The sequence below is a fragment of the Trifolium pratense genome, linkage group LG6, assembly GCF_020283565.1.
Source record: "Trifolium pratense cultivar HEN17-A07 linkage group LG6, ARS_RC_1.1, whole genome shotgun sequence".
In the NCBI taxonomy this organism is placed as follows: Eukaryota; Viridiplantae; Streptophyta; class Magnoliopsida; order Fabales; family Fabaceae; genus Trifolium; species Trifolium pratense.
Window position 1 is genome coordinate 40,469,313 of NC_060064.1, and position 65,548 is coordinate 40,534,860.

The 65,548-nt window shown below is 33.3% G+C and overlaps 4 protein-coding genes, 1 long non-coding RNA gene and 2 other non-coding genes across 25 annotated transcripts; 1 reads left to right on the top strand and 6 right to left on the bottom strand.

Moving 5' to 3' along the window:
- Positions 1–10,102: 10,102 nt before the first annotated feature.
- Positions 10,103–10,174, top strand: TRNAK-UUU. Its single transcript has one exon. It is a non-coding gene; the product is annotated as a tRNA-Lys (tRNA).
- A 4,562-nt stretch (positions 10,175–14,736) lies between these two features.
- Positions 14,737–15,867, bottom strand: LOC123891199. Its single transcript, XM_045941041.1, has one exon. It carries the CDS (start codon positions 15,537–15,539, stop codon positions 14,943–14,945), a length of 597 nt encoding a protein of 198 aa, XP_045796997.1. The 5' UTR covers positions 15,540–15,867; the 3' UTR covers positions 14,737–14,942.
- Positions 15,868–16,221: 354 nt separating this feature from the next.
- On the bottom strand, positions 16,222–20,999 carry LOC123891200. 4 transcript variants are annotated; one of them, XR_006803003.1, is made up of 3 exons: positions 19,889–20,999; positions 16,823–18,825; positions 16,222–16,690 (listed from the first exon to the last, which is right to left on the bottom strand). It is a non-coding gene; the product is annotated as an uncharacterized LOC123891200 (long non-coding RNA). The 4 variants fall into 4 exon arrangements; XR_006803005.1 differs by having other exon boundaries at positions 16,222–16,911; positions 17,237–18,825; positions 19,889–20,998; XR_006803006.1 differs by having other exon boundaries at positions 16,222–16,911; positions 17,602–18,825; positions 19,889–20,997.
- Positions 20,814–20,916, bottom strand: LOC123893417. Its single transcript, XR_006803512.1, has one exon. It is a non-coding gene; the product is annotated as a U6 spliceosomal RNA (small nuclear RNA).
- A 1,237-nt stretch (positions 21,000–22,236) lies between the features above and the next one.
- Positions 22,237–27,385, bottom strand: LOC123888932 (serine/threonine-protein kinase D6PK-like). Of its 2 annotated transcripts, none has more exons than XM_045938100.1 (3): positions 27,108–27,385; positions 24,901–26,306; positions 22,237–23,206 (listed from the first exon to the last, which is right to left on the bottom strand). In XM_045938100.1, the coding sequence occupies exons 2-3, from the start codon at positions 26,265–26,267 to the stop codon at positions 22,324–22,326; spliced, it is 2,250 nt and encodes a 749-aa protein (XP_045794056.1). In that variant the 5' UTR covers positions 26,268–26,306; positions 27,108–27,385; the 3' UTR covers positions 22,237–22,323. The 2 variants fall into 2 exon arrangements, with proteins under 2 accessions (XP_045794056.1, XP_045794057.1); XM_045938101.1 differs by lacking the exon at positions 27,108–27,385 and adding an exon at positions 26,419–26,850.
- Positions 27,386–37,755: 10,370 nt separating this feature from the next.
- On the bottom strand, positions 37,756–44,610 carry LOC123888925 (DEAD-box ATP-dependent RNA helicase 42-like). Of its 15 annotated transcripts, XR_006802384.1 has the most exons (7): positions 44,421–44,581; positions 40,249–43,620; positions 39,755–39,861; positions 39,264–39,337; positions 39,026–39,102; positions 38,577–38,739; positions 37,756–38,261 (listed from the first exon to the last, which is right to left on the bottom strand). XR_006802384.1 is itself a non-coding variant. In XM_045938090.1 (4 exons), the coding sequence occupies exon 3, from the start codon at positions 43,609–43,611 to the stop codon at positions 40,252–40,254; it is 3,360 nt and encodes a 1,119-aa protein (XP_045794046.1). In that variant the 5' UTR covers positions 43,612–43,620; positions 43,819–43,879; positions 44,421–44,581; the 3' UTR covers positions 38,941–39,337; positions 40,249–40,251. The 15 variants fall into 15 exon arrangements, 6 of the variants coding, with proteins under 6 accessions (XP_045794046.1, XP_045794047.1, XP_045794048.1 ...); XR_006802378.1 differs by having other exon boundaries at positions 37,949–38,739; XR_006802383.1 differs by lacking the exon at positions 39,264–39,337 and having other exon boundaries at positions 37,950–38,258.
- A 2,811-nt stretch (positions 44,611–47,421) lies between these two features.
- On the bottom strand, positions 47,422–54,057 carry LOC123888204 (nitrate regulatory gene2 protein). Its single transcript, XM_045937174.1, has 4 exons — positions 52,394–54,057; positions 51,935–52,122; positions 50,064–50,287; positions 47,422–48,455 (listed from the first exon to the last, which is right to left on the bottom strand). The coding sequence occupies exons 1-4, from the start codon at positions 53,751–53,753 to the stop codon at positions 47,672–47,674; spliced, it is 2,556 nt and encodes an 851-aa protein (XP_045793130.1). The 5' UTR covers positions 53,754–54,057; the 3' UTR covers positions 47,422–47,671.
- Between the last annotated feature and the right edge of the window lie 11,491 nt (positions 54,058–65,548).

Genomic DNA, 65,548 nt, shown 5'->3' on the forward strand with positions numbered 1-65,548 from the left:
GTGCACCTTGCTAACTTAGACCTAACTAGGGTCTAAGTTAGAAAACCCCTATATATATATATATATATATATATATATATATATATATATATATAGGGAATGTATCCGGTGAGAACTGATAATTATTGTGAGAGAGAAATGAGAACTATTAATAATATCCATCAGATTTAATTGACGCATTAGATTAAAATTCTCTCACTCACTTAAAACCTCATGTGATTTTATTTGTGCAAATTAAAAGATCTTGCTATATATAATATTTCCTAATCTATTGATGCACCTCCCACCAACAAAACCTACCGAACAGCTAATACCTCTTTCTGTTTGTTTTTTTCTTCACCGCTTGTCGTCATCTTCTTGTATCATCTTCTTAATATTCGTAAGGTTATCTCAACGATGTCATTTCTTTTTCGGTAATAAAATTATTTTTTTTATGTCAATTTTTTTTATAGTAATTGACGTAGAAATTTTTTATATTTCAATTTCAAACTCTTTGTCAACAATGGCAAAAAGTGATAGCAAATAAACTTACAAATATAAAAAAATGATACAAGAAGAAGATGGTGGCAAGCGGCAAGTTATGGAGTAAATTAGAGGAGTATATTACTGTTGGTAGTTTTTGAAGTGGGAGGTGCATTAAAAAATTAGGAAAATAATATTATAGAAATAAATTAGGAAATAATATATATATATATATATATATATATATATATATATATATATATATATATGTGTGTGTGTGTGTGTGTGGGAAGATATTTTAATTTGCATAAATAGAATCACATGAGGTTTTAAGTGAGTGGGAGAATTTTAATCTAATGCGTCAATTAAATCTGATGGTTATTATTAATAGCATGCTATTGACTATGATGACACATGGTCATATTAGGATTTTATAAACAATTTAGAGTATTTCGTAAGTTTTTAGGTATAATTACATGGTTTAAATATGGTTATAGCACGAGTCGAGACATCACAGAATTTTAGAGATGGTTTGGTTGAAACCTCACATGTGAGGACTGGACTAGCCCACATTGGGTGAACCACGATAAATTTCTTGTGTTGAATTCTCTATTCATATTTGTTCTGGATTGGGCCTAAAGCTGACCCAAATCCACTCTTGTTAGGACGTCGAGGACGGCCCAACAAGGACATGGTCTTGTTCGTCCGTATCAGCACACACGTTTCACACGTGCTCCTCGTACTGAAGACACGTGCTCATCTGAGCGTACCCACTTCCCCTGATACGTGGAACAACTCAACCAAGATGAGGACAAAATAATAGTTTCTCCCTCCTTCCAAGGAGAAGTTCCGACAATAATAGCTGCTTTGCACGACCCATTAAGGGGACCTTTGGCCCAGCGTTGTGGGCTCTATAAATATCCTCCTTCACAGGAGCGTCATGTATTCTATTCTCATTCTAACCTAACTCTCATATTTGTACCTTTGAACTCTGAACTGACTTAAGCATTAGAGCGTCTGCAGGTACAACCGGGGCCCCCCTCCGGTGGATTGCTCAACATACTCTGATCAACAGGTAAGATCAATATTCTTCACTTTCAATAATGTATGTTTGAATTCACACACACATAATCACTTGGTTCACGATGTGGGGCTAGTCCAGTCCTCACAACTGTGAGATTTTCACTAAAATGTGTGAGAGAAACCTTCTTAACTTATGCTCCTAATTGAGACTTTTACAATATGTATTCTCTAAGCCTCAAGAGGCTCACAGCTCCGAGAAAGGGAATAATCCGGATTTTTAAATTATTTGGTAGAATCGTCAAGAATTCAATTAAAAACTATATATGGTATAATATGAAATTAAAATACTTTACAAAAAATAATATTAAATATTGATTAGTCATCGCTAATGGTGGTGGAAACTTCGTACCAATATCATGATAACAAAAAAAAATTATGCGTTAATATTTTTTTTACCAAAATCCATTTTTGTTGAGGAAGATATATAGTGAAGGGTATATTTATTGTTTATATATATATATATATATATAAAAGAAAAAAAATAGAATAGATTTTTTAAGAAATTAGAAACAAATAATAATTTATTTAATGAAATTATTCTATAGTTTTAATTTGTTTTTGTATGCAAGAGCACTTGAGATGACGTTGGTCTTTTCTAGTTTTACCAAGGTTTTGGGTTCGATCCCTTAATTATTTGGACACACAGTAGTGTTAAAACTCTTAAGATAATTTTCCGTTTATTTGGAATCCATAAAGCTCAAGTGATTAGTCTTTGCAGTTGCGTGCAGTCAATATCTAGTTTTTTAAAAAACAATAATAATGAATGAATATCAGAAAATATTAATTAAATAATTAGAAATTAAAAGTAAATAAAAAAATTCATGAAGGAATTGAATGAAATTGTGGTATTGCGAGCCATATGATGAGGTGAGTTACCGGTGGTGATCGATATCATCAATCATCAAAATAGTCAAAACAAATAAATAAATTATATGAGTTAGGATCAAATGATCCATGGCAATAAAATTCATACCCGCGGGTACCCACCCAAACCATACCCGCTTTGACGGAGAAAACCCGAGTTGATTGGGTTTGGGTTCGGGTTTGGGTTTTCCCCGATTTCAAAAGATGGGTTTGGGGCGGGTAATGGGTACATTGATACCCACCCCGAACCCGCCCCGCTTATACTAAAAATTAGATTTCACCTCTTTTAAATTAGAAACGCTTAAACAATCTCTTAAATTACGTTCATATATTTATTTTTTATTTTAATTTGAGTATTACACAAACCATTTTCTCTATTTTTTTTTTCTTTATTTAAAAAAATATTGTTGAGAGAAAATAATTTTGGACATTTAACTTTTTTTTTAATAAAAAAATACTAAAATATAATCTAAATTCATGTAGAAAGAGACGTAATGGGGATACCCGAAACCCGATGGGGATACCCGATCCCTGTTGGGTATGAGTTTGGGGTTATCATTTTTATCCCCGTTTGAATTTGGGATGGATTTGGAGAAACCCGAACTTTATGGGTTTGGGTTTGGGGAGGGCAAAACTCGTCCTCGCCCCGCCCCATTGCAATGCCTAGATCCAAAGGATTAAATTTAAAACCATCACCGCAATAATTAATGTACACCAATATCACCTAATTAAAAATAAAACTTTATCATCATAAATTCATAATAAAATATTCTCTATTTATTTTTCTAATTTTTTATTTGCTACTGTAATTAGCATGACAAATTCATATTTTTGTTAATATAATTAAAAAACATGCTATAAAAAAATTAAAAATCATGGCAAAATTTATTTTTATGGCCGTTGTGTACACACATGACAAAATGTATAACTTTTATAAAACAATATTTTATTCTTTTTTTCCTTAAAAAAAAAATATTTTATTCTTTTTTTTGTTTGTTTGCAATGAGCTGAGGATTCAAATTTTTTTTTTTTGGTTTGCAATGAGCTGAGCATTGAATCCAGAACCTATAACATATATACTACCTGAATCCTTCACCATTAGACCAAACTTAGTGGCTTAACAATATTTTATTTTGTTCACAAAAGTAACAATGGGAATCTGTATTTTCCGTCAACAAAAAAAACAATGGGAATTTGTACCAAAAAATAAAAATGGGAAAACCCTTGAATAAATAAAAAAGGAAACTAAATAGGAAATGTTTGATTATGAATTTATTATGATAAAGATTTTTTTTTTGTACATGATAAAGATTTTTTTTTTAAATTAGAGGATATTGATGTACATTAATTATTGTGGTGATAATCTTAAACCCTTGGATTAAATAAAGTGGATGGATGAGATTTGATGTCAAATAAATTTTGACATCTTGGTGTCATTTGATCATAACCCAAATTATATAGGTATAAATTCTATTTATATCTAGATTTGGTAACTAAAAAAATAATTATATTATTGCCTTCATTATTAGATCATGCGTTAATATATATTTTTCCAAAATCCATCAAGCTTATTTTGTGAATGGTCACACATTTGTAAACCTAGTTTCTCACCTTTGAAGTTTGAAGTCTTCTTGAAAACCAACGCTTATGATATATTGGCTTTGTTGTTTAAGAGGACACTCACTCATTTGTTAGGACTGATTTGGGCTTTCCATTCATTTTCCTCTTTAATCTATAGTGAGTTCTTCACTAACTCTTTCTTTTTTTATAATTCATGTGATGTGATCCCTTCTCCTATTCCTTTGCTATGAAATATTCATTGTTAATGCCATGTTAATTTTTTTTTTTTACTTTGATGTGGTTGATTTTGAGATTTTGTTTCTTTTACAGTTTTTTCTATGGAATAAATCGATTCCTTGAGTAAATTGTATTAATTCATGTTTGAATATATTTGTATGAGTAAAGATGATTCTCATATTACAAGCCAGTTTTATATGGTTGATTTAGAATTAATCCTAAGTTCTAATATGTTACCTTGTACCAAAGCACCTACTATGCATATTTCAACTATTGGATGACCCATCATTTATATATACAAGCATCAACCTAGCTCAATGATATCGCGTATGGAGTGACATAGAATATGCAGATGACTTAAATATAGATTTATAGTTAGAATTTATTTACACCTTATAAGTCAATTTTATAAAGTTAAAATTTATTTGACAACTTTTGTTTATTACTATGAATTTTTACACCTTGTAAGTTGGTTTTATAAAGTTAAAATTTATTTATCAACTTTTGTTTATTACTATGAATTTTCATTTTTCAGATATCCCAGACAACCACATAACCCAGCACTCCAGCAGTCAAAAATGTGGTGTCCGTGCCTACAACCCAATGCTCCCCTCGATGACATGGTATTCTTTACCTTTTTCTTTTTTGGAAGTATTATATTATTTTAATTTTAAGACAATATTTTTAGAAATTGTGTTTGCTCTACCAGAAGAAAAATTAAAAAAATTGTGTTTGATTATTTAAAGAGTTTATTATTTTGTATTATGTGCGACGAAATTAGATATAAACCGTGAACTAAACATATATATAATAAAAATTTCTCCCCTCTTCTCCATCATCTTTTTTGAACCAAACATATATGCAAATTAAAATTTCTTACCTCTCATTCCCTCATCTTCCCTCCCTATCAAAAAAATTCCTCGTGCCTTTTTTCTCGGTTGAACTTGAACCAAACATATTCTAAATGTCGTCATTTGGAGTTAGGCGTTAATGATCTCCATGATTTTTATAATTGAATTAACAATAAAAAAAAAAACAAATATGCATTTGATATTGTAAATCATCGATTAGGTCACCATTTAAATCATAAAAAATATAAAAATTATGAAAGTTTATTTTTCAAAAATATCATTGCCAGTTATTAAATTTTTTATAATTTTCTTACAATAGTCCACAGTGGACCACTTATTTAAATGGTCCAATGTTAACACTTTCCCTATTACTCTTGTTTTATGAATTTACAAATAATATTCAATTTTAATTTTAATTATGTTTTCTCCATTTCCTAAGGAATGTGTACTTAGCATGGACACTTCAGAAGGATGGCAAAATTCAATGACTAAAGTTTTGGGAAGCTTTGAAGGTATGTTAATATGCATCCTAATATAATGATCATCCATATTATGAATTAATTAATTAATTTACCGTTAACATCATTTTTTGGTTCTATCATGATGCATTTGAACGTTTTATTTTAATCACACGATCAGAAATACGTAGACTTCAATCTTTATTCTACCTTTTGTGACATTAGTTGGACTAAAAATTTCTAATAAAAAAACTTCTTATGATGTATTTTTCTTTTGTTTCTTAGATATTAGATATGAGATTAATGCAGCTGCTGGATTCACTTACGTAAAAGGTAAAGCAGACCCACAACAAATTATAACACAACTATCAAAGGCTGGACATCATGCTAAACTTGAATGGTTAAGTAATTGTTCAAGAGAGGATCAAAACCAAGTTCAACAAGTCCAACAAGTTCAAGTCCAAGAGCAACCAAGTGGTTATTACAACCCTAATTATTTAAATCCATTTTATCATCATGCAACATATCCTTATCCTTATCAAAATAATATTTATCAATTTAATCCTCCTTACCCTAATTGGCATAACAACTCACAAAATGCTCTTCCTTATGGAAATCATCATGTTCCTCAACATCAACAAAATGTACACAACATGTTTCAAGATAGAAGCTTCTCAGGTCGAACATTTGATTCTCACTGTCCAGTTCGTTCAAACAATCATCATCACTCGGATTCGGGAGATAATTCACCGCCATTTATTCGGCCTGAAACCAATAATCAAACAAATGATCGGCCTATCCAACCTACTCAACCACAACCATCCGGTTTTCTCAAGAAACTTGTTGAGAAGTTATGCTTTAAATGTTAAGTAATTTGGTATTTCATTTTCTTGCTTATATTATATAAATTGTGAGTTTGCTATTTTTATAGTTTTATAACTAAGATATTCTTGCGTGTAATTGTGAAGACTGAGAGTTTGATTTTTTCATTACTCTTAATACAAGTATTATTTAGTAATGAGATATAATATTAACTTTTTTTCTTGTGAGAAATCGGGAATTCTAAATAGGTATTACAACTTTATTGTGTACTAGAATTTCGACCCGTGCGATGCACGGGTCTAATTAGCCTAATATGTAACCAAAAAATAATTGTAATATTAAAAGATATTTTTAAAAAACTTTATTGTAAACAAAGGATGTGAGTTTGATTCCCACTGTAGACAATTTTTTTTTTTAGAATTTAAAATTGTAATAAAAAGAGAGGCAAAATGAGCGGGAAAAAGATTAGGTTTAGGTTTAGGTTTAGGGTTAGCGTATCGGAATAAGCTTAGAATATATAAGAGATGCATTTAATATTAGGTTAACATATTAAGATGGCAAAATTACACTACATGTCATTTATCTTTTTTTTTTTTTTGAAAATTTGGTATCCGGTCTTAGGACCGAAGTCATTTATCTTATTTTTTTTGTAACACTTTGGTCCTTTATCTTTTTTTTTTTATCATTTTGGTCATTTATCTTTTATTTGTAACACTTTAATCCTTTATCTTTTTTATTTGTAACACTTTAGTCCTTTTTTTTGTAATACTTTGGTCCTTATATTATTTATTTATTTATAAAAATAAAGGACATAAATGTTACAAATAAAAAATAATAAAGGATAATAGTATTACAAAAAAATAAATAAAGGACCAAAGTGTTACAGAAAAAGATAAATGACCAAAGTGTTACAAAAAAAATAAGATAAAAGACCTGCAGTGTAATTTTGCCTATTATGATTTTTAACTTTAATCACAATTGAAGCACATCTAGTGGTTGAAAAACTTTATTGTAAGCAAAGGATGCGGGTTTGATTCCCACTGTTGACAAATTAATTTTTTTTAATATAAAACTGCAATAAAAATAGATGGAAAATGATTAGGTTTAGGGTTAGCTTATCAGAATAAACTTAGAATATAAGAGATATAAAACTGCAATAATTAAAAATATGAGGTTTAGGATTAGCTTATCGGAATAAGCTTAGAATATAATAGATAAGAGAAGATTATAAATGCATTTAATATTAGGTTAACATATTATGATTTTTAACTTTAATCATAATTGAAGCACATGCTCTAGTGGTTGAAAAATTTTATTATAAGCAAAGGATGCGGTTTGATTTTCGTTGTAGACAAATTAACTTTTTTTAATATAAAACTTCACTAAAAAAAGAAGAAAAATGATTAAGTTTAAGTTTAGCTTATCGGAATAAACTTAAAATATAAGATATTTGTAAAAAGGGTTAAATATATTTTTAATCCCTACATTTTACACTATTGTTAAGAATAGTCCCTATATTTTTTTTACGGTGAAAATAAATCCTACATTTATTTCCGTTATCAACTTTGGTCCTCACCGTTAATTTATTAACGGAACGATGATGTGGCAGAGTGTGGGCCCTGATAACAAATTAGCAAGTGTACTAATTTATCGTTAAATAATAAAATTTATAAAGTTCGTATTCGCATGGATTGTTTCAATCTTGACAAAGCAATTGTATCGTATTTAAGACGTAAATAAAAGGGGGGTTTTCTTTGGTTTGAAGTTTAATCATAAACTAGAAATAACTTAGGGTAATAAAAGAACAGCGATCAATCCTTTTTGGTTCATCTAATAACGACTTATCTCGGCAATTTCATGTATGTTAACTAATTACTCAATTTAGTTTCATGATTATATTAAAACACAATTGATTATCCCCAATGTTTTGGTAACATAATCCTCCGTAAAAACTTGAAACAAAGTGATTATGTATAAAATAAAAACCTTGTTAAAATATATATATATATATATATATATATATATAGGGGTTTCTAACTTAGACCCTAGTTAGGTCTAAGTTAGCAAGGTGCACATTTTCAACTGGACCAAAATACCCATTCTTTTTAATTAATTAACCAAAATACCCATCAATGGACTGGGATCCAGTGTCGCGCGCGTACCGAAGGACCATGGTTACAGACCGTTGATTTCCATCAGACAGCCAAGATCTGATCTCATCAAGACTGTCTGATCAATCCGACAGTCCAGATCATCCTGATCCATCAGATTCCAGCGCGTGCGCCACACTGGATTACACCCTGGAGAGAGAAAAATTTGCTTTTTAAAAGTAGGACACGTGTCACACAATGGTTGGCTGGACGTGATTTTTGTTCATTTAATACTTTGAACTCAATTATTTCGTTGTAAATTAATTTTTTATTATTTTTTTTTATACCAAAATTCATAATTTTTTTTTCTACAAATAGAGACTTGGTTCGTTTGATTTGGACACCGAAAAAAAAATGCAATTTTTCACTACCTTAATCTCATTTTTTGTCTACTAAATACGTTACTTGTGTGTTGTAATTTAACACGCACCACTCAACCAACTCACTGAAACCATTATACCAGGAAAATAGTAGATAATATTCTGGAACTTTTGGTATATTTTATGAAATTTTTGGAGACCTGAAACTATTTTTAGTTAATTAAATGAGATAAAACGGTAATTAAAAACTAGTGTTTGCTTCTGAAACCATTTTCCTGGTAGAATGGTTGCACATAGTTGTATTCTGAAACCATTTTACTGGTAGAATGGTTTCAATGAGTAATTTATTAATTGTGTTTGCTTCTGAAACCATTTATCTGGTACAATGGTTTCAGAGAGTTGTAATATGAAACCATTTTGCTGGTAGAATGGTTTCAGTAAGTTGATTATTAGTTATTTGCTTCTGAAACCATTTAGCTTGTAGAATGGTTGCACATAGTTGTATTCTGAAACCATTTTACTGGTAGAATGGTTTCAGTGAGTAATTTATTAATTGTGTTTGCTTCTGAAACCATTTATCTGGTACAATGGTTTCAGAGAGTTGTAATCTGAAACCATTTTGCTGGTAGAATGGTTTCAGTGAGTTGATGTAAGGTTGTGAAAAATGAGATTAAGGTAGTGAAAAATTGGGTTTTTTTTTCTGTGTCCAAATCAAACGAACCAAGTCTCTATTTGTAGAGAAAAAAAATTATGAATTTTGGTATAAAAAAAAAAAATTAATTTACAACGAAATAATTGAGTTCAAAGTATTAAATGGAAAAAAATCACGCCCAGCCGATCAGACAGCGACACGTGTCCTGCTTTTAAAAAGTAGATTCTTCTCTCTCCAGGGTGTAATCCTGTGTGGTGCACGCGCTGGAATCTGATGGATTCGGATGATCTGGGCTGTCTGATAGATCAGACAATCTTGATGAGATCAGATCTTGGCTGTCTGATGGAAATCAACGGTTTGGAACCATGGTCCTGCGGTACGCGCGCGACACTGGATCCGCGTCCATTGATGGTAATTTGGTTAATTAATTAAAAAGAATGGGTATTTTTGTCCAACTGAAAAGGTGCACCTTGCTAACTTAGACTCAACTGGGTCTAAGTTAGCAGCCCCCATATATATATATATATATATATATATATAAAATAACAAGAAGAAAAAAAACTTGAAACAAAGTTGGCTTGTTCTGTTTTTTGACAGTTGCGTATATATTATTAATAAAGCATCGGCAAAACATATACAACAAGCCGACTTAGCTCAGTGGTAGAGCGCGTGGCTTTTAACCACGTGGTCGTGGGTTCGATCCCCACAGTCGGCGTTTGTGTTTCTTTTTTGCAATAATTTCACGGCGAATTGTTAAATTCCATAGAAAAGTTAATCTGTCAAAAACATAAACTGATTCTACAAAAAAATAGTGAAACTTGATGATGTTTTTATTTTTAGTTTGATAATACAAACCATTTTTTGGCAATAAAACTCATACTCGCGGGTACTCGCCCAAACCATACCCGCTTTGACGGGGAAAACCCGAGTTGGCTGGGTTCGGGTTTTCCCCTATTTCAAAATATGGGTTTGGGGCGGGTAATTGGTACATTGATACTCACCCCGAATCCGGCCCCCGAACCCGCTCCGCTTATACTAAAAATTAGATTTCATCTCTTTTAAATTAGAAACGTTTAAATAATCTCTTAAATTACATTCATATATTTATTTTTTATTTTTAATTTGAGTATTAAACAAACCATTTTCTCAAATTCTTTTCTTTATTTAAAAAAATATTGTTGAGAGAAAATAATTTTAGACATTTAACTTTTTTTTTAATAAAAAAAATACTAAAATACAATCTAAATTATGTGGAAAGAGGCGTAATGGGATACCCGAAACCCGATGGGGATACCCGAAACCCGATGGGGATACCCGTTGGGTATGGGTTTGGGGTTATCATTTTTATCCCCGCTAGAATTTGGGATGAGTTTGCAGAAACCCGAACTTTATGGATTTGGGTTTGGAGAGGGCAAAACTCGTCCCCACCCTTTTGTCATGCCTACTTGTATGAAGTTCAACCATGCATAATATCTAAATTTCTTACCATTGAACCATATTTAATGGCTTTTTTCTATCCTCTTAATTGGGCTTCAATTCTTTTTTCAAAAAACAAAAAAGGAGAAAATAATTTATTTTTTTTTATAGGGTAAATTTAATCTACACTATTCCTCTTTCTTTCTACTTTTTTCTTAAATATAATTTGAACCATTTTATTTTTGATAAATAATTTGGTCCTTTTTAGCATAAATATTTTTATGATAAGTCTCTGTGAGCATAGCTCAGTTGTTCGAACCCTGATAACTTAAAAAAAAAAAAAAGTGTAATAATTTCCTTTTGGCTTAAATGCACTTTTGGTCCCCCTATTTTCAAAAAAATGAAGTTTTGGTCCCCCAATTTTAAAAATCAGTTTTTTAGTCCCCCTATTTTCATTTTTTTTTAGTTTTGATCCCCCATCCTATTTTGGGGTTAATTTTGTTGATGTGGCCTTGTAACTAATGTTGTGGCAACATTCATGTGGACAAATTTAATATTCATGTCATTATTATATATTTTTAAATTCAATAAAACTTTATTTATAAAATATTTTAATTATTAGAATTATATATTCAACTGAAATAATAATTGTTAAATCTTATAAAATATGAAATTTGAAACCTTAATTATCAAACCTTCAATTACTAGAATTTTATTCACCGTCAGAGAAAATCCTTCCTTACGGATTTCATCAATCCTATGGTTTCCGTTCAAACTCAACAATTTCTGGATTTTTAAAAACGAAAAGAAATTAGAGATGATTTTGTGTTTCAATAGAAATTACTCATACTCTTTAAACTATTTATGACTTTGGATGGGTTTGAATGAAAACCCAGAAATTGTTTTAAGTTTGAAGTTGAATTCTAGATTGGTTTTATATAAAGTTGAATGATGATATGCATTAGTGGCAATGCCACATTAACAAAATTAGCCTTAAAATGGAATGGGGGATCAAAACTCAAAAAAAAATAAAATTGGGGGATTATAAAGTTGGTTTTTAAAATAGGGGGACCAAAACTTCATTTTTTTGAAAATAGGAGGATCAAAAGTGCATTTAAGTCTTTCCTTTTTTATTAAAACCAAGTGGTTTGTTGTATCATGACGTAAAGAAAACACAAATACCTACCCAAATTTCAACCCTCGGTCTATGAATGCTACTCTTCTATTAATTAACTTATAAATAAATACCAACCTTATAAAAATTGAGACAAATATTGATTATAGAATTGATAGAACGAAAAATATGATGACAATGAATATGTATGAACATTTTATATAATGATCTAACGATAACCTATTAGCAACTAATTAACACTACCTTAAACTAGAACATCGACCCGTGCGGTGCACGGGTCTGATTAGTTGTAAGATATAAAATAATTAAATAAAATATGATAATTTCAATAATGTAAGGTATATGAAAAAAGTTGAGTAACATTAAACGATAGTTCAACAATAATTTTGGATAAATATTCATACAAAGAAAATTATGTTATATTACGGAAGACTTCCTTATAAACCACATTCGAAGTCTTAGTCGTATCTTCACCGTCGTCATCGATGATCAATATTTTTAATCATTTTCTAGAAGTAACTCTTGAAATTGCAAGATACAACTGACCATGTGAAAACACTGGCGACAGAAGATATATCCCAACATGCTTTAAAGATTGTCTCTGACTCTTATTAATAGTCCTCAAAAGAAATCATTATAGGAAATTGTCTCCGTTGAAATTTAAAAGGAATTCCCACGTCCGTTGAAATTACTTCCTGAAATAATTTTTCCTTCAAAAGCACGTTTTCTCAATCTCGTAATAATAAGTCTTGTTCCATTGCATAGTCCTAAATTTTGATTCAAATTCCTTAATAGCATAACTGGAACTCCAACTTTAAGTCTCAACTTGTGATTTGGAAGTCCCGACGTAGAAATCGTGTTCAAAAATTCGGGAGTATGAACATCATCCACTGTTTGACCGTCTACATTTTGTGTGAGCTGAGTATCATATCTTAAATATGTTTTTTCTTCACCAGGAATTAAATCCAACATATAATCATTTATTGCGTCGACTATTGAATTTTTAGGAGCTAATATAGCTCTATTTTTGAAATACGTTATATCGTTCATGTTTTGTAAAAGTTGGGGATAAGTGCTTTCAACGATAGAAGCAAGAGGATCACCTGAATTTCGAATCAATAAATCTGATTGAATGTCAAGGTCTAAAGCATCGTCGTTGTCATCTTCAATTTCTCCATCGCCAACACCCAAAACCCATTCAGAAAACAATCTTCTTTGATCCGGAAAGGTTATGATACATTGTTAGCAAAAGAAACAAACGTGAATCAGTGATTTTTTTCGTAATTAATAATATAGTCACGTTGATATATACCTGGAGTTAACTACTATTTGCATAAATATCACATTGATATATATTTGCAGTAATACGACCAACCATACTCCTCAACATGAACAAACTTTTAAGTTCATAAAGACATAAAAAAAAGTAAATTTTTTTAGCATGTTTAGTTAAAAAAAAATAACTTTTAAGTCCAATGATTTTTTTTTCTTTTAAAAATCTTTTAAAGCATACCAGCCATGCGTTAAATAAATATTATTGTTAATTTTTTCGACTAATACTTCAAATTGATTCGCAAACGGATCTACCAAAGTTGCGAAATGATAAATTTCGTCTAAAAAATCAGCATAAAACATCTTCGGAAGCATCACTGCACCCTATAAAATCAATGAACAATAGAAATGTTAGGAAAAAAGAAATTTGAGTTTTTTCTATTTAACAATGTTCTATGAAATGATGAATACTGCATATTATTTATTCCTTGTTAAGTATCAATCTAAATCTAAATATAATAAAAATCATTCACTAAATGCAAAATTGTGTCGTGTGTGAAAATCCTAATATCAATACTCGGTATCATAATTTTAATAGAAATAACATATAAAATAAAATTAAATACAAATAATTGAGAATTTTGGTGTAAAAAACAATCTATTAAAAAATTTGGAACTATACTAACTTTGGTTACGCAAAACTCAACGCAGTAGGTCCAATATCTAATTTGCAATTCATTAACCAACTTCTCCCGATCAGATAAAGGATTGAGATTCAAATTATCTGTTTATATATATATATATATATATATATATATATATATATATATATATATATATATATATATATATAAAGTTAGCATAAAGTTTTAAAACAATATCGATTTCAGGAATAAAGATAATAAATCACAAAACAAAATGAAAGTTTATACACACCTCTGAGTAAATTAAGTCGAATTGTGGTGAAGTTGTTAACATGAGACATTGAAATGTGAAAGATTTTTTTTTAATAGATTTCAATATTGTTGAAAGTGTTATAGTATGAGAATATATATATATAATTTTCCAAATCACACGTGATAATAACTTTCTAAATCTCACATGATAATTATTCTCTAAATTTATTATCCGGTAGAAAAAAAACATTGATCAGGAAAGACATAAAAATATTTCGACATGAATAATATAGTCAACAATAATTTTGATATGATATACTTTTAAAATTGATGGTGCTTATCAATTATTGCACATAATTTTATTCACAATTGGTATACTTGCCATAGTGGTTGGAAATATTGCTTTGCATTAAAGGGTTGTGGGTTCAAATCTTAGTCAAGACAAAATTGTATTATTTTTTAATAAAAATTGCAAGATAAAATTGAGGGAAAACAGGAAAAACAAATTAGGGTTTAGAGTTTGGTTGTGTATACAAGCTTATAATATAAAAGATAATATTCAACTAATTCTAATAAATGTCAAACTATCTCTAACAAAAATTATTCATTCTCGTTCGTAAAGTCTAACTCAATTATGACTTTATCGAGATTGTTAGGCTGAACATTTTCCGTAGTTACTCAGATTTGAATCAGAAATCTCTCGTTAGTTTGGAGTACGAAGTTTTAGCAGTGTTTGTCACTTGTCTACGTACAAAAGAAGATAATCAAACAATCTCTAGGCCATCAGCTCCAAACTCACAATGGCCAACTAGTGGAGCCAATTCTTTGTTACAACAGCAACAAGCATCATCCTCAACCTCAAAAACGTAGTGATTAACCCATAAAACAGCATGCATTAAAACTAATGGCACAACACAAGCTAAAGTAACTGCAAGACGAATCCCTGCATCAGTCAAAATCAATTGTACAATTGTCGCAAACACTAACAAACCCAATACAAACCTTTTATCTATTCTTCTATGAAGCAATAAATTGTTGGGACATGCTTTTAGTAGTAAATGATAAATGGTTATCACATAGGTCATTATAACCAACAAAATCAATGATGTTTTATGATAAGGAATGAGGATTATGAAGAGTATGATCCACATAAAGAGTGTGTAATATAGTGCAAGGTTTTCTAAATTTCTTATGATGCGAATTGCTGCAGCTTCGGATGTCAACGGAATGCTAAATGGCCAGTAAATTTGGAAATCAGTGTAGAGCTTTTCATGATGGTTTTTCGGTTGGTAAGTTTCAGAAATTGATGAAGGTGTTGTTGATATGGTTTGTGTTCTATGTGTAGCTCCAAGCTTTGCCATAACACACTTTGAAGTGAAAACTGAATTTTTTTGAACAAATCTAGGCAAGAAGGGTTGAATGTCCCGGTAGATCGTTGCAGCAAGGTCACTCGGTGGATGACAATATTTGTCGAGTATTTAAGTGGTTTGCTGAAAGCTCAATTAAAAGATGAAAATTAAAAACCTCCCATGTTACATGAAAAAACTAGAAAAATTTGTTGTGAAAGTGAGGAAACTAGACAATTATATGTGAGATGAAAATATTGTTTATTTAATGTGAATATGTACAAGATCTGTACATATATAGAATTTGAATTTTTGGTGCATATATAGACAGAAGACCTTTTGTCATGGAAATTTCATGATGAACAAAATCCAAAATATTGAAACCTTCTTTGATGTTTCTAATGTTGCTTTCATTCAATTGTTGGGGTCCACATGACTGCATTCAAATTACTGTACTCTAACTACTTAAAGAAAAATGCCACATTTTTGCAATGAATCACTACATTACTTTTGTTTGTATTACAGAAACAAACATTAAAGGATAATGATCAGCTGAATGTTCATTCCAACCCTGAATTATTAGTAAAGTTGAGTAATTTTTAAATGAAATAAGTTTTATTTCAAAAGGAATATTTGCAACTCAAATAGTCACCACCATAAGTAGTTACCTGAGAAACAATTGCAACACTAAGCCTTAAATATCTAGCTACTATTTTACTATGTTAGAGGTTGAATTTGCTTTTCCTATAAGCAATAGAGTGTTAGATCTTTTTATTAGCTTTCAAATGGAATAAATAACACAGCTCAAGATTTGATATTTTCTATGAGCATTGTTCAATATAGCATTTTGTCCACGTTTACATACGACTTTTCTACTTAAGATCTTTTGCCAAAAAATGTTTAAGTCTAGATATCTTTGAAACTCGTAACCATTGTTAGCAATCAAAAGATGTTTATTTTGTTTCAAAATGACAACAAGAAGCAGATTCTGATTGTAATTGCAGATATACATAATTGAGGTTGCTTACCAACAAAGGGAAAAACGATTCACTAAGCAAATCACACAACCAAATTCACTAATCCAAAGTAACTCTTAATTCAATAACATAAACATTTCATGAAAGCAAAGCAAATATCTGCTCTTGAAATAGTTTCGCCTGCTGGACCTGGTTGAATCTCAAAGGCATGCAAATTGGATCAATCCATGAATATTGAAAGACATATGCTGCATATTGATTCATGTTTTTGACAGGTGTAGTAGATAAATGATAAAGCGTGAAAAGAACAAGACCCCTTACCAATTTTTAAGACAATGAATGAAGCAATATTTGAAGATCTTTCTCCATATCAGATCGGAAAATGCAAGCATGATGAGTCAAGGGATTTCCTATTCAAGACTGATCATTAGCATTAGCACAACAAAGCAACAAAAGATAAAAACATACAATCATGCCTACATGTTTTTCTCTGCAACATGTTCAGTCCTTAAATTACTTTAACTAAATGATATACACATAAACCAGAGCAAAACTGCAAAAGTGAAATCAAGTCACAGAAAGGAAAAACCAGATATCCAATGTTCTTTTGATCCATCATTTTTGAATCATTCTTCATCACTTGTAAAGTCCTTTAATGGTTAAACTTATAGAATATGATGTCTCAATAAGAAGTTGGATATCGGGGATGTATCCAAAAAGTTGAAAGTTGTATACCATTACTCAGCTATAGCCAATGTCATAGTGCTGCATAATTTTGGGTATGACGTTCCATACATACAACAAACTAAATTCCCAATGAACAAATGCAAATATCGACGTGCAGGCGTCAGTGTTTCATAGGGCAGATCTATAATAGAAGAATTTCCATCAATGAAATCTTTCACATAATCAAGCATAAGAGAAACTGCACATTATAGAAAAATTTCAATTCGTATATTCCCCTAAAATAGCACCTCTCTATTTCCTCTGTAATCAAGATTTACATTACTTTTATGTGAAATAAGCCAGATTTTCATGTGACAATTGAAAATTCATGTAATGCATAAACAAGGGTTAGTAAAAGAACACAGTTTCATTACCTAATCTAGGATATTAAGATACAAATTTGAATATGATAGGGGGCTATGACGATTTCCAGTTAGAGATGGAGAACTGCTGAAGAAATTTCCAGTTAGTATAACTGATCTGAACGGTTCGCAAAGAATAGTAACACGACAAGGTTGTGTGCATTAGAGTTCAGCTTCCTTCTGATATGGGTGACAGTGGCATCCCCAAGAAAGTGTACCAAGTTCCATGGCAGCTATTATGCCTTTGGAATTGATGCAATTGACGACAACGACTGCATCAGATTTTACATCGACTCTTTGGAGTTTTAGGTCTTTTGCTATTTGGAATCACAATCTCACTCCCAAAGCACGACTTCAACTGTCAGATTCCAAAGGGAGTTGGCTACTTGGTGAATGGTGATTGAAGCCAGCATGATTCCTAGATTTCCACAATTTCCACAGAATTATGCAGATTAGTTGAGTTGCACCTGCACATGTCAACCATTTCACCAGTAGAAAAACAGTGAAACTTAAATAACAGAGAAGGAAGTGTACTAGGGCAGAAAGAGTTCTTATTTTTTGTATAAATGAAAATTTAATTACAAGAGTGCACTTGTCTGAGTATTTACATGTGATATAATACAAAGTAAATTATACTAATGCTCATTACTCTATTGATCACAATCACGGATATGGATTCCGTGCAGCCAATGAGTTTACATCATTGGATTTCACACTAGTCTTTGATTTCAAGATAAATGTGCAATTTAGGGATTAATCTGATCCGTCAGTGTAAATTAAATAACTGTGTGACTGTATTGTCTCTCTTCAGAGCAATAAATGGTAATGCTCACCTAAGCTCTACTACTAATTCTTATACATGCATATTTCATTTACTTGGAGGCAATCTACATTTCAATAAATAAATCCAAAGTCTGTTTAGTAGTAGAGGAAGATTTAAAGAAGACGAATTCTATTGCTTTGCTACACAAGATTCAAGATTGTCCTTTGCCTGTTTCTCATAATTATTCAGCGTCCTACTCAATGCTTAGTGCTCCACTCAGAAATTGTTAGAAAATTAAGAGATTAAAAAATTTACTAACACAAAAACTTACACATTTTTAAGACTTAGGAATTATTTTTCCAATTTTTATTCATAACGAAGTACATAAAGCATGAACAGAAAGGCTCGAGGCATTCCTCGTCCATATTCTTTATCCCACTATATAAGCTACTGTACTCCCACAAGATTGTGTGCTTTAGGGTCTGTTTGGTTCGAAATAGAAGGAGGGGAGGGGAGGGAAGGGGAGGAATTTTAATGGAGGGGAGGGGAAGTGAGGGGAGGGGAGGATAATATTTATGTTTGGTTCAAAGAATAATGCTAGCAACACACTCTTTAACAAACACACTCCAACACACTCTTTTTTATTGGTTGAAATTCACATGGGTCCCATAAAAAAATATGGACCCATATAACTTTTATGGGACCCACATAAATTTTAACCAATAAAAAAGAGTGTGTTAGAGTGTGTTTGTTATTGGAGTGTGTTGCTAGCACTCCTCTTGGTTCAAAAGAGGGGGAGGGGAGGGGAGGTGAGAGATTTTTACTAAATATGTGTTTGGTTCACAAGGGGAGGGGAGGGATTCTAAAATTAATTTACTTTTTTATCCTTGTCATCTTTACAAAATCTCAACATTTTAAAATTATTCAGTATTCACTACATAAACAATTAAATATGAAAACTCAATAACCGAAAACTCCAGAAATAATCAAATGCAAAATTCTAACAAAATTTTTTATGTTCAAAAATATTAGAGCACTTCTAAAATATAATGTGTAGAATATGAAAAGTGTTCATTTTATTATATATAAAAAAAAAGTATTCATCCAAAAATGTTGTAGGATAGGTAAAAAATAAAAACAAGTATCTTGTAAAAAAAAAGTACATTAAAACAAAAAAATAAAAATAGTACAGGAAAAAAATAAACACAGGATGTTGGCAACGTAAAAAAAATGGCAACAAGCAAATAACTTAGTATGATTTAATATAAATTTTAAAAGGAAAGTTTTGGTATTTTCAAATAAATATGAGGATAATTATGTCAATGTAATTAAAATTATAATAATTCATCTCTCCTCACCTCCCCTCCCCTCCAAATCCCCCCAATTTGGGGGGAAGCAAAAATTGGTCATTGGAGGGATTTTGCTCACCTCCCCTCCCCTCCTCTCCCCTCATAAAATTTGAACCAAACACAAAACATTTAAAATATTCCCTCACCTCCCCTCCCCTCGCCTCCAAAAACCCCGAACCAAACATACCCTTAGAGTTCAGCGAGTGACAGTGGCATCCCCAAGCTGGTGCCTCATTCGCTCTCTGCAGTCCTGGATTACTGGTTCCACGGAAACTATAATGCCTTTGGAATTGATTCAATTTACCACTAACAACGGCATCAGATTTTACACTGACCCGGCCCTTTGGAGTTTTAAGCCTTTAGCTATTTGGAATCTCCATCTCTATCCCAATAGGCTTACTCATGATTCCGAGTTTTTACACACAGGATTATGCAGAATAATTGATACACTACACATGTTAACCATTTCAGTAAACAAAATTCTATAATAAATTATGCTAGCAACAAACTCCTCTTCTATAATTATATTAGATCTTTAGCTAATAGTACAAACTTTATACAATTACCACCAAATAGAGTTACAACAATAATCAACATTAAAGCAAGTATATACAGTAATATTAACCAACACAAAGCATTGGCTACATCATGAATGAAATTCCTAACTAACAACCATGAATAGCTAAATATAAAGTAAAATTTCCTGGAATATGATTATCAATCAAATTCATATTCATATTCATAATAGCCACTCAAGACTTGGCTAAATTCATATTAATTAACCAAATCATAGAGGCTATAAATTAGGGTTCCAACTTCCAACAATATGATTAGCAATTGTTTTCCTGGAATCATTTAATGTTTTTCCTATCAGAAAATTCAATTCAAAACTAAATTTAATCATCAAAATAAACAAGAAAAAGTGTTGTAACAATTTGCTGGGAATACACTCCCCCCATTTTCAAAACTGTCATAAAAACCTAATAGCAGCAAAAAGATTCAAGAACAGTAAAAATCTAATCAGAAGCATGAAAGGAAAACAGAAAACAAAAACGCAAAATGAAATGCAGAAACGTATCTGAACGGAGAGAAATCGAATTCAAAAACGGCAAAAAAAATTGGACCATTTCTCGATTTGTGCGTGTCATCCTTGCGCAGGGGCCATGCTAATCTTCTCTGTATCGTTCCAATTTTATCGGATGTCCCCGAGGGGACAAACCATTTGGTTCGCTGCTTCTATATAAACACTGAACAACGCAGAGATGCAGCCGATGTGGGACTAAAAGAATGCAAGTAAACATAACATGCAAGTGAGTCCTATTTCAACATAACCTTAGATGGTTAACACTATTTTATTTTATTTTTTTAATGCAATCTCAACAATAATGATATATGTTATAAAAAATGATTTTTAACATGATACGTGAATTTTTTAAGAAAAACAATAGGGACTAAAATTAAAAACTGAAAATTTAGATAACCAAAATTCGAAAAAAAAATATTTAGAGTACTAAAAATTACAAATCTTCTAACAAATGTTATTTTATACACATTGGTCAAAGATCAAATTCATCTTTAAATACCTCATTTGTAACATATTCAGTTGTTGGAATTGATTATTAAAAATATGATAAAATCTATCACCAATTTGGTAGCTAAAATTTGTCATTAAATAGAACACAAAAAAATGGTCATTAAATTAGTTTTTATTCCTAAAAATATTATAACATCGATTAAATTTAAAGAAATAGCACAAGAAATGCTTACAAAGCACGAGTCTACTCTAAAGAGAAAAAGAGTCGACATGACATCAAAAAGAATCAATGATTGTATTGCAATGTTAGCATAGTATCAATAGCAAGGTAAACGTCTTTCGCGTTGTTAAAATTGCTCAGTCCCCGATAAAATGTGGTAACTTATCAGAAGCTTTTTTTTTCTTTCAAGTAGCCTAGAGGCTAGGAAATCCACCTTAAAGGTGAATAAGTAGTGTCCCGGGTTCGAACTCAGGCTCCTGCACATATAGTATGATGTCCCTACCAACTGAACTAAGTTCACGGGCGTGTTTTTAAATAGTGTATTTTAACATATTTGAACATATAAAAATGATTTGAGAAATTATATTTTTTCAATGTCTTGGTTTAAAGAGCAAAAGAGAAAGACGTTATAATGTGAGGTCCTCTCCATTTTTTCTCTCCATTTTTTTTTCATTACTATAGTTTTGAAAAGTTATAATGTGTATAGAAAATAATTGGAACAACTAAATGTCACATATTATGATGTTTATATTCCCAAAACTTTGATAATAGATGAAATAGAGAAGATAAAAAATGAAGAGGATCTCGACTCTCGTTACGTAGACTCTAGAAATAAGACCTTAAAAATGTTATAAAGAGCTAGAAAAGTAGTATCTAGATTCTGTATTAAGAAACTAGATCATGGATATGAACTCTGGTATTAATAAAAGGCATCATTCATCCTACCCTAAACTATAATTTCCAACTGAAAATTAATTCTCCTATTATGACTAAACTGAAATACATGATAATGCACCTTCATCTTTTGTAAAATTAATTAATTAACTGATAATGCAAGTACAATACAAATAAGACTAAGGAATCCAAACTAAAAGAACTCAAAGTCAAGATATTTACCACCACCAGACTTCACCTCATTATTACCAACCATTTTCTTACTATTGCTCCCAACCCCAACAGTATTATTAACTGCTTCAAACTTTGCCGGTTGTTCACTTTCCATCGGTCTTGGAATTTCCGGCGGCGTGCTGCACCTAATCAGCGCCCAGTTCACGCCTTCAAAGAAAGGATGCTGTTTCAGCTCAGTTGCACCCCTCTTCACTCCAAGACGGTTCTGCGGCTCCTTCACCAGCAAACCACGGATCAGATCACGGCTGGCATAACTTGTAGCCGGAGATTCGGGAAACTTTAGCTGCTGCCCTACTACATTAAACAGTGTAGCTCGGTTTCCTGATCCTTTGAAAGGGGTTTTACCATACAACAACTCGTGCAAGAATATGCCAAATGTCCACCAATCAACTGCACTTCCATGACCTTCTCCTTTGATAATTTCAGGGGCAAGATACTCGTGAGTGCCAACGAAGGACATTGACCGAGCAGTTGTAGGCTCAGCAAGAAGTTCCGGAAGTGCGCTAGTTGTCAGCCCGGGATCAGCTTTAGGCTTCCGTGATTTTTTGTTTTTTTGAGGGAAAAGCTTAGGCATAAAACAGGAAGGCTGGATGCATACAGATGTAGGCTCGATACAAGCAGGCTGGACACAGAATGCACCACCACCTGCCCGTTTTGAAGGATCTCCGTCGTGAGTTCTGATAAGGGTAGGTGAAACAACACATCTAAGAGAAAGATCGAAGTCCGAGAGCATTATGTGACCATCTTCTCGGACTAGTACGTTTTCCGGTTTAAGGTCACGATAAACAACTCCAAGCATGTGAAGATATTCAATTGCCAACAGGACCTCTGCAGCATAAAAGCTAAATACAAAGAATGTCAGCTATTTTAGTTTACGCAGGGAAGAAAAGGTACATTTTCCACAACTACACCATAAACATGAAAAATTATATATAGATATCTTTGTCGATCAATATAAATAATACACTACTCTATCTTTCTACTGTTATAGAATTCAAAGAGAAACAACTCTCTTACAGTGCCTTTGCCTCGATCTATTTGATAGAATAAACTTAGGCTAGACACATCATAAAGCAATGAGAATTTACTAGGTCCTAAAATATAGAAAAATGTTATACTTTGAAGAACTGAAATGGAGCCTAAAAAAGTCTAGGTACTAAATTTAAGTGAAGCACTATTTTATCACTCGGAAAGAAATCAGATATAATAAGAATTTATATCTATAAATAAATGTATAAGACAGATTAACTATAGATCCATTGTTCACTAATTTCCTATTAAAAAGCAAACTGCATGGAGGGCCAAAAATAGGAATTTTTGCACTTCAGGAGATTGGAAGCAAGATGAAAAAGGAAAAAATAAGCACTTTTGTACTTTTCCTCATTTTATAATCTACATCTTTTCAGATGAAACCATACCTTGAACTTTTAATGGACCTACTAAAAATATTTTTGTGGAAACTCTACCTACTAAAACGTTCGACTCAAGCTAACGGCAAATACGTCTGAATGACATATAATTATCAAGTATTATGATGTGGTCCTGACTATTTGCATTGCTTGAACTGCAAACAATAAGTCTCCTACTAGGGGACCCACAAGTGACACCAGCTGAATGAGAAGTATGTGTGACAAATAGGATCTGGATTCCCTACAGTAGAAAATGCGTGCATTAATTGATCTCAGCCATTGATTTGAGATTGGCCGACTCACATTACACATTCACTAAATTACCTTTAAACAATATACACCTATAACTTGAGATCGAACGGGCAAGATTAATTACTGTGTGATGCATTTAATGCTTTTAATCCGAATTCCAACAAACAAAGATACTTCATCAAAGAACAGTAACTTGAGATAACCTATGCTAACTTCTTTTTTTTATTGACCTAGGTTTAACTGCTAATATAGAATTTTCACAACTTTTCAACTTCATTGATTGTGATTAGGATGCATTAACCCCATTAAATATGGTTGAATGAAATGAAGCAAATTATTTTCGATTGCAACACTCTTCCAGAAAAAGCATACACATCAATCGGAATCAATTTTTTTGGTAAGTTATGGTTGGGTAGGTTCAAATATTAAATCAAAACAGCTGCCTATTGCCAAAACATACAAGACTCAAACATGCAACGCGATGAAGAAATTAGTAATTGAAAAACAATGTTCTTCTACTTCGTAATGGTTAATGAAAATAGCTTATACTTGTAGTATTTAGTGTCCACTTGAGGTTGTACGGATTAAGAATTTTTTCTTAAGCGATAAATCATAAAGCAACTCAATTGAACATCGACACTTCTTTCTATGGTTTATTTTCTTTTAAAGCCTAAGAAATCTTAAAAAGTGACACCTTATGGAATATGAAAAACATCATTTATCTAGGGAATGCATGGAAAGGAAAGGTAATTGCATAAATGACGCATTGAATTACATAATTATGTATGGACACGTATAAAGATCATTGACCACAAAAACATAACTTTGAGTAATTTAGACCGAAAGCATTCAAACCAATTAAGGTACAAACATACCGTGCAGCATATTCCGAGAAATGTTTCCCTGGTTGCCGTTGTCTTAAAGTGTGTAGATCACCACCGGGACAGTATTCCATTACCAAACATGAAAACCTGTCAGTCTCAAAATGAGTATACAACGTAGGCAGAAATGGATGGTCAAGCAACTGCAATATCTCCCTTTCGGTCTGTGCCCTAATCAGCTTCTTTCTGGCAGCTAGGGATGCCTTGTCCATAACTTTCATTGCAAAATAACACCGAGTTGCACTCAGCTCAGAGAGATACACACTTCCGATATCACCACAACCAAGTCGTCTGAGTAACTTAAAATGACTCATGCCCAAAATTCCATCCCGTGCTCGGACAGCAAGGATAGCCTTCCACCTAGGATCATTTCCTTTGTGTGGTTTATTGGCACTGCCAGTGATGTTACTCCAGTTGCTGTCATCACTTAGACCACTGCTATCACTTGCTCGACTAGCACTAGTTTTTGCACTCTCAAGTGAATCCCCTCTTACACTTCCTTTAATACTATCACAATTCCTGTCTATACTAATCATGCCATCACTAGTGAACGCATCGCTGCGATATGTACTCGCACAACTATTAGCAATGCTCATTGTTCTGACAACACTACTACTGTCAATACTACTAAGTGGACTGACATTTTCACTTGGAGGCAAAGAAGAATCCCAAACACATTCTTTCTCTTCAGAATCTAGGGGAGGTAGAGAGTTTTCAGTATTCTGTGATGCACAAGCGCCTGAAAATGGTGCGACTAAGTTTCCTGTGTCCCCATTTGATTCTTCAACCGTGTTTTCTGAAGGAGAAACAACAGCTAGGCTTGGTTTCTTAGTGAGATTACGAATTGAAAGATCTTCTAGGAAAGGACCCTTCAAAGACATGTTCTTCGTTAAGCATCCAGCCTCAGATTTGTTTTGAGCTACTGGTACAAAAACCGTTCGCATGAGATCAGTATCGATAGGTTCTGAGGGGTGAGTAGCACCAGCAAATGAACTTGGATCGATTTCCCCAAAAGAATCACTGCTGCTCTTCAATGTCTCAGTATCAGGTTCTGGTAAAGAGGCTTTTCCACATTCTTGCGAGGACTGTGTATCGAAACCCATATCCTCCGTTACCAAAACAATTCTTGCATTTGACAACTGCGCCACTTCCCTAATGGAGGCCAGACGCGTCATAGGACCATCCTGTGCTTTTGAAAACTGATTCAATTCTCTTGCTGAAACCGCACGCACACATGAAACATCTTTCCCCGTTAGTCTCTGACCGCCAGCTTCTCTTATTACAGCTGTGTGTGCATCAGATACCTCAAACACAACAGGCAAGGTCCGAGGAAGTACCTTTGGCTCTGCAACCCTCTCCATATCCCAATATATCACATATCATCAAACAACTTAATATTCCTGCAAAAAAACAAAAGTAGCTAATAAAATTTAATAAATATTAACCAAATATCAATAATGAACAAGTGGTAACTCAAACAAAATTAAATGAGTAAATTATATCTTTAACTACCTAACCTAACATATGAAATTTCATCAAAATCATGAGCAATTTCATTTTTTTTAAAACTCTGTATCCAGACCTAGGACCGACTAATCCGAGGGGATCAATCCCACCGCCCACTTGCGGGGGTAAAGCCAGGTTTTTTATATCTCTAAGGACTAGCCCACTGAAATTGCCACCGGGGGAATCGGACCTGAGACCTTGAGAGGAGCACACTCCAAGGTCTCAAGCCACCACCACTAAGCCAACCCAAATGGGTTTGGTGAGCAATTTCATTAAAAGCTAACATAAGAAGAAAATCAAATAAAACAAACAAGGTATACTTTTCTCGGTAGTGTGGCTGCTGAAAGCACAAACACCATTATAAATTAATCAACATAAAAAAATTAAAAAATAAATAATAAAAAAAACTCAATTAGAAGCAAGAAGCATTGTGCATCAGAAATAATAAACATCATTAACCACGCGCCTTGTATAAAATCCATTTCACAATATTGATACAGCTTAAGATACATACAAAGGAGTTCAAATCATACAAAAAAAAAATAACACAAATAGGGCAAAATAATAAAGAAAAAAAAACTAAAATTGCCACAAGAAAAAAAAAAAAAAAAAAAAAAAAAGTGAAACAAATAGAGATCTAGGGACCCAAAAGGAAAAAAAATAAAGCATAATAGGAAGAAATGAGAGAGACCCACCATTGAAATGAAGAAGATGAAAAATGGGTAACCCTTTGTTTCTTCCTTCTAATTGTATCTTCTTCAATGTTCCACAGACAAAACAAAACAAAACAACACACTTTGAAAGTGTGAAACAAACAAAGAATGGTTTAGAGAAGAAAAACAACAAAGCATGAAAGAACAGTGCAATGGTGGTGCTTTTCTTGTCTTGTGACTGATTTTGGTACTAAAGTGTCGTCATATGAGATACTGATGATTGTGTTGCTTTTGCTTTTTCTCTTTTTCTATTTTCTTTCTTTTCAATTTTTTGAATTTCTTGTTTTTATTTTTTGACTTTTTTTATTAATGTTTTTTTCTTCTTGGACAATTCAGCCGCAAGTTAATTAAAGTTTTTCACTGGAATAAAATTTAAATTCATTTTAAGAGAAATCTATTGATTATTTTAATTTATTAATCACTTTAGTCTAATTAGGGTGATTTATTTTTTTCTTTTTTTCTTTTTCTCATAAAAAAAAAAGGGTGATTTATTTTTTAAATTTTGATTTAAATGAATGGGAAGAAAGAAAGTTGAGAGTACTACTGACTGGTTTGTATTGTGGGACACAATGGAGGGAATGTGGGTCCCAATATGTTCCTTCTTTGAGGTACATTGCTTTTCAAAGGTGGTGCCGTGGTGGGACTGCAAAAAAAATGAATGGATGAAACAAAAACCAAAGAAAGTGAGTGATGAGGAGGAATGGGCAACTCAACTGCAACCCATTTTCAAGGATCTCATTTTTATGAATAGGTACACCAAGGAAACAATGTACCTTCGCAGTTGAAAAGGGATCGAATCGTAAATATCTTTACTAAGTTCAGTGTCAATTCCTACTGAATTAATTGTTGATTGATTAAAATGATAATTTTTTGCTTATGTATGAGATTGAGTGGAATATTAAAAGGGGAAATGCGAGTATAAAAAGGGAAACTTCTTTAAAGATCATAAATATATATAATTGTATGAAAATAGGTAGAGTCGACATTTAAAAATTGAAATATTTACTTTTTTAATAAGGTGAGCACTCCGGTACACATATTATGTGGATGTGTATCGGTACATCGTTGATGTGTATAATTTTAATTGGTCCACATATAATGATAATTTAACAAGTCATTTTAAAGATTTCTTTAAATAGAAGTTTCCTAAATTACTCTTTTAGTTTACAAAAATTTCAAATTGGGGATTATTGTAATTTAGAAACCTTAAAACATGTTTCCATAATTTCAAAAGAAATCAAAATTCCTTAAACATGTCTCTTTCTCTCTCTCTCTCTCTCTCTCTCTCTCTCTCTCTCTCTCTCGTGTGTCTTTGTTCTCGTTTTTTTTTTTTTTTGGATACTTATTTTTAGGGATTTAATATGCGTATTTTTTTTTTTACATCAATTTCTTTTATTTTTTGAAAGTATAGCACCCCTTGAATTCATTCTGATGCCTTTCTTTAAGAACAAAAAATTATGATGTCTTTCTTTCAATTTCTTTCAATTTCTCATAAAGTTCATATTTTTTTTCATATCTCAATTTCGTGGTTTTTCAATTTTTGGGTGTTGGATTTTTTTGTTTTAGGTTATTAGGGTTCATAGAAAATTGTCCTTATTTTTGTTTTTGCAAGTGGGTTACAGTAAAACACAAAACTGAAGAATTTTGGAACCGAAAATTAGAGAGAATAGAAGTATGATGATAAATTTGAAGTGGGCAAGTGGCTTGGTTTTAAGACAAAAATTTGAGAATAGAAACCGTCTAATTTGTCATGATAATGCATTTTCTTCACTACACTGTATTTTGTTGTGTGAATTTGTATAACCGATACCATGATTATATATTGAACGGTTGCATTTTTGAAGAAAATAAAAGTTAAAAGATGTTGTTAATTTTTATTTAGAAGGGTAGTATTTCTAAAGAAAAAAAAATTGAAGATGTTATTGATTTTTGCTTAGAATAGTAGTATTTTAAAGAGAAAAAAAAAATCAAAGTTAAATTTTTTTATTGATTTTTGTTTATTGTGCGCGACGGCAGAATGATATTAGGGATCTTGTTTTAGTATTAGGTTTATGCTTTATTTATTTTTCTTGACGCAAGGTTTAGGCTTTTTTTTTTTAACAATATAAAACAAAACATTAATATAATATAAAAACAAACAAATTTAATTTACAAAATATCATTTGTCTTGTTGGTAAGTTATATATTTTGCAAATAAATAATGATTAAGGGTCCGTTTGGATTGGCTTATTTTTGAGTTTATGCAAGAAGCTTATGCAATTTTTACGTATTATTATAAGTTTGTCAAGGTAGTTTATGATAAAATAGGTTATAAAAATACAATTTTCACTAGTGTGAACTTATAAAATAACATAAAACATAATTTATATTGCATAAACTGTTTGCATATGCTCAAAAATAAGCTAATCCAAACGGGGACGTAAATCTCAACTAACTGAACCGACTAAAATAACAAAAAAAAAACTAATTGGACTAACAGTTACTTAAGAATCCCTCATGGAAACCCACTTGGGTTGGTTTAGTGATGTTGGCTTGGGTCATTGGAGTATGCTCATCTCAAGGTGTTAGGTTCGATTCCTTCGTGTGCCAATTTCGGTGGGATAGTTCATACAGAGCAAAAAAAAACTATGGCTTTATATGGGGCCGTGCAAGTGGGCGGTGAGATTGGTCGTCTCGGATTAGTCGGTCCTAGGATCGGATACCGAGTTTCTTTTTTTAAAAAAAGAATCCCTCGTGGATCAATTTTTTTCTCAAACAATCCAATATCACTTAATTGGAATGACACACATAGGATTCAAACTTTCGGCAAGATAATGGTTCAATATCAACTAGTTGGATTTCCTGTGACTCAAAAAACTTAGTTCATATATGACCTGACTATTAAGTCTCAACTAATAATGCCGACTGTGACTAAAAAAATCAAAATTTATAGATCAAACTCTTCAACTTGAAACATGGTTCATATGCAAAACCTAACTAATTATACTTGTTTTTAATTAAGGAATTTAATTTTTCTCAATCAAGTCGTTCAATATAACCTAATTGAACTAACAAATACTTATGAATTTAAATTTCGACAATCAAACATTTCTTTATTGATATAAAAATTTCATTTACAAAAATTTTAGTATTTTTAAAATGAGATGAATTAAATATGAATTTAATAAATAAAAAAAAAAAACAAGATAAAAGTAACGAATACTTTTACCTAAAAATTAAATTTTGAGCTCCTAATTTTTGGACAAACTTTTTATAATGCTCTATACATATTTTGCAAAATCATCATAAATACACATCGACTTAACAACATGATTAAAATTACATGCATACTAGGTTTGCTTTAGTATGTTAGAGGTCGTGGGATCGATCCTAAGCTCTATTGTAAATAAAAAAAAATTACATGCATAAATATTTTGTGGAGAAGATAAAAAATTAAATTCAGTAACTTTGCAGCGATAAAAAACTTATTTAACCAAATAAAATATTACGAATCACTAAAAATTAACAATTAATATTACGCAAAATTAACATAAATTATTTTTTTTGTACAAATAAATAAATGTATTTTAATATATATATATATATATATTAATGGTTAAACAGAAAATAAATATTAATCTTTATAAACTAATAATATTAAAATATTATTTTAAAAGGTAATAATATAGAAATATTAAAATCATCCACTCATAATAATAATAATAATTAAAAAATTTGTTAAAGTCATACGTTTCTTTCTTTAGAAAATACACAATACTAAAATCATATTATTTTATAGGATATTATAATAATTAAAAAAATTGGAGTAAATATTAAAATATTTGAATCTTGTTAAAAAAAAGTGAAAATTTGGGTTGGAAGATTTGATACATGCTTTGATTTATTGTGGAATATGATTGATGATTATATTTATGTGATGGATATATTTGCAAATTTTAAAAAGTAGTGTTTAATATAAAAAATTTAATAAAGAAACAAAATCTGCATTAAATGTTTTTGATTTGGTAAACACATCAGCAATGTACCGGTACATTGCCACATAATATGTGTACCGAAGAATTCACCTTTTAATAAATATTTTTTTAAATGAAATTCTTAACGGCGCATAGTCACATTTTTGGTTCGTGTAATTTATTTTATTTACAATAGAGTTGAGGATCGAACTTATCATCTACTATAATATACTCCCTCCGTCCCAAATTATAAGGGAAAAAAGCCCATTTTTTTTGTCCCAAATTATAAGAGAAAAAATCATTTTCAAGAATATTTTTTCCTTATTTTCATAAAATTAAATGCAAATTGCATTTAATTTCTTCTCTCTCTCATTTTCTCAATAAACAACAACCAATAAAAATTGTTTTTACATCTTCCTATGCAACTTATTTCAAGGAAAACCCACAAAAAGATACTTCAAATTCTCATGTTTTACTTTTTCTTAATAAGTGTGATTTTTTTATTTTCCCTTATAATTTGGGACGGAGGGAGTATTACTCAAACTCTTTTATCATTATACCAAATATATTGGTTTTGTTTCCTATCATTTAATTCACAAAGGAAATTAATCTCACTATACCCTTGAAATGTTTGGCCAACAAAATTGTGATGCGGCAACAATGATTAATATCCATAAAATTATAAATTTTCTAAAAAGTTTAGTAAAAAAATATCCACTTTGTAATTTATTTAGTTAAATGTAAATAAATAATCGACTATGATTTTTTTTTGATAAGCAAAAATTGAATTATAAGGAGTATAATGGGGTACTCAACCCTTACAATTCTTATAGCAACCATTACATGCTAATAATGCATTTTAATGGATCCTTACACCAATCTGAAAATACACAAGAAGACTTACTAGCTATTTTACCTATAAACCAATACCATGAAATATAAATAATCTTGTCTTCTAAGACTTTCCAATTAATAGCTTCTCCTCTAAAAACCACATTGTTACGCGCACGCCATATACACCAAGTGGTGGCCAACCAAATAACGTGACGAGTTTTTTCATATTTCTTATTTTTCAATAAAGCTCCAAAAGAGGAAAAATGTTTCCACCCGTCATCAAAAGAGATGAAATCCACATTCATCCATTTAAAAATCTGCTTCCACAACTTTTGAGAAAAAGAGCAATTAAAGAGCACATGAGATAATTCCTCTTGTTCTTCAAAACAAAAAATGCAACATTGCTCATGCGGATTAACAAGGATAGATTTTCTTGCCAAGGCCATTCGAGTTGGAAGTCTTGATAATAATAACCTCCATCCAAAAATGCTTACTTTGGATGGAACATCATTTAACCATAATTGTTGTAAAGCTTTCACTACATTTTCATCAATAGCCACAACAACTTCGCGAGAGTGAAGGAACTCGTAAGTTGAATTCACCGAAAAAATACCTGATTGAGTAAGCCTCCATCGTCCATCGTCTGCTATCTGCGCCATTGCTCACATTAGTCCTGAACCACGCATCATTCTCAATACCCCTAATCTTCATAATATCACGCCACCACAAAGATTGACCTTTGACATTGCTAAGATTAGAGTGCAAAAAATTATCAGCCAAACTCCCATATCTATGTTCTAATAGTTTGGTCCATAAAGTATTATGATCACACAAACCTCTCCACTTCCATTTACAAAGTAAAGCTTGGTTGAAATAATTTAGATTCTTTATACCCAACCCACCTTTATCTTTTGGTAGGCAAATTGTGTCCCAACTAACCCAACAAATCTTCTTAATATCAGAACATCCTCCCCAAAGAAATCTCCTTTGAATACTAATCAATTCTTGTAACACACACACCGGTACCTTGAAAAAAGAGAAAAAATATAATGGGAGGCTAGAGAGTACCGAATTAATGAGTGTAACTCTTCCGCCAAATGATAAATTTCGACCACTCCAAGTATTAAGTCGTTTCTTCATAGCTTCCACTATAGGATTCCAAGTGACATTTCTCCTTGGATTAGCTCCAACTGGAATTCCTAGAAAACGAAAAGGTATCGATTCTACTTCACAGTGTAAAAAGGAGGACGCTGCGGACAAAAAATTATCATCAAGATTAATGCCATAAAGCTTACTTTTGTAAAAATTAACCTTCAGTCCCGATACTAATTCAAAACTTCTCAACACAGTTTTAAGCGACCACAAATTCTCCCACTTCCCTTCACCTACTAGAACGGTATCATCTGCAAATTGAAGAGTGTGAAACTGTAAGTCATCACGAACTTTAAAACCATGATAATTGCCATTGTCAACAGCCTTCTGCATTAAGCGAGTGAGACCTTCCGCAACTATCAAGAAAAGAAAGGGAGATAACGGATCCCCTTGTCTCAGCCCTTTACCAACAACAAAATCCGCCGTAGGACTACCATTTACAAGCACAGACATTGAGCTAGTAAAAATACAGGCTCTCATCCACTTCAGCAACCTCTGCGCAAATCCCATTCTCCGCATCATATACTCCAAAAAATTCCAATTTACCGTATCGTACGCCCTCTCAAAATCAACCTTCAATAATAAACACTTGTCTTTTCTTCTCTTGGCAAAATCAATCAGTGCATTCACTACCAAAACCCCATCCAGAATCTGACGATTAGGAACAAAGGCTGTTTGACAATCTGAGATCAATTTACCAATAACTTTTTTTAGACGAGCCGCCAACACCTTTGAAAGGATTTTATACAAACAACCAACAAGGCAAATGGGTCTATAATCTGATAATACCTGAGGATGATCCTTTTTTGGTACTAGTGTCAAGAAAGATGCAGTGATCGCCTTTGGAAGGAAAGCACTACTGTGAAATTCGTTCAAAAACTCCATAACATCTGTTTTTAGGATGTCCCAACAAGTCTTCAAGAAGTTAAAGTTAAATCCATCAGGACCCGGACACTTATTGCCATCACTATTCCACACAACCTCTCTAACTTCCTCAACCGAAAAGGGAGATAATAAAGAAGAATTATCTGCTTCCGTCAAGGAGTTAAACGAAAGCCCATCTAGAGTAGGACGGTTATGCCATTCTTCGGTGAAGTTATTAGCAAAATAATTTTTTACAAAAGACTTGATCTCATCGACCCCTTGAACCCATTTGTCACCATCTCTCAACGCCACTAGTTGGTTATTCCTCCTTCTACCCTTTAAAGTCTGATGAAAAAATTTGGTATTAGAATCCCCTTCTTTAACCCACTTTGATCTGGACTTCTGTTTGGGTAAGCTATCCTTAAAATGAAGTTGCTTCCAAAACTCCTTATTTAGGCCCTCTAACATAAGGTAATCAGCATCCCCATTAGTACTTGAAAGAAGGCCTTCAAACTCATTAATATCGGAGACTGTCTTCTCTATGTTTAGATCCAAATAACCAAACACCTCCTTGTTCCACTTCTTTAGACTCTCTCTAAGAAGTTTTAGTTTTTCTTTCAAGACAAAAGCTTTTTTACCCCTAATATCGTAACTTTTCCATGCTGATTCCACAAAACCATTAAACTCTGGATGTTCTAACCAACCGTTTATCACCCTAAAAGGTTTAGGGCCCCAATTACACGACGAGCTGAGGAGCCAAACTGGACAATGATCAGATATATCACGGTCTCCGATCCATTGCCCCTTAACATTCTTCAAGAAGCCCTCTGATAACAAGAACCTGTCTAAGCGGCTCATAGCTATACCGTCTGGGCTGAACCAAGAAAATTTCTTCCCTAGCACAGGTATATCAATAAGCTCCATGTCATCCACAAACTCTTTGAAAAAGTTAACCTCACTCCTCCTTGTAGCAACACTACTTCCTTTTCTTTCGGATAAATGAAGAATAGCGTTAAAATCACCATCAATACACCATTCACCACTATCCCCTCTTCTAAGATTCAATAAGTCTTCCCATAATTTTCTTTTGCCCGCTAAATTACAAGGAAAGTACACATTAACAATGTTCACCCTCATACCCTCCCAATCAACACAAATCCCCACAAAGCCGTCACCATAAAAGATATTTAGCAATTTGAATAAGTCAGAGTTCCAGATTGTTAAAATACCTCCAGATGGTCCTATCGCCTCCTTAGCCGCCCAGTGAACATCTTGATGCCCCCACAAATTATGAATCATAGAATCATCAAAATGTGCCCTCTTTGTTTCTTGTAACATACATAAATCAAACATACCTTTTTTGAGAAACTGACTCAACCTCCCCCTCTTAGCACTCCCCCCCCACCCTCTCATATTCAAGGATACTATCTTCATTTGGCACACTTTTTCTGTTGCGCCCTTAGAATTCTACCATCCTCATCTCTTCTTTCATTATTGTGAATGTGGTGAATACAAACATCTTCATCTTCCTCTCCTCCTACACCCAAGTCTCTGGCCCCCTTCCAAATTTTTGACGTAACTTCCTTTTCTCTATTTTTTAAAAATACCTTGTTACAATTTCTAATATCTGACGATTGCAAAGAGCTACAACAAAGTACCGTGCCTGCTGAAGAAACAGAGTTGGAAGCAATAATTGGTTTCTTAATTTTTCCAACAGGATTACGCGTGCACTTGTCGTTCTTAACCTCGAGACCTTTAGCAGATAAACCAGTAGAAGTTTTATTTCTACTAGTGTCATACAAAGGGGGGAGATGATGAATTATGTTATTCTCCTTAATCAAACCAATGCTTTTTTTCTTCGGGTTGTTTTTAACCCCTCCCTGCGCAACACAGACAATAGGCTCCAGAATAGGGTTCAGCTTAGAATTAGCTATGGAATTAGTGCATCCCATGACTCCCTTAGATACTGGCTTGCAACCCATTCCCCTTTCTTGAGATAAAATCAAGTTGCTGGACATCACTGGACTGTTAGCATTGGGTTCACTGCTAACTGTACCTTTCTCCACACTATTGACCACCAGGCTAGAAATAAATTGACTATTATTAAAAGAACCATTATCATATACACCCAACTCACCCTGGTCATCGTGAGAATCTGAATGTAACGAAAAAACATTATTATTGGGTTGATTAGGAATAACTTCTTTAGGCAAACTTTCCTCTACGATTTCTACAACCTCAACTCTGTTGACATTTGAATTTGGAAGAGCAACCAAAGCCAAAGAATGCATTGTCTCCTCAACTAATTCTCTATCTTGCTCAGCGTGATCAAGGTTATCACTTGCTGAAACTACATCCTCCATGGATCCCAACTCTTCTTCCTCGTTAGAACTATCAATCGAATCGTCACGGCCATCATAATTGGGCTTTGCAGGACTAAGAATACGCATAGGCCCATAAGAATCCTCAATAATTCTCATCGAAAAAATTTCTCCATTAATGATTGCCTCAAAAACATCATCAATAACCTTGTGACTTTTGGTCCTCAACATCAAACGTGCAACATCCATGGTGTTTTTCTTCATGGTGCCATCATCCGCATTAATAAACATACCATAAGCCTTACAAATGAGGTCGAAAAAATCAACATTCCAAGCATGTGCTGGAATACCATAAACACGGACCCACGACACTCTTTCATTATCCACTGCGCTAGTTTCCCAAGGTTTTATAAGGCTGAACCATTGTTCCAGCCAAAATAATCGACTATGATGATTCTACATCAATAGGTCGTATATCACGGTCAATTTAAAAATATATATATATATATATGATAGAGGTTCAAAGCTGAATGCCACGGGAGTATCACCGCCACACCATTCATTAAGATGTTTTCTCTTCCCACTCCCATGAATCTTTTATACCCCCAATATTCCAATTTTAGCCTTGCAGAAAAATTCGGTTCGCAGAAACCGAATTTTTTCTAGTGCAAATTCAGAGTAAATTTCGGTTTTTAGAAACCGAAATTTGTTTTCAAGGCAGAAAAAACTTCGGTTTCTACGAACCGAAATTTTTTCAAGGGCAAAATTGGAAATTTAGGGGGATAAAAGATTCATAGGGGGTGGGGAGAGAAAATATCTTCATTAAGTGAGATGCAACCACATACCCAATCGGATTTTGGTAACCCACCCCATACCCGCATAAAATTGTACTGTATTTTCTACTTTTTATCAACAAAAAAATAAAAATAAATCAAAACTACAATCTGGATTGTTTTTAATAAAACAAAATTGAGAAAATGGCTTGTTTGAAACTCACCTTAAAAATAACTATAAACAAATAAATATTACTCAAGAGTTTTTTTTTTTTATAGATAAGTTTGTTTAAGAATTTCTAAATTATGAGAGATAAAAATATAATTTTAATACAAGCAAAAAGTGAATTCGGAGACCTCTCCAAAACCTGCCATGCCCCATCATTTGAAATCAGAGAAAACTCATATCTAAACTCAATTAATTTAGATTCAAGTAGCCAAAAGTACGAGTTTTGTTGTCAAGTCTTTCTATTTTATTTTTACAAAAGAGGGCCAATCGAAGAAAAAAAGAATACAAGTTTTGTTGCCACGTCTAATTATGAATTAACTTTTTCCATTTAGACACAAGTAGTTTAATAAATCAAGCATGGTCAATAATCACTTATTATTATGAAGAGACAAGCTAATTTTCCTATGAGGCACAAGTTAAGGAGTTAACAAAAAATCAAAAACAATTTTTTTATTGGAAAGATAAAATTTTAAGATATTGAATAAACAATTTTCAAAGAAAATATTTCTATAATTAGTTTCTTAACTTGTACCTTAAGATATAAGTTAGCATTCTCTTTTATGTAATGTTTGTCACTGATGTTACAGGTGAAACTATACACATTACAACTTAAAATAGTATTTGAACTAGAAACTTTAGAAAGAGCTATGATCAGCAACACTACAACTTCAATTATACATATTACAACTCAGTATTTGAACCAGAAAGTAACGCACCAGAACACACCACTTTGAATTATTGTGATTTTCTGAATTATACATATGATGCAGATGCAATCGCATAATGCAATTGATGTCATTTCTGTTATTGATATTTTAGTACATTGTTTGCAACAAATTCCATACAATGTGAAAGGAATAAGTGAACCACAAATTCAACCATTTGGCAAAATTTGAATCTTGATTGCACAAAAAATGTACTTATCATAAACAAGAAAATACAAGCCTTCATTCACTACATTCCAACAAAAATGGTTTTCTTCACCTTTTCCTCAGGATAATAATCACCTACTATAAAGAAACAAAATAAGCCATTGTCGTGTTACCTGTGCCTCTCATGCCAGCTAAATAATTCGAAACTCCATTCTTAAACAAAGGTAATAAACACATTTTAGTAAACTTCAGCTTAAGAGTGACCTAAAGACCAAGCACCAGTTTGGATAAGTGTATTCACAATTACTATCGAAAAATAAATATTAAAACAATTTCGCAATAACTATGAATTTCTTAAACAATAACTTCACACATAACGTAACCCAATTGATATTCAGAAACTCTCATCTAACTTGACTATAAACAGAAAGAGCAAAGATTAAGAAGTGAAACCTTGTCAGCATGTCAGCCATTTCACCTCTTTAATAATTTCCACAATATGTTATGTCCTCTTCATAAGCTCTAATCAATAAATGCGCCATCAACTTCCGCAGAAGATTAAGGATGTATTTCTGTTGATAGGGTGAGCACAGCTGATCCAATAAGCTTTAAGTTACTAAACCCACGAAAAGAGACCAGTAAGTATACTGTATACACAATGAAGACTTTTGAATAATAAATGTGATAATTTTTCATCAACATTTCATGAATATACTTTCAGCAAACCAAATAAAATTTTGACAGATCGAAATTACAACACAAAATATAGAATTGATGAGTTCACAAAAAAACAAGGGCAAGTGCAAAGCCAATGATCTGACAGGTAAATGGTAAATTTCATATAAAGATATGTTTTATGGTACATTTGCTGAAAATCCAAATCATTGCAGTTAGGAAAATACATAAATAACTGAATTGTGTGATCTCCCCAATCACATCTTGTATCCCTTTCCAAGACAAAAGATCATCGAACCAAAACCTGAAAAATGCACACAAAATCAGATAAAGGAACAGATAATAGCATAAAACATCTCATGACTCGAGTACAAGGAATAACACGGAAAAAAAAATCAGTATTTCAAGGATGTTAGCTTGAAATCAAGTAGGAACTAGATGAAAAATTTGCATCATGACTGCCACCTTAGACATCCACGAAGCAAGCGCAAGGATGGAACAATATTTTGGATACAAGAGATTAGGCTTGAAAGACCTAGCTGCACCACAGCGGAAGATGAACAATGAAGAAGCCATGAAGAGGATAGAAAAGTTGTGCAATTAAAATTTAATTTAATAAAAAGAAACAGCATCAGATGGTATGCAAAGTAATATTAGAATTTAAAAGAACAATACTAGCAATTAGCAAACACATACCAAAATTAGAAGAAAAAAATCAGTTTACTTTCCATGATAATATTACTCATACCTGTATGTTGAGAATGGATCCTCTCAATTTATTTTTCCACAATTTTCACATCTCAACCCTCAATTAACTTTTCTCCATTTTTTTTAACTTAAATATTATTCTATATTTATAATTCAATGGTCTAGATACCACATTATTTCCTCAAGTTTTTTTTCCCACTTGAGAGGATCCATTCTCCTGTGTGTTGTCAAAAATAAAATACTCATACCTGTATGAGAATGCATGGGCAATAAAGGCAGTCATATGCGCAACTTGTCCCGGATTGGGGTGCGATACAAGAGTGCTTAACAGTGTCTCATTTTCCCTCCAGGTTGACTACCAAAAGTAGACTTACTTTTAGGTTGCAGAACTTCTCAATTAAAAATAAATAAATAAATAAATAAATAAATAAACAAGAACATTGCTATACAAATATCTTGTTTATTATTCTCAACTTAAACTCAATATTATTTATGCTAGTTCTGAACCTAAAGGAATCCACCCAGAGAAGATAGAGAAAAAACATTAACATATAAAACCATATATGCATAGCTAAAGATAATTGTGCACCTATATGGTTGCAGTGAACATAAAAGATTACAAAAACCAATAAATAATAAGCTGTACAGCCAACATTCCCCTTCAAAAGTGATTAACATAAAGCTTAGAACAGCAACTAAAATAAAATAAGCATTAAAAAACTCAACTGTATCAGAATCTTACCTTTTATACAACAGAGTATTTGCCTGGTTGAGTTCCACCAGGTAGTTGCAAAGCCTGGTTAGTGATGTCTTCCAAAACACGCTTCAATTCTACTTTGGCTCTCTTAACTGACTGCTCACTACGACCCTCAATGAACAAGTAGAGTTTGCGATCCCCGGGTCCTGCGACTTTGCCAGGTGGAAAATACTGTCCCCTTGTGGTAATAGCAGCTCCAGTCCACTCAGAAATGGGGCCTAAAGTATCCTTGTGCGTGACTTTCCAGCGAGCATTCTGAGGGAAATCATTTATTTCCAACTCAGCCTCATAATGCTCTGGCAATGCTTCAGATTGTATTTTTGCCAAGTTGTGCTGCAGGTTTATAGCAGCTATTGCAGCTCGAGCTGCCCCATCATTTGCAGCAACGGGTAGCCCTGTCCCAGGCAAAACTGGAGTCTGGAGACCAAGAACAGGTGGCAAAGAAACAGGTAGCCCACCATTTGAAATCTGAGCAAGAGCAGGGTGCTGTGAAATATCACCTCCTGCCTTCCTAATACCATCATCTTCATCTTCAGAATCCGACTTGTCTTCTTCAAATCCATATTCTTTGGCTTGAGCTTTCTTTGCAGCCCTCCTCACCTCATCTTCCTCTTCATTAAATTTAAAGCCACTGCCTCCATAACCAGTCCCATGGGCTTTCTCCAGTCCTTGAGTCACTTTTGCCATAAAGCCATCGGCAAGGGATTTCAGATCATCAGGAACAATCTGCTCGGATAGCTCCAAAGCTTTCACCAGATCTGGTGCATATCTTGCATCATCTTCAGAAATAAATGTGATGGCACAACCTTTTCGGCCAGCACGGCCAGTGCGCCCAACACGATGTACATAATCTTCATAGTGGTTTGGAACATTAAAATTGATCACCAATTCGAGCTCCTTGACGTCTAATCCCCTGGCAGCAATACTTGTTGCAACCAACAAATTGCAGACATTGCTTTTAAAATCAGATATTGTGGATTCGCGGTCTGTCTGATCCTTAGCCCCATGAAGAGAAAGACATGGATAGCCATGTTTCATTAGATCCTTGAACAATGCATCACATTTATCCTGTGAGTGGACAAATACCAAAATCTTTCCTTTCTCGTACCATTCTCCAAGTAGTTCCAAGAGTCTAAGGAACCTCTCATTTTCTGGCCTCACCTCAACTAACTGTGCTATATCTTTGTTCACAACACTCCTCCCACCAACTTGTATTTCAACAGGTTTATTTAAAACCTTGCGAGCCAAAATTTCAACCTGGCGCGGGAAAGTGGCAGAGAAGAGAACTGTTTGACGATCTGGCCGAATATTCTGAACAATTCTTGTGATTTGAGGTTCAAAACCCATGTCAAACATTCGATCCGCCTCATCCATGACCAGATAAGTCACTCTGCGCAGGTTAGTTATTTTTCCACTACTGGTACACAGTATGTCGATCATCCTACCTGGAGTACAAACTACTATCTCAGTACCACGTTTCAACTCACTGATTTGTTGAGCAACACCGGAACCTCCATAGACAGGAACACACCTGATACCCATTACCTTTGTAAACTTCTTTATGTCACTATGAATCTGTTGAACAAGTTCTCTTGTCGGGGCCATAATAAGCCCAATAGGTCCATCTCCTGCAACAACTGGTGGCTGATCCTTTATATGCCTCAACATTGGCAGAACAAAAGCAAGTGTTTTACCTGACCCAGTTTTGGCAATGCCTATGCAATCTCGACCACTCATAATTACAGGCAATGCCTGAGCTTGAATAGGCATTGGCTTTTCAAAGTTTGCCTTCTTTATTGTCTCTAAAACTTTGCTAGTAAGTCCAGTCTGGTTCCATGACTTTACAGGCTTGGGCACATCCTTTCCATGTATCTTCAACTCTAACTGCTTCCTGTATAACACAACTTCTTCGAGAGTCATCTTTGAGATCTCTTTCACTTCAATATAGAAATTCTTTTTGAATGGTATATAGTCAATCTTTGAGTGGTCAACTATCGAAAGCTTTTCAACTTTTGTTTTCTTCACTCTCTTCATGAACTCGTCGTCATCTTCATCTAATGGATCCCCCTCAACATCAGGATCTGCATAATCTGAGTCGGACTCTTCACCAGGAATTATCCTGCCAATAGATTTATTTGAACGTTTCCTTGATTGTCGACCATTACTACGCTCATCCTCTTTATCCTTGGGTTTAAAGTCAGAAGCTTTATCAAGTGTTGAGTTAACAGCATTCTGCAACTTTTCAACCTCAGGAAGAACCATAGAATTCATGAAAGCATCCAATGGGTCAATCTCATCGTCAGCAGTATCTCCATTATGTAAATCGGATGCAACTGTTCCATTGTCAACATCTACCACCATTGACTCCCTAGGTTCATTATCAGCAAGTTTATCGTCTTCGTCTACATCCATACTCGTATGTCTACCTGTTCCATCTTCATCATCAGATTCCTCCCCTTCAAGTGTCCACGCCTTTCCAGACTCTAGTTCAGAAACACTTGCTCCACCTTGCTTTTCTCTTTCTGACTCTTCCTGCTTCCTCTTTAGCTCTTGCGACGCTTGAACTCTCCTCCTTCGCTTTACTATTTCATCATCCAACCTCTTTTGCTCAACTTCCATTTTCTCCTCACGGGTAAGTCTTTTCTCTTTCCCTTTGGAATCAGAGTCATCTCCATCGCTCTTTCTCCTAGGGCTTCCGTTAATCTTGTTTGACTTGCTAGAACTCTTTTCCTTCTCCCGCCCCTTATAACTGCCGTCCTCTGTCTTATGCCGCTTTCTATTCCTCTCCCTCAACTCACCATCACTATTTTCGCTATCAACATCTCTATGTTTCTCCCGCTCCTGCTCCCGTCCTCTCTTTCCTTTATCTCTTTCCTTTTCTCTTTCCTTCTCTCTCTCATGATCCCTCCTTTCCCTTGCCCTTTCTTTCTCTCTAATCCTCTCCTTCTCCTCCTTTCTTTCCCTCTCTCTGTCTTTCTCCCTCATTCTCTCCTTTTCCTTATCTTCCATATCTCTTTCTTTCTCTCTTACTCTCTCCTTTTCTTTCTCTTCTCTACCTCTTTCCCTTTTTCTGTCTCTCTTTTCTCGGTCGACATCATGAACCCGTGCCCTATCCTTCTCTTTAACATCCCTGGGCTTCTCCCTGTCTCTATCATGCTTATCCTCATAATCAATGCTTTTCTCTCTGTAATGCCGTCGAGATTCACGATCCCTCTTCTCCGTATTATCCTTATGCCTACCATCGCTTCTATCCTTACCTCTTCCACCAGTTCTTTCACGATCTCCATCACGGTGACTCCTCTTAGAATCACTGTCTTCTTTCCTCGATTTATGTTTTCCCTCTTCCATTACTTTGTCCTAAAATACAAAATCCACATGAGTCAACAACGTTATAGTTGTATAACATAGAATACCTAAACCCTAGAAAACAAATTCAATTATTGAATATGCAAACTGATTCAAATTCGATAAATATACAAATAGCATATTGTCAATAGAATTCTTCGCTGATGAAAATTACTGTGTGTTTCGGTGCACTTTATAGTCCAATTGTACCTCGGGTTTTGAACGGAAGTCCAAAACACTTCTAGTATCTTTGTGAGTCAACTAAACTCTCCTAATGAAATCAATGACAAGTTCAGTTTTTAATAAATAAATAAATAAATAAACAAATAAAATTTCAGCGCATTATACTTCCAACTGAACTATGTATGTATAAAAAAAAGGAGAAAAAGTGTATGCTATATATAGCTTGGTCAATATCAAGTTTTCATCTAATAATAATTCAAGTAAAATTTCAGACATGAAACAGAATGTAAAATAAGGATTGACAGATACATGATTAGTAACCAACTCATTCGTAGATATACATAAATTGTGGAATGGCCTTTACTTGTTTAATAGTATTAAATTGCATTCTTAAGCTATGAAGCATGGACGCAAACATGGACACCAAACACGATACACACACTGACACATCGGCACCAATAATAATTTGAGAAAATAATATAATTCAATGTAATCACATCACATATTTCGGTGTCAATCCGAGGAGTGTATCTGCTTCATAGTTGTTAAGCTATTCATTAGGATACTATAAAGATTGATTCATTCTGCAATTAATAAGGATTTTTAACTATCTGATATTTAAGAATTACCTTCTTGGCAGCGGAAGTGGTCGAAATTGGTTGAGAAGTGTGAACCTTTGGGTCGAATTGAGTCCTTCAAGGCGGTGCTAGGGTTTTCGGGTGCAGAGAGAATTCGTAAATAACTAAATTGATTGCAATTTGATTAGATGATTATGATTATCTGTTTAAGCAAAAAATAAAAGCGTAACAACACCTCTGTAACACCAAAATAAATAAATAAATAAATAAATAAAGGGTATTTTAAAAAGGTTGGGGATATTTTAAAATTGATAATGAGTTAATAAAAACAAACTATATTTCTTGACAAAAAAAAACTAAATTTTTGTAAAAAAAAAACAATAAAAATAGATGAGGTGATTTGGAAGGGTAGCTTACACCATTAATAATATTTATGCTAAAATTTTGGTTACTGCAAATATGACTAATTTTTATTTTGATCCCTGTAAATAAAAAATCGATTAAAGTCCTTGTAAAATCTTGAAATTTTAAAAAGTTACTTTTACTATATTTGTTGATTTCTTAAAAATCACATAGTCACAACCGTCTTAATTTTTCAATTTGGACAGAGAGAGATTTTTTTTCTCTTGTCCGAATGAATAAATTGTGAGAAAAATAATGTATTTTTCTCTATTCAAATGATTAATTTTAGACAAAAGTGTTTTTAAGAATCTCGGAAAAAGAAGCTCTCTTGCTGGACTTCTTTCTTTAATCCAATAAGCTCCCTCAATTTTAAGGAGTATTTTTTTTAGCCCCTTTATTTTCGTGCACACCCCGAGTTTCCATTTTTATTTTGAGCGAGTGTGTAAAAATGTAGAATTTGAAAAAACACGGTTCACAACATATCTTACAAACAGAGTTCGCATTTTAATATGCAAACCGGTCGGTGGTCAGAGTTCTTGGTCTTTGACTCTTTTGTCATAATCAATGGTTTTGAACGGTGACCAATTTTGATTGGCCAACGGAGCGGCTATTACATGACATCGATCCATCACACGCATCCTAGAATTCTATAAATTGAATCTTTTTTCATTAGTTTCTCTCATTTCTCTCCTCTCATATCTCTTAGTGATTTTGTTTTGCTTTTTATTATTTTTGTTATTTAGGTCTAAACGACTGCATAGTCCATCGTCGATTAGTCATAATGATCTCATATATGTTATTTGATGACGATGATGATGATAATTGAGAGCGTTGTGATAATCAACGATGAACTTTTGGAGGCCTATTACGAATGTTGTGACTAATCGAGAAACATCTATCATCTTGTACTCCATATTTCGATGGCGGAATTATTGAAAAACCTTGATATTTGGATTGTGTGTTGGAAACAAGTTTTCGTAAAAAAATAAGTGGTTTTAGAGGGTTTGGAATGGAGGGGGAAAAGTTGGTTGTGGTGTGTGTACTGTTTGTATCTGAAGATCCATATATAGGAAGAGTCACATTTCATTCAAAATATTTTCATATGGATGAGGAAAGGGTAAGGGTGACAAAAACTATCACATATTTACAAGGTTCTCTATCTAATGTGCAAACTGAGTACGCAGCTTAAGTAGCAAGCAAGATATTTTGAAAAATTTAGAGGGTGCGCAAGAATATATGGAGAGCGCGAAAAGAAAATGCCCAACTTTAATTTAACAAATAAGCTTGACCCATACAAAGCCTAAGGCCCATTACGCAAAACCTTTTATTTCACATTTGTCTTGGTAAGATGAGTGAAGGAGCTTGCCAACCAAGGATCCTCTACCTTAAAGATTGAGGCTTGGTAAAAATTGTGGCGATATTCGAACTTTTTTGTTTTTCATAGATTTCCTCCACTAGAGGCGTGTCGAACAAACAAAATGTGAGTATATATCACTCAACCGAAGTTCAAATTTTAATTCGTCATATTGAGAGTCTAACCTCTTTTGCTGGACTCAACCTCTCGTTGGTATAATAAGTTTTTCTTTGCCATTTTTAATTAGATATTACTCTTCAATGTATGTGAATCCTCCCCAATCAATTTCTCTAAGTTTGTCTTTGTTGCAGAAAACGAAATCAGTCATTGGATCAATCCAAGGATTAGTATATTCAATGAGTTTTTCTTAAAAAAAGTAATCCAGTTTCAATATTTTCTCCAACTCGCTTGTTCAAAAAAAATATTTTCTCCAACTCTTCACACATAGTTTCTGTAGTGGTAGGGGGCTGCTGAAATAAAGATGACAGAGTCTGGAGGAAATAACCGCGGATGCCAACAAAAACATGGACGTCCATTGAGGGAGGGTTCACACTAGAGGGCGCTTCATCTTGGTGCTCTTACATACATGGCGGAGAAGTCACATTGTAGCAAAGGTGAGAAAATTATATTGCTTCCTTTTTTCCGAACATCCAATCACTGTTCAGCAGCAAGGCAAGGTCACGGTCCTCGCGGGCGCGGCTCACTATGAAACTGTTAGTACTTTAAATTCAACTCTTTAATCTGGTATAAAATACAACTTGTCACAAAAACAAAAGAAGCAAAAATTGGTGGCTATAAATAAGGCATTGATAACACCAAATCTGTATCTAATTTTGTAAGTGATGACAGTTTCCAGATGAAGATTGACTATGTGATGTGATAGAGGACCACATTTCCAATTGTATAAATGTTAACAGTATCTAAAATAAAAATACTTTACAACTTGCCTACATATATATATCAAATCTTTCACATGCCATGTGCTATGTGGAAACTTTCCACTTTGAATTATAACTTATGTGACTTGCTCTATAGTCCATCCATTTGTGACCACATTAGCTGTCACCCTCAATTATAGCACAATATATTCTTTTTTCAGTAAGTGAAAATAACAGAAAATGGATGTTTGTGAAAATTTCTCACAGATACAGACTCATCTGACTCTACCAATTTACCATTTAGCATAAAGTGTATATATAACATCCTAAACTATTTAGTGCACATATAATAGAACTATAACTATCATCATAACAACCTATTAAACAATGAAATATGGCAATCTTGTTTAACTAAATATTAAATTTTAATTATTGATATATTGAAATTTGCGATCCTCTTATACAATAAACCAAGAAATTTTCCTGTACAATAAGAAAATTCCCTTTCCCAACAAAATAAGTGGAGAGCCACAAAATTCTTCATATTTACATTTCAAAATATAATAACTCGAAATAGTACGAGCAATAAGAGCTTGCCGCCAAAAAATTCCCAGCCCTTATAAAGAACTTTGATCCCATGCATAATAACAAATAAAATTATATTATACCTACTTGATGCTATACGAACAAGTACAGACCGAGTCAAGAGCCTCAGTGAACAGCGAAGAAAAACTGGTCAACGCCTGGAAGACTCCAGGCAAGCCTGTTTGTAGATTGTTGAGTGTCATTGCTCTTGTTACCTCTACAGCTTTCGAATGCTTCATCATTTCGTCTTCAACGCGCCTTTGACATGTTGCTAGTTCCAATTTTTTCTCAGCAAGTGGATCGCGCGCATCCAAGCCTTGTCCGTTATCAGGCGCTGTGTCAGGAAGGCTAATCCCTACCATAGAATACGAGCTGTAAAACTTTCTTTCTATATTCCGTACAGACGAAGCCTTTCTCTCGAGTTCCTTGGAAGCATTCTCAGTTCGCTTCTTTATTTTGAGTTCTTCAGCTTGTTTGGAAGATATGACATGGACAACATTGATAAAGCTTTTGATAGCTTCAGATGCAACTGTGTCGGGGACACGGTCAAGTGCAAGCTTCCAGTCATCAAAAAACATGTACGCATCAGAGTGTTCCATTCTGTTGTTGATGTTATCGTTATCAACCGGAATAAGGCTAAGCTTAAACCAACCGTGCAAGGAGAGAATAAAGTCCCGTTGAAATTTTATAAGGCGACAAAAACTTGAATGCCAAGCCGAGACAGCTGATTCAAGGTCACGAGTTGCTTGCCTGTGCAGTTCCGAAGTTGAATCACCTCCTGATCTGTTCACCAGGCCACGGACTTGCTGCACTATGTTGCTTTGGACTTCATGGTACTGATGCATTGATCTCCACATGTACATCATTCTACATTGTGACAAAAACCAAAATTCGCTAATTTTATCACATAACAGCAAGCAAAATGCTCCATCATAAACAGATAAATAACAGTAACAATAATCCATGTATTTTATTCAATTTATAGCAGAAACCAGGCAAAATGCAAATAGTTTAGAAACAGCGAATGAGTGTTTTGTACCGTAGTTACTTTAATTAACACACCTAACCAATGAATAAATTTATTTTTGTTCAAATGGAGACAAAGGAAACAAAATAAGATTTTGACAGGTGCAGTGGTGGCCCAAGATTTTATTATAAAAGGAAGGAAACAGTTGGACAGTTTGGTACCTAGAGGCACATGCCCCATTACATTGCTTATGAGGCAGGTAGAATATGAGAGTGGTAAGTCATAATGTTTTCAACTACCACACAAAATTTTCTTTCAAATGAGATAAGTGAGGGGAAAAAAGTTTTTTAAAAAAATGATCAACCTTTATATAATATACTAGCGGAAAGACATGCACTAGCGTGTCTGTCTATCCGCTTTTCTATTGCGCTTAATTGTATATCTATTTTATCGCACATGGTTATTAATTTTTTGGCATATACCACAATCAAATAATTTTAGCTAATAAAGCCCCCTATATAGTGCCAAATATTGTTCCTATTGCAATGGACTTAACTGGTTTTTTAATTAAAAATTTAAATAATATTATAAAAAGGATAAAATTGTAAATACAATTGTCTAATTGGAGGAAAGTACTACACAAAAACTATGTATGCCCTTTATATATAGGTATAGATTAAATATTACAATAAATTTAAGTCCTCGCTCTTGAGAATGAGAATTTCTCCCAATCTACTCTCCCACTCAATGCGCCATACTACTTCAATAGTAAGGATGTCTTTTTCTTTTGTTTTGTTTATATTCCTATTTCTTTGTTACTAGTAACTATAATTTTAATTTTTACATACCACTTTCATGATGTTAAAAATACCATGTAAGGTGGAGTTAAAGACTTAAAAGATTTTCCAAAGGGATTGTTACTTGTTACATCTCAAAATCCTCATATTCCACCATCTTTTGTACAAATTCGGGAATAAATATACTAAGAAGCAAACAAAAGCATGATCTAAATAATGGCAGCTGCACAAATTCAATGTGTATTTGATCATGAAGTATCAAAATCATATTTAATTCATAAAGGGACATAACAAGATCAAATAGACAGAAAATTTTGGGGGGACCCATGAATCTATTAAGGTTCATTCATTTAAAGTTGTAGTAAGGGCAGTTTTTTAGTGGACTCTCATATGCCTAGGGGTTTGTTTGGATTGACTTATTAGAGCTTATCTACTGACATAGGCACTTGTGAGACTATTTGAGAGAACTTATGGAAACAGCTTATGACATGTCCATAAGTTGTTTCTAGCTTATTTCCACAAGATCTCCAGGATAGCTTACGAAAATAACTTATAGCTTATATGAAAACGGTTTGATTTTGTTTTATCTTGTGATATAGAAATAGCTTATACATAAGTAAGCACTTGATTAAATTGTGTATCCAAACAGGGCGCTAATCCTATAATACAAGAACTTTAATAGTAAAGCAATTGCACAAGAGGCATACGTACCCATGACAGAGCTCAACAAGCTGAGGAACAAGATCAGAGTCTCTAAGGCCAATAATGGCGGTCGAGGTGGTAGACACAGCCTGTGATGTAACAACAATTAGGGACTGCAACCTATTTATCGCTGACTTGGTTTTGAATATCTTCGCTTCATCGTCTCCTTTGTATTCCTGACTCTGTAGTGCTGACAATTTCTTTTCATGTTCAATCTTCACACCTTCTCTAGTCTATGTTAAACAACAATTTGTAGAATGTGTTAGTATACCTGGTACCCAATCCATATCGTTTTCGGCTTTTAGCTATAAAATAAAAAATAAAAAAGCAACAGAACAATATTTATGTGACTTCAAGCATTTGTAATCAATATCCTAGGCAACCGTTTTGTCTTTTAGTGTGGTATGTCCCAAAGCAACATGCTTTTTAGGAAACTCTAACCATATATACAAGAGAAATAATTTGCATTTCACCAACAAACTATTATAAGACCCAATTTATATTGAACAACCAATCATATATGGGAAATTTTTGAAGAAATTGGACAAGTGCTAATCAGTTAATTGCTTTGTCATTGTTCTCCCCACTTGAAGTCAACAAAAGCCAGTTTCAAGATGATGGTATTCAATCATTTCACACAATAAATTATCATTATCAAATAAATCAAATTAACACAAGCAAGAAGTCATAATTTATACTAACAACTATGTTATCACTGCTTTAACTATCATTTAGCTTCACTCATTTCAAATTACAACAGTGATTCTAATTAAGACGAGCACAAACATTGAAATCAGGATATTATCTCATCTCATGGCCACTCAAATCTTTATTTGACATAATACAATTTTATAATGCTTTGGATTTGCATAACCTTGTAGGGTAAATGGGTAATACAAGTTCAAGAATGATTTGACTGCTTATATGAAACTTTGCCTAACTAAAAATTGCTCTAGGAAGGATCATTCGGGAGAACCCAAGTTCGATTCCTGGGTGGAGCAATTTCTTGGTAGGCTTTACTTATCTCGCGGCCGAACTCCGGATTACTAGGGCCTCCTTCCCCTAGGAACCGGAAGGTTAACACCAACAACAAAAAAAACTGCTTTGAGATTTATATGAGCAAAATAAGGCTGAAAGTTCATGTACTCGGCAGTTGGTTATATTATTGTTTTCAGTCTTATCCTAGTCTATTGCTATTTGAACCAAAATGAATAAGAAAATAGTATAGTCAAATGAACTTATACTTTTCTATAAATTGATACTAATATTTAGTAACTTTCTGAATCCCTTGTGCATAATCTACAACAATAATTACTATTTAGAAAAGGAGGGAATTTGAGTGTAGGTATAGAGACAAGAAGGAGGTGGATCTAACAATAATGAAATGATGAAAGTTGTGTAGATGTGAAAAGACATTAAGTTTTATACATATCTAGCATTATTAAAAAAATTTAAAAATCAGAATAAAAAAAGTTGGTCGGTTGGTCCCAGCCCAACATCAGGGGCTATTTTAGTCAATTCACATGGGAAGAAAAAAGGGGGGAGGAGAAGAAGATCATTTTCACACTAAATAAACAGTCAAATACTGCGGTTATCTTACGCTACCATCACAAACTACACTCACTGCATAGTGGCATAGCCATAGCCATAGCCTCACTCATTTCATTTTCATTTCCTTCACCTTTTATTGTCTCAAAAATTATAATAATAGAAATTAATTTTCTAAAGAGTGTAGAACACTAATGTTCTTCAAAAATCAAAATCAGACTAACAAAAAATGTCTAGAAATTGAGGGTTCCTGGGCTGAACTCCGGATTACCAGGGCCTCAGAGGATTCATACAAAAAAAAATGTCTAGAAATTGAGAAGGAAAAAATTTACCTTGACTTCCTCATAGAGCTTCTTCTCCCAAGCCAAAAGGCGTTCCAAGCTGGAGCAAAGACTCTTCAGACCACCACCCGGTTCATCCAACGAACCGGTGTCAAGCCGGTACCTAACTGCCAATGGTGGTTTTGAGGTCCAAGTTGAGCTCAGGCTGCTCAATAAGCTATTAGAGTGATACACAGTTTCTGCAATCAAAAATCAAATTGTCAAATTCAACTCAATCCAAACATGCCCATAATCTCCAGTGCCCTGTTTGGTAGCTTAAAACACCAAAAGTAATTATTTTTATCTGACCCAAAAACACATTAGATGCAAAATGTCTGAAAAAACTAAAATCCTAATAAAATTCTTCTACATAATACTAAAAAAATAAATCAAAATTATCCAATTTAAAGCAAAAATTGAGAGTAAATAAGATTAAGAAAATGAATGAAGTTGAAGATTACTACTACTCACTCCTCAATTGTCTGAAACTTCGATCAAGCTGAGCTTTACTAATCTCAAGCATCTCAGAAACCTGATCTCCAGCAACAGCAGCTTTATCAAAATTCTCCTTAATAGAATCAACAATTTCCTTCAAATCTCTATGCCTCACCACCATCTTCATCTCCATCAGTCCTTCACCTGTCGAAGATGACGATGCCACGTCGTCCGATTTCCCAACCGCGGCCACATACCCTTTAGCTGCCGCAGACGATGACCCGAAATTCGACCTAGTCCCAATCTCAGACCTTGACTCAACATCACCATCAACTCCATCATCATGATCATCATCCTCATGATCATCATCCTCAGATGATGTTGTTGTACTGTAATGATCTCCCCATTCACTACACTCAACTTCTTCTCTCTCAGTCTCAGTGTGTTCCTCCAAATGATGCTGCTGCTGATGATGATTCTTCTGAACAGTTGCTAATTTCCCATTGAAATAATCATATTCGGATCTCTCAGAATCAAATCCTTCAACTTCATGTGCTGTAGGATTAACATAACGTTGTTGCTGATATGTTTGTTGTTTCTGTTGAGGTTGTTGTTGTTGGTTTTGTTGCCGTTGAGGTTGTTGTCGGGAATAAGAAACTTCACTGTTTCTTGACTTGAAAGAGAATTGTGAAGTAGAATCTTCATGTTCATGTTCATGTTCATTTTCATGTTCTTGTTCATGTTCATGTTCTCGATCGAAGTAATCGGAACCAGGTGGTGGTGGAGGAGGAGGGTAGAAATTTTCCCAGTTCCAAACTGAGGAAGTTTGAGAAGGGGTTGAAGAGTATGTAGAATGTGCTGTAGGGAAGAAATTGGAAGCGAAATTGTTGGAAGCATTGCTACGTGGAGTTGAAGAAGGACTTGAATCGGAGAGAATGTGAGGTAGTTTTGGTGGCGGTTGTTTACGGCGGCGAGGGTGGTGGTTTTGGTTGTTTGAGGGGATTGATGAAGAAGAGAGTATGTGTGGGAGTTTAGAGGATGTTATGGTCGGAGAAGGTGAAGGTTGAAATGGTTGTGGTGGTGGAGGACGGTGGAAGAAAGAAGGTGGCGGTGGTTGTTGTTGTGGTGGGTGGTGGAAGGTTGTTGTTGTGGTGGTGGGAGTGGTGGTTGTTTTATGGTTGATGAATACGGCGGGGGTGTTATCGGAGACAGAGAGAGGTTCACCGGAGGCGAATGTGGAAAGAGCGGTGCCGGTGAGGCGGAGAGAACGGCAGTAATCGGAGTGTGCGGCGGCAAGATGATGACGCGCGTAGACGGCTTCTTTCATGAGACGGCGACGGTCTTTGCATCGTCGTACGGTGTCTTCATTTTCTAGCTTGGAAGCAGTGCAACCCATTAGAATCGGTGGCGCGTGAGTATTTGTGTTGTCGCGCGTGGTGTTCTTTTTTTTAAGTGAAAGAAGAAGAATTAGAAGAAGAAAGAAACATTGTAGTGTACTGCTACTAGTGTTGTGAGTTGAGTGTTGGTGTTTGAAGCTGTTTTAGTCTCAACCAAGTGCCAATTTCTTATTGCTTTCTTTCTTTTTTTCTTCTTCTACTATTTGTTTGTATTTGGTCAATTTTTTTATTTTTTTATTTGATTTGATGATGATAAAATTAAAGAAAGCATGGATGGTTGATGATGAATGATTTTTCAATGTTGTGATCATTTTCGGTTTTATTTTATTTCAAGTTTCAAAACTAGTGATGTGGAAAGTGTTAAAACTTATGCAAAGATTTGTTACCGCCAATTTATGTGATTAATTTTATATGGTTTTTTCGCCACATCTGGATTATTCAAACTAAAAAAATTGTATTGAATTTTATTTTATTATTAGATTTATATCGGAAGATATTTTAATTTTGCAAAGATATTTTTTGATAAATTGAGATATAAGAGGATTAATCGATTTAAGAGGATAAATGGTCCTAGGGTCGAATATCAAGTTTTATTTTTAAAAAAAAAAAAGAGTTTAGACCTCTTTTGTAAAAAGGAAGCATGGATTGGGGTTTTGGCCCTCTTTTGTAAAAAAAAAAAAAAAAAGGAAGCATAGACATAATTAAGAGAGGATAGGGACAAATTGAAATAAATAACGTGTTTGGATTAACTCTCGGGTTATTTGTCCCTCGTATGTTTGAAGACAACATTGTATTTGTAGTATTATATATAGTGTCATATAATAATTATCCAGTCTTTACTTTCTCAAGCTCACAACAGTCAAACAAGACTCTCGCACTTTTTAATTTTACGGTTCCAACTTTCGCCATTATTTTAAGAATAAAGACAGAAAAAGCTTGTCATTCGTTCACTCATCGTCACTCACTTCGTCTTCAGCTTCAAGTAAGAAGTTGCACACACTTCAACTTCATTCATTGTTGTTCACAATTCACAAAACAAAAACAAAAAATGCAAGTGTTTCTCTTTTATTTTGATGATATATTGCACTCTTTAATTAATGCACCATTATAGGATGCAAACCGTTGATTAATTTGTAAGTCAGTATTTCTACTACTCTTGGCTCGACCTAATGTTAAGGTCGTGTTCAAGTCACATGTAACTGGACCTAACCTGAAATTTGTGCACCCCTGGTTTATAGTGCCTATTAAGATCACAATCATATAGTTTTTCTTAAGGTTGGACAAGCACCGCGGCACGTCCGAAATTGAATAATCCGAACACAAAATATTGAATTGGGCAGATCAGATAGGGCCTCTTAGGTTCTTTGGCCTCAAATGCAGTCCAATATGGATTGCATATAGGCTCGGTTGGATAAAATTGATTCGTCAGAATTAGAACTCATTCAAGTTAGCAAATTTTCTTTTGTTGATCTAAACACATCAGGGGGCAAATCCAACCAAACTCTACTTGCCGTTAACTTTTCTTATTCAACTCTCTTAGAAATTTTATGAATGTTCCTCTTCTCCTCATCTTTTTAACTATATTATAAAGTATATTGCTAAGTTGGTTTAGTGCTGATTGACGCTGAACTTGGTAGGGAGGACCACGGTTCGATCTCTTGCAACTACGATTGGGAGGGGCTGTAACCACTTGATGTCAGAATTGACCTCCAAGCCAGATTAAACTGGTGGCGAAAGCCACAAAAAAAGTATCTTTCTAACAAGTCATTAAGTTTGATCTAGTGGTAAAGAGTTTAGGTAGCATGTTAGAGGTCTTAGCTCGATTGTAAGCCACAAAAAAAGTATCTTTCTAACAAGTCATTAAGTTTGATCTAGTGGTAAAAAGTTTAGGTAGCATGTTAGAGGTCATGAGTTTGATCTTTTAGCTCGATTGTAAACCACAAAAAAAGTATCTTTCTAACAAGTCATTAAGTTTGATCTAGTGGTAAAGAGTTTAGGTAGCATGTTAGAGGTCTTGAGTTTGATCTTTTAGCTCGATTGTAAACCAAAATAAAAAGTATCTTGCTAACTTGTGCCCAAAAATATTGATAGTCTTATAAGTGCATGAGAATATAGTCGTAATAAAATTAGTATTGCTTCACAAAGACGGAGAATAAATAAAGTAAAATCCTATATAGAGATTAGAAAGAAAAGCAGTAAAAATAAATAGAATATTTGATGGAGATATAATTTGGATTTTTGAGAGATTAGCAGGCAAACTAAAAGTAATGTATATATTTTTATATAAAATCACCTTAGTCCTTAGGATCATAGATCTCAGAGGGCTAAAGTAGTATAAAATCACCTTAGGATCATAGATCTCATAGGGCTAAAGTAGTAGCGGTATTAAACAAATATGTTTCTCAAAAATTTTCAAATTGACAAAATTTCACATGTGACATAATAATATATAAATGGTTCAACAAAAAATATCAGTTTTGTCATGAATTAACCTTAGAAATCTCAGTTTTGAAAAGAGAAAAAAAACTCAATTTTGCCATAAACTAAACTCTAAAAATCTCAGTTTTGTCCTAAATTAACCCCTAAAAATACCAAAATGTTTGTCAGAACCCGGATAACTGTCCAGACTTCCTGGACCTTAACTCCGTCCATGGCTGCAAAACAAGTAAAATCTGACAAAAAATTATTCTTTTTTTTTTATTTGTTCAATAGAAATGGAAAAATCCAATTTTTTTCTAAAATAAAAATCTTAGATACTTTATTTTTTTAACAGAAATACATTTTTTCTGAAGTTTAAATTTTTAAAAATAATATGAATAACAAATCTATCCTTCAAATAAAATTACATATAACAACGTAAGTTAATTTTCTGTTAATTTATTCTAACAACCTAACACTGCTATTTTCAAAGAAGTAATGGATTACAATTTTGAGATTATTGAAGGCCCATCCCATGCCTCCTGTCAGAGGAGTCCTGAGATGACTTTGCAATATTGCATGAGAAAGTCAACTATACATTAAATATATTTTCATCAGATCTTGCTTTTTTTTTTATATATAAAATAAAATTTAGGTTACCAATCGGTAGTTAGTTCATTGGTAGAGAAAATTACGGTTCGATTTTCCGCAACTGCGATCGGGAGGGGGCCGCAATCACTTGATGCCAGAATTGATCCAAAACCAAATTAGACGATTCAGTGGGCGGAATATTGATGGTGAAAATGGGGAAAAAAATTAGGCTGAGTAGATGGTGCCCCAGTTCAAGACAATGAAGATCTTAGGACTCAAAAAGTATTTACAAAGGGTTACATATACCTTCCTTCAATGACACTAATGGAGCTCAAATTCGCGACCTTTTAAATTTAAAGCCCATCTTTTTTGCTACCAGACCAAACCTTTGAAGTTCAAATCTTACTTTCTTTTAGTTTATGATGAATAATTTGCAATCGAACAAATTATCGCAATTAGTATTTAAGATATCGTGTCCACGATGATTGTTTAGCAATCGATCAACGCAACTATATCTACACACATTTGAAAACTATAAAACATAATTGGGGGAAGATCTTTGAGATATCAATTTGTATAACGTTTTTCGGAATTCAATTTTAGAAACGAGGCCGGATCTTGGAAAAGTCGTTAAACCATGGAAACCGCATGTAAATCAACCATAATGCGATGAATTTCTCAAGTGTTACAATTGGATTAACATTGTGATAAAACCTCAATCTCTTGAATGATTTATCCTATCCTTTGCCTATAGTTTCTCAATCTCTTGGTTGAAACTATAGGTAAAGGAGTCAGTAAAGCTTGTTAATCCGTAATTACACTAGTTCATTCAAATTCTCAAAGGAATCAACGAGTGCACAATGAATTCGGATTGGATTTTAATTCATATTCTCATACAAATCAAAATCTAGCATCAATTCAACAATGATCAAAAGTTGGAAAGCATTAAGCATAGAATTCATTGTATAACACTAATCAAGAGAAATTCATTACATTAATGGAAGATTACAACAAAATTACATGATTTAACTAGTGATCAAAAGTTGGAAAGCATGCATTAAGCATAGAATTCATTGTACAGTATAACACTAATCAAGAGAAATTCATTACATCAATGGAAGATTACAGCAGAATTACATGATTTAACTCCTAATCTAGATCCAACCTCAAGAGGGAATTAGTTTCCCATGGTTGATTGAACAATCTTCAGCTCCAACTCCCTTGAAATTCTTTCCATGGTGTTAGATAGCTTCACAACTGATCAATCTTCTCTTCGTAAACGAAGGATCTTGCAGCAATACTCAACTCTCAAGCTTGTAACTGAAATCTGCTCCAAAAAAGTTCGAACCTCTGCCCAGAAAATGAGAATTCCTTATATAAGAATCAGGACCACGCCGCACGCCAAATCCATCATACCGCGCATGGTCTATCAGCAACACACTACGCCGCGCGTGATAACCGTCCACGCCGCGCGTGACACACAGATAAATCCAGGGTTTCCCCCGACGTAGTCATGCCCCCGACGTAGTCTTTCCTTCTTAATCACGCCGCGCGTGAAAGAGCCTCACGCAGCGCGTGATGAGCAGATAAATTCCATTCTTCAAAAGACTCATTTACGCCCCGCGTGGTATCCTACCACGCCGAGCGTGATTGGTAGATAAAAACAACTACAACATTCTTCACTATTGCGCCACGCGTGAAGGATCACGCCCCCGACGCAATGTAACCCTGTTGCTTCATACATTCTTCAAATTTTCTTGTGAAACAAGTAACTTCCATCTCTGAGTCATTTCTTGTTGTTTATTGGCTAAAAGGCATCCAAAATGGTCTAATATCTCTCAATTTCACTTGGAATAACTTGATGTGACGAGTATTCATCAGTTTAGATTAAAATGCCCATAGATAAAGTCATAAATTGTTTATTTATTTATTTATTTCAAATCACCATATCACCATATATATTATAAAGGATTTAAGCATGATCGTTAGAGATCGATAATGGTAGGTAGGAGCTTAACCTATTTAGCACTGTATATCGAACTTAATAAATTGTATCAATTAAAGTAAATATATTTTATTAAAATTATTGATATAAAAATTATTTGTGAGTCATTTTGTAAATTTTTTTGGTATTGTCATTTTTTAAATTTACTTACGGAAAATGCTAATAAGTGTTCCTGGGACACTTGTTAAAAGTGATATAATGTATTTAATATCTTAAAAAATTAAATTAAATTTCTACACAATATTTTAATTTTTTTCCATTTTTATTATATTTAACTATTACCTGAGTTGCTTAAAAAAAAAAACTATTACCTAAGTCAAAAAAAATACCTAAGAGATATATAAGGTCTAAAGATACTATGACTTCTATGCTTGGGAGACGTTTTAACTCATGAGAAATATATTCGTTTTATTTCTGTTGAAGCAGTTTGTGTTCAAGATACCTCATCTTCGAGCGGCATGACTTGTTGGAGATGTCATGAAGTTTGAGAATGAAGTTTTTTATGAATAGTTGCATGAAAAAAGAGGATATGGTAGCAGACTCAATCCCTTTGGAAAACCAGGATAGTGGTGGTAGAATCTAATTTGTCAAATTTTATTCACAACATGCAAGTTTTAGGGCTTCTAAGGGTTTCTATTGCGGTCCAACAAACTACGGATTTTCTGAGTAGTTATTGGACTAACATGACTCAAAATGAAGAGATTGTCAATCCGATGGGAAACGTGAATCACCAATTTCAGTTGGTGGTCCAAAAAAAGGAAAAACAAGTTGAAGCACCAACAAGATAGAGCTACTAAGAGTTTAAGATAAGTACTTTCAACGATTATTTAACTGGAGGGAAGTTATTCCTCCCATGTTTATCCAATTTTTCCTGTTTTTATCTTTTATTTTCTTTTTTTCCCTTGAGAATATTAATTATGTCCCCGCTCATATGTATAATTAGTAACCTTTAGGACAAATCAAGAAAAAGGAGAAAACAAAAGATAGACAACCTCAATCTTGAATTGGTCATCATCAAATTTATTGTCTTTCAAGATAAAATGATGGATTCGACTCTCGTGCAATGAAAGCTAAGAAATTATATATATTGAGAATATAAGACAATAAAGTTGCTGATAACTTAAATTCTTTAGAGTAATCCTCCAACCCACATAAGAAGGCAACATTTATCACTATCATGATTGCATGGCAACCACATCTTACAATAACAAAACTCTTTTTCCTGTTTGCTTATTGGTTTTACAATTGCAATATATACAACAAAAAAAATGCCTTGCTGTTCAAAGCTGTAGTCCCACATGAGTAATATAATTAATTCATTTATTGGATGCTATGGAATTTTGCTATTTCACAATTTACTTTTTTTTTTATATAAATAAAATGATAAAAATTGACTGAATGAAGACACAACTATAAAGTTTTTTTTTTTTTGTAAAGGACACAACTATAAAGTTATTAATGACTTTTTTTTGAACCAAACAAACTTACTGCATTTCATTAATTATCAAAAGTTCGATACATGAAGGAATAATCTCAAATTTATGGAAACTAGTCCAAGAATTGACCGCCCTAGCTAAAGTGTGAGCAACCGAATTCACTTGTCTCCTGATAAACTTAACTTCAAAGTTCACACATGATAACATAACAAGAATAATTTCATTAACGATTGAAATAAATTCTGAGTTCCCTCGCCGTTTGGTATGAATAGCCTCAACCAACACTTGAGAGTCACTTTCAAATTGGACGCTTTCAAAACCTCTACTCTTAGCTTCATTCATAGCTTGCAATAATGTCCATGCTTCACCCTCCTCTGTTGATAAAGTCAGTTGTTTCCACTGCGTAATTCCAGCCATAAACTCACCAGAATTATTACGAAAACAAGCACTCATCGCGGTCCTACCTGCACTGACAAAAAATGTTGCATCTACATTGCACTTTAACCATCCTATACGAGGCTTTTCCCACCGGTTGGTGTTGACAAGCGGAACATCAGGATCATCATTACTTCGTAACTTATGGACTGCAACCCACTCGTTCCAATGATCAAACGCAGCCCGACCAATTTGGTTTGGACTTCTAACATTATCATTCCAAATTTTATCATTCCGGTTATGCCATATACTCCATAACAGAGTAGCCACTCTACCTATAGTAGCGTAATCCTCATTCCGACACAAGGCAAACACTCTTTCTGCCGCACTCCCTTGCTGACAAGCTGCGGAACCCAAGAAAGATGACAGTCCAGCTGCTTGCCAACTGGATTGAGCAGAAACGCAGGTGAAAAAAGCGTGTACATCATCTTCTACCTCATCTTCACATAATGGACAATGAACATCACAATCAACATAACGTTCTAATAACCGACGCCTCGTTGGAATACATCCCCTACATAATCGCCACATAATATGGCGCGCTTTATGCGGAGCATGCGCTTTCCATATTTCTTTCCAATTACCTTCCACGTGGTATTTATCATTACGAAAAATATACTTCATAGCAAGCTTGTACCCGGATTTGACAGAATAACAACCATTTCGTTCCTCCTCCCAAACCATTTTATCCACATAAACCGACCCAATGAGAGGTGTCGCAATAATCCTCTCTGCCACCTGGACTGGGAATAACATGCGAATTTTAGTCACATTCCAAGCTTTATAATTATCTATTATCAGGTCCCTAACAAATAAGTTATACGTTCCTTCAGCTTGAGGCGAGGGAATCCAGCGTTCTCCATTCCCACGTAACCAAGGATCGGACATGACATGTATCTTGTCACCACCACCAATCCTCCACCTACACCCAAGTAAAAAGAACCTGTCTAGCCTTCCAAATACTACGCCATGCAAAACTAGGATTATAGCCTAAGGACGCCTCAAACAAAGTAGATCGTGAAAAATACCTTGCTTTAATAAGTCTAACCACCAACGTATATGGATTTTGTAGGATGTTCCACGCTTGTTTCGCTACCATAGCCATATTAAAGGCTTCAAAATTACGAAAGTCCAAACTCCCTTTATCTTTGGGGTAAGCAAGTCTCTCCCATGCTAACCAATGAATACTTTTACCATTATCATTACCGCCTCCCCACCAAAAGACATTTATCATTTTTTCAATATCATCAATAAAAGAATAAGGGAGGATAAACATACTCATAACATAAGCTGGGATGGCCTGAAGCACTGACTTTATCATAATCTCTTTTTCAGCTTTAGATAAGGCTCGTCCTCTCCATTATCAATGACTTAAATCAATTAAATGTGTGATTGACCTAACAATATCAATATTATCACCACGGGTCTATCTCCATTATATATTTTATTCGTTTTACAATAAAAATTAGGACTAAATTAATTATCCGTTTGGAAATTTTGATTTAAATTTCTATAAAAGAATTATTTTTTAACTTCAAATTTAATCCTTATTACCGAGCATTATTTAGTAAAAAATGTTTATATAAGAAAGAGAAAAATCCACAATATTAAGAAATTTGACCAATAAAAAATTGAATAACCATACATTGAAGAGGGAGTGATTATAATTTGTAAGGGTTAAATTATTTTTTGATAACATGTAAGGGTTAAATGTTGCCACATAATAAACCAAAAAAAATATTGCCACATAAGATTATTCTCTTTCTTACATTAAAAAATTATTATTAAATAGTATTTTCCTTTTTTTTAATACTATTTTTAGTCTTTTCCTTCATATAAAATCTGGAAATTTTAGTCTCTACAAATCGCACTGACTCTATGATAAAGGAGAAAAAAATAATTTATAGAACAACCTAAGAACATAAAATGAATATTTTATAAGGACAAATTTTTTTTTACTCCTATATATACACCATGACCGGTTCGTTTTCATTTCTAAAATCAACCCCTTGACTACGATCTTTCATTGTTTTCCTTTTCCCACTTTTTTATCATCATATTCATATTTATCAAAAGATGAAATATGTGCACACAACAAATCATATAGCAAGGAAATAGTTATAGTAATGTCAACAAAAAAAAAGGAAAATTGCTATAGGTAAGTATGCATGAATATTCCAACAAATAAATGGAACCTTTTGTAGTAAAGCAAAGGATAAAAAGAAAAGAGTGACAAGTGAAAGAGCCTTTCAAATCTATCACCATCTTTCCTACTCACAAAATCTTGTTTCACCCAAACCTCTTCCACTTAAAGACACATCACATGCACTCTTTTTTCTTCGTGTGAATGGTCTAAATTTTTTTTATAAATAAATAAAATAAGAAAGAAAAAGTTAACTTTGTTCTGCTTTCTACACCGTTTAATAAGGTTAACGGTGTGAATTAAAGGCCCTTTCTTTGTTCTAGCTTTGAACTTTCCAATTGAACAAGCATGGAACCCCACGCAGCTTTGATCACTTAAGAAAGAGAGTATCCAATTCTTCACAAAAGCATAGTAACATTTTTATCAAAATATTCTTTATCTTTACTTTTTTATTTTATTTTTTAGTTTACAATTAAAAGGGTCCTTTTTTTATTTATTTGATCCTTCGAATTTTTTCCCTCCCTTTTTACTAGTACATAGATACTCCCTCCGTCCCTTAATATAAGCCCTTATTAAAAAATTTCACGCATATTAAGAAAAGTTAGTAGTATAATAAATGTGTATTTTTTGGGTATTACAATTGCTAAGTTATGTATTTGTAGTTGACTTTTCGTATTTCAATGCAAAGTAAAGTTATGTTTGAAAAAATAATAATAAATGTATCTAAGGAATTGAAAATGAGCTTATATTTAAAAGCAAAATTTATGTTTGAAAGAATGCTTATAATTAGGAACGGAGGGAGGACTTGTCACGATAAAATAAGTGGTGTTTTTTAAAGTACGACTACTCAAAATTCATGTCCTACACACATTACTCGTGGGTGTGTACAAAATAGAAAATACATTCCAAAATTAATTTTAAAAATAAAATTTGTGCATCCATTCGGATACATGAGACTATGAGTACTTTTTTTGGTTACATACATGAGAGTACTTGTTAAGTAACTAACGGTTCTATACTTCTATGTGTGTGTTTGGTTTGGCGTCAAAAAAAATTGATTCTGATAGAATTGAGTTTGATAGAATTGATTTTGGTTAAAAGTGTATTGGGTGTGAATTGATTTATGTTTGGATACATTAAGTTAAAGTGATTTTTAACATTTGATGTTGTTTGGATAAATTGAATCGAAATGACTTTTAGATGTATAATTACCAAAATGAGTTTTAATATGTGTACTTTATTTACCGGAACTAACATAGTTTGTTTCAAAATAAAAAAAAAAAATTAACATGATACATTTTTTTTAGTTTAAAAAATTAAAATTAAAATATTTTAATAAAACTATCATCTTTTTTAATTTTTTTTATAAAACTATTTTTTTTTAGTTTTTTTATAAAAATAATAAGAAAACAAACGGGCTGTGTAGCCCATCTCTTCTTTGCTTTTTTGACCAGCAATAAATATAAAAAAAAAACCTAAGATAAAGAGCAAAATGGGCCACTACCGCTTGGTTTCCTTCTTCAACCTAGAACGAAAACGACTTGCACTGTAGCAGCCGCAACATAACACAGAGAGGTAGATGAAAAAACCAGTGGAGGGTAAAAGAGGAAGATGAAGAAAAATAAATATGCCCCACACACCATTAAATTCCAAAATCGATTCTCTTCAACGTAGAAGCTACGAATTGTTGCTTCCATGAGAATTGATTTTGGATCCCTTGAATTGATTCTGAATGACAAAGCCAAACATAATTTTTTTTCACTTTTCACGGTGGAGGCAAATCAAACGCGCGTCTAGACTTCCAAACGTGAAATCAAACACACACTATATACGTTAGGTTTTCTCACACCATAGTTTTTTTTTTATAAAAAAAATAAAATAAAAATAAATCTTGTATTCTATATATATGTACTCGTACTCGCTGTTGTACTTATGTTAGTCTAAATTTTTGAAGCAAGGGACCTTGCAAGCGACATGATATGATGAAATGCATATCACCCCGTATTTAATGTTACTCTAACACTATGTTTGGTTTGAAGGAAAGAAAGATAGAGGAAAGAAAATTACGAAAATCGATGAACGAATTTGGACCTAAATTTAGTTTAAGTTCATTCATCGATTTTCGTAATTTTCTTTGTTTCCACTTTCTTTCCTTCCAAACAAACGGACCCTAAAGTTATGAAGCAAATGACCTTACAGGCCACTGCACATTTAACGTTACCCTAAAGTTTTGAAGCAAATGACTTGCAAGTGACATGAAAGCGGATCTCAACTCTCTCTTCCTCCTTCTCACCACAGTCAAACAAGAAAAATGATGGTTTTCTCTTCTCTCTTCAACATTACTCTCTTATTTTTCACTTCTACCAATCATCATACCATACAAGTCTTGCATTAGATGAAAAAATGAATGTTAGGTAAAATCATATTGCATACTTAATATCTTATGATTTTGAATTAAAATATTAAATTGACAAAATTACACTGCAGGTCCTTTATCTTATTTTTTTGTAACACTTTGGTTATTTATCTCTCAAAATGTGTACAATTTGGTCCTTTTTGTAATTTCATGCAGGAAAATAATGACGTGTCTATTTTGCTACTAATGTGGATTTAACATAATTTAACACCGTTAGATACTATTTTTACATAACGTTGAAACTAGGGACGGAGCCATGAATTAAGTTTAGGGGGGACCAAATTTAAAAAATATAATTTAATAAAGAAAAATTAAATTTTGAAAGCATAACATATGAAAGAAATTGTAAG

What these genes read in the sequence shown, in the direction of transcription:
- LOC123891199 (XM_045941041.1), bottom strand. Translation starts at nt 15,539, where the DNA reads ATGGCAAAGCTTGGAGCTACACATAGAACACAAACCATATCAACAACA.
- LOC123888932 (XM_045938100.1), bottom strand. Translation starts at nt 26,267, where the DNA reads ATGGAGAGGGTTGCAGAGCCAAAGGTACTTCCTCGGACCTTGCCTGTT. An exon ending in TTCTCGGAATATGCTGCACG is followed by an intron (nt 23,207 to 24,900) that starts GTATGTTTGTAC and finishes CTTTGTATTTAG; the next exon opens with CTTTTATGCTGCAGAGGTCC.
- LOC123888204 (XM_045937174.1), bottom strand. Translation starts at nt 53,753, where the DNA reads ATGGGTTGCACTGCTTCCAAGCTAGAAAATGAAGACACCGTACGACGA. An exon ending in AGCTCTATGAGGAAGTCAAG is followed by an intron (nt 50,288 to 51,934) that starts GTAAATTTTTTC and finishes TGTTTAACATAG; the next exon opens with ACTAGAGAAGGTGTGAAGAT. An exon ending in CTTGTTGAGCTCTGTCATGG is followed by an intron (nt 48,456 to 50,063) that starts GTACGTATGCCT and finishes GTCACAATGTAG; the next exon opens with AATGATGTACATGTGGAGAT.
- LOC123888925 (XM_045938092.1), bottom strand. Translation starts at nt 43,611, where the DNA reads ATGGAAGAGGGAAAACATAAATCGAGGAAAGAAGACAGTGATTCTAAG.